Source organism: Manduca sexta, chromosome 25 (genome assembly GCF_014839805.1).
Source record: "Manduca sexta isolate Smith_Timp_Sample1 chromosome 25, JHU_Msex_v1.0, whole genome shotgun sequence".
NCBI classification, from domain to species: domain Eukaryota; kingdom Metazoa; phylum Arthropoda; class Insecta; order Lepidoptera; family Sphingidae; genus Manduca; species Manduca sexta.
In genome coordinates this window covers 11,510,365-11,582,453 of record NC_051139.1, presented here as the reverse complement: position 1 = coordinate 11,582,453, position 72,089 = coordinate 11,510,365, and the positions used below count along the sequence as shown (strand labels likewise).

Below are 72,089 nucleotides of genomic sequence, written 5' to 3'. Positions count from 1 at the left end.
TTGCATTTTATAAAACAAAAAGCTCTGTTATTAATCAAATAGTATTGTTGCGTATTTTATTATCTGCCATCTATGGTAACGACACAATCATAAATACACACACACACACACACACACACACACACACACACACACACACTGACGCCTTTTATCCCCTTAGGGGTAGGCAAAGGCGCAACTGGTACACCAACTTTCCGCTGTGTGTATTCCATCTCATGCTCTTAGGAGGCGAATCTATAGCCACATCGGGCACAAATTGCAGACACCGAGCTGATACTGGGTAGGAAAACCCAATATGACTTTGTCCGATTGGAGGATTGAACCCGAAAACCTAGCACTGCAGTCGTACCGTAATACAACTACGCCACCGAGGCAGTAATTAAATATTGTATGCATTCAAAATATGTGATTTTAGTGATCGGGCATAGTTATATTCTTCCTGGCTAGTTTCTGTACAAACAAACCTGCGCATTGTAATGAAAAGTAAATACAGTGTATCGTTAGTTATCTAAAATTGATCGAGCGATCTCAGCATAAGCCTGTGGGAATTGTGGAACCCTGCCAACGATAGACGATGTTGTGACTTGATAAATGCTCTCTTGGTACTTGAATGTCGGCGCCAGGCAGTCTGTTTTCAAATTTATAATTCAATTTAATTTTATAAGTGTTATTTTTAAAAGTCTAATTATTATTTTTATTTCCTACTTCTTTTCATTCCAATTAAAATGTAAATTTTATTTGTTTAATAATTTATGTATTTAAAAACAAACTACATTTACCAAATTGAGGATTAGTTTATTATTAGCCAGGGCTTAAACAATGATTTATCAACAACAGAAGAGTCATTCTTGATGTGACATCCATTTGTGCCAAAGTTATCTTTACGACACGCATAAAGTTAAACAATCGCGAAAACTTACGCGAAGAAGTAAAAGCCAACAAAAGTTTCAGTCTCGTATCAAATGTCACTGCCGTGTTTGCGCAAAACTTTGTGTATTTTCTGTCGACGGTACTAGCTCGTCGAAAGTAATTTCTTCCTCAGGTATTGACATAAAACGTGGGATGTTATTAGATTTGCCAATCTCAGTGAACGCAAAAGGCCTCTCGACAATCTGTATGACCATATAGCGCAAAATATAGACAAGAATACAAAAGGCTCAGTTCCAATAAACTTATAACATAAACGTAAAATACAAAGCAATTTTACGAACAACGATTACAATAGTCATTTTGAAACGGTAGCCAACCATGACTGTAAATGCACAACTTAATACTTTGTTGATGCGTGAACCTTCTTCGATGTATAATTTTTGTGTTACCAACGCTTATATTAAATTTTGAGCGCCGCCCGGGAAAGGACATAAAACTAATTTCAACATTTAAATACATAAAAATAAGCTTAAAACTTTTCGTATTACTTACATAAATCTTCGGCATACATAACTTTCGTGCATATAGGCATCGTGTTTTAACCATTCTGAGACCATAAAAAAGAATAATAGTGACGGTAAAGATTTACAAATAGAGGAGGCTTTTTAAAACAATATGGAAGTCGTTCAGGTAAAGATAAAAAAAATCTTTATTTTGAAGTGAAAGTGAATCTCTTTTGTAAGTTTATTTTTGTAAAGCAAAACTTTTACTTCTCTTGATATTTTTTTGTGTTTTGTTTTATCGGCATTACTAAAGCTTAGCGGAAAAAGCGCGAAGCCCACTCGAGATGCTACATCCGATGGATTTTGCGTCGAAGCTCACGCGGGGCTTACTCCGGAAATCACGTTTATGTTACTTCCTTTTCAAGTACCTGTGCCATTTAGTATCGCTCTATCTGCTTTTTAAATTAATTTAAATACGGATTGTAGATATCTCTGCGTCTTATTTTGAATAAATGATCAAATTGGTGAACAATTTCTATCAAGAAATCTTTTCCATATTCATAGAAAATAACCTTTGAGGTATCGAAAATAAAATGATTACCTTATTGAATTACATTATGCTATTTAATTAATGGCATAAATATTTAATAGCATCGTCAGTGTGATGACTTTAATAAAATTATAATTTACAAAGCCACAAAGTTTATCATAAAAAAGCTATCTTCGACTTAACATTACAATTATCACATCGATAACACGCATTTGCGACCAAATGTTTATTATTTGTAAACACCACTCAAAAGCTCTTTTCCGTCAACGCGTAAACTACCACTGCTAAGTTGTTTTAGGGGGCGATAAAGAGCGCAATAATATATTAGCCTTAACGTCTAGCCGGCGGCTTAAAGGGCCGAGGGGTGAACAAGGAGGATTAACGGACAACTTATGCACTGTTGTACTTGATGCCACCTGATGCCTTTCTTGGTGAACAATAAGGGATAATTTAACGTACGTAGCGTATAAAAAGACTGTTATGGGAGCTAATAGAAGAGTGTGCTCGTTGAGAGTAGGATATATTTTGTCTTTATTGCCGCGGTGGTGTAGCTGTAATTGTACAGGGTTTCAGTACGACTGAGGTGAGGTGAGGTGCCTGGTTTCGAATACCGGGTTGGGCCAAAATAATTGTAACTGGGTGGTGTGACATCCCCGTGCCTCGGAGACTACGTAAAGCCGTTGGTCGTGCGTCTGATCTCTCTCCCGTCATGTCGGATAGCAGTATCATCGGACTATGAGAGTGATGAAACAAACAGGCATAATTGTGTTGATTGGCGATTAGTAGTCACCTCACGTCAGTCTCATTTTTTTTCGGATCTCGCTTACTATCAGTTGCAGTGGTATCACTTTGCCTGTATAAATACAAAAAAAGTATTTATGTGGAATTTGAAAATGTTATTTTAGTATTTCAATGGTCGTTAAACACATATAAAACATTAATATTACGGAACCACTTATTTATTAGGTAACAAAGCATGATTCACTGAAGTCCTTGTAACAAATCTTATTCACATTTTAATAATCATGAATGCAAAGTGGGTGTATGGATCCTGAACATCTGTCGTAGAGCTAACCACGTTATAAAGTAGTAACAGGGGCCTTATTCTCTATCCCGCACGTTATTTTAACAATGCGTAACAAGCACTTAACACAACGCATCATGTTTAGGACTATAGAGATTTGGCTTACAGAATAACATTTCACGCACATTTCTCGAAGATAACATGACACGGCCGCGTTACGCGTTTACACTATCATACAGAATAAGGGCCCAGCGTGGTAATTGCAAACACACCTTCTCGATTACTCTGTTAACGAAACGATTTAGATTTAATAAAGCCATTAAACTTTATGTTGTTTCATGATTAGCGACTTGCTGCAGAGTTTAATCGAAAAGGTAATGTGAAGGAAGTATCGGCGATGATATCTGACATATTTCGGTGAGCCAGACGGGATACAATTACTTTGTGGGATGAAACGGCGATTGGGGTTTTGAGGTATTCTCGAATAAAGCAACATCAAGGAATCAGTTATATTAGATTGATAAAGTTTAAAAAAAATTGTAAGTTAGTTGTTAGTACTCATAATGCTTTTGCACAGATATAAGAAAAAAATATGTGCGGCTATATCATTGATTTAATGAATCTTTAGTAAACAAAAAAATACACATCACACCTTACCCCCAAAGAGGTAGGCCTCTGCTTACTGGTGCAAAAACGGCACCCACTTTTCACCACGTGTTTTCCGACCTAATGGCGGGCCTATCGCCACATCTTTCACAAATACCAGACTCAGCGGTTAAATCGAGAAAAAAAAACCCAATATCACTTTCACCGACCAAATTTAAACCCGAGACCTGAAAGCCAAAGTCGTAATACTACTGCATTATCGAGGCAGTTATATCGAATCTAGTAGATGTTGTATTTCTTAATCATATTCAGTGTCTACGATGTCAAATGATGCCAATACACCAAGGAGAATAAATTATAATATTTTTTCCCTTATAACATTATTTAACAAACTCAAATTAACGCCCCATTTTCTGAAGAGGTTAGCTGAAACGATGTTTAATTAGGATCGTTTTTCTAATTTAGTATATAAGGAGCTTATTTTTTATAGGTATTTCAAATAATAAGTATATTTATTAAATTTATTGGCCGTTCTTAAATTAGAAATATGGAGAATCTTTTCAAAATTAGTTACATACCTCAAGTGCTTTGAATTCAAGTAGGGTCGAGACGATAAATTGGACGGGCGGTTCATATCTTTGCTTCCAGTACAAAGAGCAGACAGATATTATGGCACAGGGTTGTCACTTTTAAAACTACAGCGTACTAGACAAAGGCTGCTTTAAATATTTTGCAATTAATTTACTTTGCTATTGAAGTTTAACTCAATTAGTTTATAATTATATATTTTATAAAGAAATATCTTTTTATATAAAAGATAAAATCATTTGCCAGTGATTCATGATTTCATGATGGGACAATCTAATTAAAATACTTCATACTTCTTAAGAACATGTCCACTTGATGGGGTTCATCAATTATTATCTTTAGATGAGATTTTATTTTCTGTCTAGCGTAATTTACTTTCTGCTGTTGCAGGGTATTGCGTAAATTTAACTTCGACACTAAATAATCTATTCTTATTACAATATGTAAAAAATATGAGTCCGTCGCGTTAATTCATCATTAAAAAAACGATAAAAACTGATTGTGGTTCATAATCAGTGTCTAGTCACTCATGTGTCAGAACAGTTAATAATTTTTGCTGTAGTTTGCGCTTTGGATGGATTGTATGATTCAATGCCTATATTTGAGAAGAGGTAACCCTCGTCGGTCGGACTGCATCATCGATCCGTCGCGACGCCGACGCCGCCCGCGCCGACCTTTGTGTCTACTACTAGCTTTACGGGCAACTCGCAGCTGTGTTCTTTTTTAAAATCAATCTGATCGGTTGAACCGAGCTTAGCTGGTAGATCAAGGGAAAATCCACAGACATGTGAGGTTTTTTGATAATGGATTTTACGACGGGCAATGACCAGGTCTGTTCAGTATATACACTTTCTTTTTATTTTTACGCTATCTTTTTTACCTCCAAAAGGTGAATATTTAAGAAAAATACCCGAGAGTGTGGGGTGGCTGTAGTATGAGTTTTTGCTGTAAACCTAATATTCACTATGCTTGCGTTGTTAGTAGTAGCAGTAACTAAATATTTCTCCATAACTTTGATTAAATAGTAGATGATCGAAAAATGTATGTTTTTCATTAATTTAATGTTTGCATTTAAAAGTGTGGGTATTTTCCCAAGTTATTAACGCTATATTCATTTTTATCACTTTGAGCACATATTTTTCAAAGAAAGTTATTATTAGGCTTATTGATGTTACTCTTGACCTTTAAACATGCCGGTTACTTTTATACGCTACTCCTAGATCCCCTTTCAAGTTCAATCTCTTTAAGTTGACTATTATTAGATCACATTCAAAGCCGTCTGGCTTCTAAAATTGACTTCGTGTCCTTATATTGCTTACCTTTTAAAGTGAAAGTTATATAAAAGCGTGTGTTTTCTTCACTATTTGTTAGTATTTGAAACTCAATGGTGTTTTTGAGTAATAATGTGTGGAACAAGGAACAGCTTGTAGGTTAACAATTTAATATAGAGGCAGCCATAGCTTATATTAAAGCATATTTGCTGAATTGCATAAATATCTTAAATGGTAGATTCTCGTTTGATAAGACACCAACGCTACTGCAATGTTTATTTCTGCCATCGAGCGACATTGTTCAAGCATTATTGCCTTCCGATTTGAAATGCATTGTATCCTATGCATGTGCTTAATTTGCTAGAGAGGACTAAATTATAATATTTTTTTTTCTTGTAAAATTTTTTTTCAGCGATATCGAATCATGGCGCCATGAGATTTAACTTCTAATCCGATTGGTTTAAGAGTAAACTTAAATTTGGGGTAATATTCTTATTTATAGATCTTATCTACAGGATAGTTGTGTCATTTACTATCAGGCAATCAGCTTGCTCGACTCGTCCTTATACTAAAACAATATTTCATTGCCCGACAACATTATCTGCATACAAACAGGAGACATACGATTCTAATGGCACCTAAATGATATGTGGGCTGACGCAACTTGATAAAACTTTAATCGCGTTTAAACGGCAATTAAAACCTTTGCGCACGTTATGCATTATCTCGTTCATCATCCTGCAGATGCAAAGCGAGCAGTAATATCGTATTAGAGTGTACAAGTATTAAGAAACAGGGTATACGTACTTACATAGAAGAATAATTAATTATGTGCAACTCGGTTCAAGAACATGAAGTAATTATAAATATTCGATTTTTATACAGAAACGTATTATTTATCGATGTTCATGAATCAGTTGATTTCCTTTGCTAAAGACGCATACAAGACACGTGTTGATTTTTAAATCATTACTTTTAACTTTTTGAAATGCCACTATGCAAAAACAATACCACTATAATTGCACACATTCAATTAACACGAGTGCTCTAGCGACGGAGTTACTATATTGGTCTCATCATCTCATATCTCTCTATCCTGTCATCACTTAGAGCGGATTATTTATTTGTTTTTCCGCAGATGTAATTACGCTCTCTCACGAAGCCACGAAGCGAGCGGCTCTCGTATAACTGGTCCCGTTTGTATTAATCTGATTAACTATAACGCCAATATGCAGGCTATGACGGCTAATATTTTATTAATGTGAGAATTTGCGCTTCACTAAGCAGACACTTGTTAACTACGCCGTTCGTTGTCATGACGGGATGTCTGATGGCACACAAGGATCGGATTTTTTTTATCATTATGTTCTACATTCTTTATCTTTGTTTGTTTATTAAATACTTTTAGCTCCTTGAAATGTTTTAGTTGTGTAAGGGTATTTAATTATACCATAATGAATATTTACTTTTTACATTTGGGTATGTAATTTCTTAACCTAACTCTGAAACTAAGATTGAGGCCAGTTAAGTATATTTAGAATTCGAAACTAATGCGATAAAAGTGTCCGCCTGCCAACGTTAAGGGTAAATGACGTTATCATAATCTGTACTGAGCGATAGAAAACCCATAAAGTTCCGAGGTGCTTCGAATATAGGTGGCGAAGTGGTAATTTTATGACATTCCTATTACTCGTATCGGTATCTTGTTCGCGTGTATTAAATATAGCGTGAGACATAAAATAGCAGCAGGTGCCCCATACATCCTCGCTTTTGACGTATTAGGAAAGAAATATTATGCATGGGTAGAGTATGGCGCGATTTAAATGGAATGTTTCTTCTCATTATTTTAATTTTTTGATTTTAATGTGTTTATATACTTTAGACTATTTGTATCTTGTTTTGCTTTTAATATTTTAGTACATAAAGATTATAACTCGAATTGAATAAACAATAAGTCTATGAAATTTCTAAAAATATGTAAACAAAATTAATGCACCAATGTTACACATACATTTAATGTCAAACATGTTTAGTAAGTTAGGCACCGCGGCCGCGACGATAATGTTTTATGATAGCTCAAGCCATCTGCGGTCCGTAATATTTATGAAGAACGTAAAACATGTAGCCCCGTTTATATAGGATGGGGAATTCGTAACACTGCCAGAGTAATTGACTTAGCACCGGTGGGTTGTAAACATAGCTTGACGAGTAACTGCGCATGCGTCCAACGATACTGAAATAGACTCAGAATGCAAAACGCCGCTCAAAAGTTCATCATCCTCGAAGCTATTCCAAATATGCTTCATATGAAACACCTTAGCAAGACGTGGCGACATGAGTTGTTCGCGCGGACTCGCATTAAATTGCTCAGCCATTATTTCATCTCCATACTTCATTTGCTATTTGCTTTTAAAATGCGGAATACTTGCACAATTCGTAGACTAATCAACAAAAGTATTTTTCTTCTTCAAAGATACATTTTTTGTTTTATCTTCATTTGCATACAAAGTTAAAATCAGTGCAGATTTTAAAAACAATGCTACAGTAATTTAGGTATTCTACTACCTCTAAAATTAAAACATGATGCATTCATTGAATTGATTTTATGATCAGCTTAAAGACCGTAAGCCAAGATCTGATGATGGAGCGTGAAGCAGAGACAGAACCTTAGGCTTAAACGTAGAACTATCGTTTGAGTAGAATCGGTCTTTATGAAAACAGTAGGTATTTGAAAAGAAGTAAACTTGAAGTCTTTAAGGAAAGACAAAAATACCAAAGTTAACATCTTGAATGAAACCCAAAATAAAAGAGAAAAAAAAGACTTATAAAAAGGGACAAAAAATATAAATTTATAAGCATAAACCGTATTTTATATTATATTTATTTAAAATTTAAGAGTTTGAGTAGAATTTTTATACAAACAAAATTAGACACTGAATCATGATTCATAATACGCTAGAAAGTTTGTCCGGGAGTTGACAACTGAATGACAGCGAAAAAAAAATTGGAATAAACACTTCTGTGAAAACAATACGGGTTTGTTTTGGATTTTTGTATAGAAAGTTTAATACAACACAATATTATTACTTTTAAAGGCGATTTTTTATTCATCTTATAGAATTTTGTATCAAATATAGCCGACTAGACATAAAGGTCTACATTCTTAATTAATTTATACAATTTTATCCTACAAAAATCTTTACTTAGATCTGATTTTCATATGAAATACATATACATACAAACTATAGATGTTACTTGTTAAAATTGTTTTATGTTTTATTACGTGTCATGCCTGTTGCCTGACCAAAAGGTGGAGTTAAGTGTCGATACAAAACCCTGATATGAAGACATGTAAGACTTTGTAGAGAGTAGTATGTCAGGCGCAATTATAAACGAGCATACCTGTATTTGCACTTTGGTTCACTTGACTTAATTTTATACGATGCATATCAGAAGTATTTGTATTTAAAGTCGTTTTGTATCGAGGTGGTTTCTTTAGAATACAGACCTATACATTATTGTATGCAAACGTATAGGCAATCAGTTTGGGTGACAAAAATAATGAGGATTTTTTATGAATAATTTAATTCATATATTTTTGTTTATAAACATTTTTGAGGTATATCTTTAGAAGCGAAATAATTTGTTAATTTCATCTTATATTACAGTATTAGGTATTTATTATCGTAAATTTATGACCGAAATGACAGTAGATATACAGTATAAGTAACATCTAATAATATTGACGCGGTATCCGTTACGTAAAACCATAATTTTACTGCATAAAAAATTAGGAACTATAACAACACATTATTCAACCACATCCCGTATTTCATTTGAGGAAGTGATTGTTGATACAAAAAATATTACATAAGTGAATAAATGAGAAACGAGTCCACATAGAATACAACTTTATAACATACAAACAGACATAAAAAGCATAAGTATCCCAATATTATAAATAAGTGGTCTTACCCGTTGCCGAGTGGCATTTCACGATCTAGGAAAACACTCCGATATGGAAGGGACACGAACACGTCTTAATAAAAAACAAACAACCAATTATCTTGAATTCTACGCCTTCGTAGATATGGTGAGAAACGATTCTATCTTTGGAACAATCGACATAATTAGAAAGGTACCTTCATTGTCGTTAAAAATCAATGAAGTGGTGTAGCAGTTGATGTACTTTCTCTTAATAGTATACTTAATCTTTCCCTTTTAAAGCTTGTACGTTTAGCAGGTTTCTAATTTCCCATCTAATTTGGCTCCATATCAAACATAAAACAAACTTATCGTGTAATCATAGGATATCTTTTTAAATTAATTAACATTTTTGTAGTTTCCGTTTTTTTTTCTTAAAAAATTTAAACATGTCATAAACGCATGAACGTGAATATGTTGCTACAGTTATATTCTAGTACAAGTCTACAATATTTTTTTATGTTTTAACGGTATCATGTTACTAAGCAGTAATATTTGTACGACCTGCCTAATTTGGATCAAAACTTCGTATATTCGAAACGTTTATTCTATCGGTAAATAAGTTGTTAATTGTTATTTCACTTGATGATAATTGATCACCGCCTTTGCATTACTGGCCCGTTTAATAATTTGTATTTGTGTAATTACATTTGGAAATTGCACAAAATTCAGCCTAATTGCAAAGTCGCGACTTAACATCTTCAATGATAATTAAAACTTGATAGGTTCGATCTATTCATGCTGTGGAAAATAGTTGGAAATTATATTTGTAGTTTTGTCCACTACAAAATATATAACAGGCATATTACCTGAGAGCTGCTTTATTGTTTTTGTAATATCTTAATATTGTTTAGCAATCCAATATCTCGTCAAGAATGACAATCAAAATATGAAATAATTTTTCCATAATAATATTATAACAAAAGTGTCCGTCGGAATAACGCAAAGTTGAAGTCACAGAGAAAAGATATAAAATTTGCATTCGACGCTCGCCTACATTTCTACTTTGCATTTTTATATGCACAAGGGAACAAACGTGTTTTGGAAGTTAACGAGATCAAAAATGCAAAGGCGCCGATTGAAGGGAACAGGAGTCACATTGTATTGTTTTGTTAGCAGTACATTCAAACGCGACGCGTAAATCACCGTTACGTTATTTGCATGTTCAGTTTTGATTAAGATTGTGACTTGTCTTGTTAATAATTTACACTCACAGAGAATTCATTCATAATGAGTTTAAACAAGATGCACGGTAACCGGTATTGAACTCCAGACTGATTATTTACGTCACATTCAATGGGTGTAAATATTTCTAATTATTCAATAAAAATCAAGGTCTATACATTTGTTGATGCATGCGACTTCAAACGTGAAGACGTTTATTCTCTGCACCCCATCATAACATAAAGTTCTATTTTATTGCGTCACATACATTAAAGCCGTCAATGAATTCAAAACTTTAAACAATGTACAATCGTGCAAAAGTCTTGGTACGGTACGATTTTACAAGCCGTTGATTCGTGCTGTAGGGAATTTATCTCCAGTATGAATGGACTGGGTCGTTGTGTACGTTTAGTGCGAATGTCCTTGGCCTAAAAAATCTAAATTTATTTTTCAATTCCGATGTTACCCCTCCTTAAAAGTTTGACATGAAACTTAATTTCATTGACGGTGTGGTTATTCATATTTAGAGGTGAACATTTACCGACATTACCACCTGCTTATTGGTCCTATCAATTATAAAAGCTTAAGTGAATGGTACTTCGTATTAGTCATGTTTGACACTGCATTATAAATAAACCATCACCTCAACCAACTCTCAAAATAAAACGAATTCAAGATGGAGCACGGGGATGTTTCTGAATGTGTTACAAACACACAAACGTAAATATTATTTCTAATTTCATGTTTCCGCTTAAATGGATATTATAAACGATCTGTTAATGTTTTTCTATTACTTATATCTTCCTGTGAGTGTGCCAGTGGCGTGTGGAGTCGTAAATGAAGCTTAGGTATAGAGTAGGGACGTCCTAAAATAAACTACATCTGTTTATGGTATCAACAGATCTCAGCACTGGTTACGTTGCATTCCTCGCCCGTACTGTCACGTAATGTAATTTTAAGTACACTTGGTAAGAGTTTATAATAATCTCAATTTACTGATATCACATGTGAACATATTTAGTACTTTTATAAGGTAATTGGAAATCAAATCATTTTATGTGTACTTTGTTATTCTATGCATGTAAAGTGCATTCGTTTTTATTTACTACGATGGCAAATTTATTTTATATGATGAAATAAGTTAAATTAGCAATGATTGTGAAATAACATTTTATTTGAGATTACAAAATCCACAACAATGAGTCGCGACCTAAAATTGTCATGAAAACATAACGACAGTCATAGTGTACAAACCCATTGTCCCGAAGACAAAGTGAGGAAGTAGCGAAGTTGACTGGCTCCATTGATTGATCAAATTTACGTCCGTGGCCTAGATATACAGGAACCACGGACGCTTGTACGGTTGAAATAACATTTACCTTTAAACTTTTCTAGAATAATTTTTGAATTTAAAATATATATTTGACCGCGGGTTATAATGTTTTGTTTTCTACAGTAGAGATGTTTGGGAAGCTTTGTAGGAAACTAAAGTTTATTTACTATTACGTTCCGAATATTTTAAAATTTGGAGTCGATATTTAAGGATAGTAAGTACCTATATATCAAAGTCTATAAACATATTTATATGCGATAAAACTTATTTTATTAATATACTGTGCAGTAAAACTGAGAATGAAGATATACTTCAATTATAAATTAGCTTCATTAATCAAAGACATCGTAATTCAATTCATCTTGTCCAAGCATGTCGTTTAAGAACCAATCAATAAATTGTTCCTTTATGTAAACGAAGTATCGTTAAGTACAGCTACAATTAAGTACATTCTCCTGACTGCGCTTGGTCCATGTTGACATTTGGCCGCTCGAGTTGCAAGTTGCAACGGTGAGAGGTGATCGTTCCGCAGATTCACTATCTAAATGCCTTCGCCGGCCATTTGTGTAAAACTTTAGCAGCAGTTCAATGAGATAAATGAACAAGTCGATATTTACATTTATACTTTATCTCTACATATTAAATTATTGGAACTGTTTTAAGGTGAGACTGATCAATATGTTCGACAGATTGATACGTTGTGTACAATCATGTTATATTAATTATATTATATCATAAAATGATACACCATGTTCAAATGCGGCAGTAGTTTACATCTGTGATTAGTTTAAGTGTAGATGCATTCGAGATACATCTTGGCAATGCATCAAGGAGTTTCCGCGAAGCGCAAGCCCGTAAACAAGAAATCGCGCGCAATAACTAGTCTACGGTATGTTATTTTAAACATCTGTAAAAGATAGTTTCAACCTGATAGTGGCCTGATAAGCTGATAGTTTTCTATCTGAAGAACGTTTTATCCTTACATAGACCTTATTGGTATCTGATATTTTTTGATTTTAAGACCAAAACGAACTTTTTTATGGAGCTGGTTCAGTTATAGGTTCCTGCAATATGTCCGAAATAGTTTTTAATAAATTTAATCATAGACTATGAATAATACTTGATTGAATTATTATTAAGTTGGTGGCGTAGTTGCATTACGGTACAACTGCAGTGCTGAGGTCTCGGGTTCGAACCCCGGGTCGGGGAAGTGATATTTGATTTTTTTACTTAGTTATAATCAGCCCGGAGTCTAGAATTTGTGGCATATGGCAATAGTCTCGCCTCGTTAGACACACGGCGGAAAGTGGGTACACCAGTAGCGCCTCTGCCTGCTCTTTCATGGATAAAAGGCGTGAGTGTATGTGAATTGTAAAAAAAAAATCAGCCTAGATATAGATATGAATGTGATAGACACGCATTACCATAGCTTGTAATCACTATAGCAGACTACGCAGTAATCGGAGACACGCCGCTCTCAATTCCGATTCACACTCGAACGACCATGACCATAAATTGGTCATCATGCGCATCTATCCAGACCATTGCTTCACCATTAAGTTGACCAGATGTTCGCCGGAATCTGATCTCCGTTCGCGTTTGGGGATCAAATCCCGTAACAAGTAGCCTCATACTGCGTGTCGTATCGTGTGTAAAATGAAATTTGAGCGATCTAGACTGCACAGATTTGCCTACTTTCTTGACCTGAAGATTACTGTACCGTAATACAGTGTAACATGACACTTGGATCTCAAATGCAGCGCTGGCCTAAATTATGGATCATGTAACAGATACATTGTATACGCATGACATTATTGTATTAGGGTTGGATTGAGGTGGTATTGTATGACACTTGTTAAAATTTTTCGGGTCATTAATATAATGACCTGAAAATCAGTGTTCATATTATATCATTGGTTTAGCAGATTTTATGCAAATATTTAATTGATGATAACGTTCTTGCTAACTTCATGATAAAATCTCCGAATAGAGAAGTAAAATTAATCAGAATGTATGTTTAGACACTACACTCATCATCAGGTATTAAAACTGTACCTTAATGTTACATCTAAACAACTACGATTTTACAGCTTTTTGTAGTACAAGTAAGAGGGGTTGTAAACGAGCCCAAAACTGCCGCCCGTAAAGAGATATACAAGACATTCATTGTCTGTATTGAAGGTGGGAATTAGGTGATGTCATTTTCAAGTATTTAGGTTAAGGAGGTGATAAAAGCAGCAAGATACATTAGAGTGATATTTGGTCCCTTTCCGACTGCATCGGTCCGACGTATTCCAAAGGTTAGATCAAAATATCATTGGGGTATTCACAAGGCGTGGTCATAGCATTTACGCGGCCTCGGGCCCAGTAACACTCATTGTTCCATACTTTATTCGCCATTTGCAAGACAGTCTGTCGGTTATTGATAAGATATTCCTTGCGAAATTGAGTACTTTGAAGTGAATATCTTAGGAAAATATAGCTTCGTTCGAATCGTATTGGATGCTGACAGCATATCATGGTAAAGTTACTCACACCATAACGAAGTTAGTGTAGTCATTAGATTTACCTTTTATTGGTTTAAATCTCTTTGTAAGGAATATGTTTGCATATTTTTTTATAGTAAAAGGCCAGTGAACAAGCCAATAGGTTGCTTCGTGATGGTGCCTCGAGGTAATTAATCACCCACGCCCATGAGCACAGAATGCTAGAATGAAAAGTTGGTTTGTCGACTGTAAAAGTAAAACCCTAGTTATCACAAAAGATCGTACTTTGGCTACCGTAGCAATGTCTGTACCAGTTACAGTAAATGAAAAAAAAAGTACGGAAATAACTGGAAATTGGTAAACGAGAGAGGGGTGCTACTTTGATTTTTCTGCTATATCACGGTATACAATATTATCGAAGCTGCCATTCGATACTAGTATCCCATAGAGCACAGTATACTTGTTTTGTCTACAGCAGTGGCGAATGGTGAAATTTTCTGAAAGGGAAGCCGGCAGACCTATGGACCCTTCGCCACTGGTTTACACGATGACACTTACCTTTTAAAAGAACGTGAAGTTAGGATGTGTTCCACCATTTGTAAATTGTTAAAGCGTCCCAATATCTGCCCCAAGCTGCCTTCAAATAATAAAATCGGTAGAAGTTTGCATTTCATCTAAGTAGGTAACTGACTGCTTCTTCATTATCTGCCATTTCAAGCTTTTACCTAAAAGAAAATGGGAACCAATTTATACGTTTCCTTTTTGTATTTATACAATGCAGCGATAGAAATAAGGATGAGGTTCCTATTATTTGGAATAAGGAAAAAATCGGGATAACATTTTTCCCGAGAGTATTACAGAGATAAGAAAAGTCGGTCTACGTGTGCGGACTGAAAATACTCGTCTCTTTAAGTCTTTAAATGGAATTATGAAGTCATTTTATTAATATTGAATTTTAAGAACAATTCGAAAATTAAAGATAAATGCCATATTTATTTGGATTTATTTAACAAAGATATTGTGCGTTGCTATGGTGTGTACTTTAAAAAAATGTACCTTAAACGGATCTCCATAATTATTTACTTTAATTGTAAGCTTGTGACAGCAGTCTTATATAAACATATTCACAGCGCAATGTTTTGAATTGTTAAAATTTATGGTCAGTGAATTAGAACGCGCTAGGCTTGAAGCTTTACGATTTCAACACGTATTGAAAAATAATAGTCCCTGTATTGTGTCGATAGCAGCATTCCATCGTCATACACGATTTGATTTCGTCAGCTGCTGGCGGAAGTTATTGCCAGCGATACGTTACGTAGGTACCGACTCCTTATATAGATTGCTTCAAAATAAATATCCATGGCGATCCTCTCTGGCGTTACCTTGAAACCAATAATGTGGGCTTGTATGTATTAGCGATGAGTTAAACAAAAGAAGCATAGAGTATACACCTACCGATAACCTACTTTTTACCGTCGTCATCCTTTTACCAGCTAATAAAGCTGTCAATGTGCAAGACATTAAATTTTATTAATTGTTTCTACGCTTGTAATGTTGTTTTTGCGCAGGCACGCGTATTATAGACTTCGGTGATGACATCAAACATATAAACATGCGTACTGGCTGTCTGAATTGTATTGTTTTGATAAATATTTTATTGCATTACATCGGTCTGGAAATCTTCGAGGGAAGCGTATGAACAATAGAAGTTATCCTGAAAGATGATGACACTGATATTAATCAGTTAGTTTTAATTTTTTTTTTTTCATGTGCCAAGACTTATAAATCAGTTACAATAGGGCTTACACTGAACTCGATTTACAAATATTTTTTTGAGTAGATTTTAATAATTGGTTGAAGTAATATTGGTACGAGAAATATACTACATTGTTTTACAAAGTGTAAATTTCAGTCGTGCATTTTCTGCATATGGTAACGATAATGGCAACAATAAAATACAAAATTGTGAAACGATATTTTTTAAATCCGATTACCAACAGCTTTAAAACAATCAGCACTTATACCTTCATTTGTTAAATAGCTAACATATTCGTAATTATTTTAAACATTAATGATTTACAACCTTAATCGGTACCATTACTCTCCAACTTATGATCAATTTATTTCTTGCTTTTCATTGTAATTATTCGTGTAGTTATGCGTACAATAACATACAAAATTTATGTAAACGCATTTACGAACTGGAAAAATATTAAATCATCTTTTTACATGTTTCATTGGCATAACCATTAAATAATACTCAAAATATTCCCGCGTTGTTTGTTCATTGGTTATTTAAGTAATGACACGTAGCGATTAATAAGTCAGCCTCATTCCGCAATGCCTTTACATTATAATGTGTTAGTTGTTTTCACAACTACTAAATAAGTGTGTTGTTTGTGTTGATTATGAACACCATGGTTTTGTACGAAGTGAGACAATTCTGCTTTCTTTAGTATGTATTATTAATATCAATATAACGAAATGGAAAAACACGTCTAATTTAAACTAATCATAGTTAGAATTAAATTTAATGTACATTGAAGTTTAAGTTATATGTTTCATTAATTAATATGAAGGTAACCTTACTAATTTAAGGCGATACCTCAAGGTCCATTTTCATACATTTTGTTTCGCCTTTAATCTGGATAACTAAACAAGTATTGGCAAGTAAAGAATTTAAATTCACGTCTAGTTAGTGATTACTTCTCGCAGTTGAAGAAAAATGTAAAAATAATTAATAATCATGGATATTTCTGCCTTTAAAATTTCGTCATATTAAATTTTAAAGGCCGAAATATCCATGATTATTAATTATTTTTACGTTTTTCTTTCAACTGCGAGAACTAATCACTAACTAGACGTGAATTTAAATTCTTTACTTGCCAATACTTGTTTAGTTACCCAGATTAAAGCCGAAACAAAATGTATGAAAATGGACCTTGAGGTATCGCCTTAAATGCGTAATTTTGTGAAAATGTTAGGATGTTTGTTAGAAGTTAACGCACAAACAACTAAACAGATTTAGATAAAATTAGGCGCACGTATAGACCAGGCCCTAGATTAACATACAGGCTACTTTGTATCTCGATAACGTACTCTATGCGAAATATTTTTTTTTAAACAGATGACCTGGCGTTGTGCAGTATTTTAGGGACTTCTGTGCCGAGTAAGATTTGTCACGCGGGCATGGGCGCAAGAACCACCTAGTTAATATATAAATATTATAATATTATTATTAACCTATACATAATTGGAGATCATTTCGACCAGGTCAGTCTGGTAATATTTCGGTAAGCTGAACAAAGGTTGAGATGTGGGCCTGCTGTGACTGGTGACGAATAATTAGTTGAGGTCATTAATCCGATTTCTACTATGTAGTGTATATTTATGCAAAGGAGACTATAGTATGGTGACAGTATTGTTTTGAACGTTGCGGATGGCTTGACTGATTGCCGTTTGCGTTATGGGCATGCGTGGTGTAATTGGCACTGTAAATAACATCGATACCTGTATATTATGCATACACTGTTTATTATCGATATGCACAGAAAAACTACAACATACCTTATGTACGAACAACTCAATACAAATATGTAATTTATTACATCTTTCAAAGTTCTAAAAATGACATGGCACAGTTTACCAATAACGCCTGTTATGTAGAATATTTTTGGCCGAACCTTATAAATGTGCCTTAATAGTCGATCTGACGGTTGTAAATTGGATAGGTTATATAAAAAACTAACGCAAAATATTTTGATAAATTAGGTCGGCATACAAATTTCCTGCAAAATTGGCGAAATCTATTCAATCCACTTTCCGTTGATAACAAATTGTTCGGCTTTCGGCCTCAAACTCCTTTAGCGATAACAGTTTAGATCTAGTTCGTGGCCGAAATATAGGTCAACTAGTACTTGATTGAGTTGATTGCTAGACCAGACTGAAATATCAATCATATTGAAGCGAGTGGTCGACACGCGTGCCAATTCTTATTAGTCTTATACACTGATTCGAGGTATTGCATGTTGCGTTGTTGTTTACTTCTTATTGGTTCTAGTTTTATTACATTGTCTTTATTAATTTACTGTACAAATAGTAATATAAATATTTTCTAAAATTAATTTTATGTAATACCTATTATGATAGAAAAAGGATTTCGTTTACAATTTAATATACACCCACGCATTTTTTCGCCGAAGGGGTAGGCTGAGGCACAACTACTGCACCTACTTTTCGCCGCGCATATTCCGTTCCATGATGGGATAGCAGACGAGCCTATTGCTATATTGGGCACAAATTTCAGAGTTCGAATTGTTACTGACTAGAAAATCCCTTTATCACTTCCTCGACTTGGGGATCGAACTCCAGAACTCAGCACTGCAGTCGTACCGTGATACAACTACGCCATCGAGAAAGTCAATAACTACCCTATAAATGATTACATTTATATTGCAATAACGAAATATATGATTGAATTAAATTACCTTATAAAATCCCAGTTTAAATGTTTTTAAACCAGTGTCTATGACAGAGTGTAAAAACGTCGACATTACATTGATATTATAAATAAATATTTATATTTTGACTGCCTCGGTGGCGTAGTTGTATTCCACGTCCGGTACAAATAGCGCTCTGAGGTCCTGGGTTCGAATCCCGGGTCGGGCAAAGTGATATTTGGGTTTTTCTGCTCGGTATCAGCCCGGAGTCTGGAATTTGTGCCCGATATGGCGATAGGCTCGCCCCCTATCACATCATGGGACGGAACATACTTGGCGAAAAGTGGGTGCCCTAGTTGCGCCTCTGCATACCCACCCCTTCGGGGATAAAATGCGTGATGTTATGTTATGTATTTATATTTTAAGGCTCTAATTCTTTGTATACTGTTCAAACTTAAACTGTTAATCACAATGCGAATTTGTTTCTAATCTTTCGTTGTTGACGTTTATTGTCCCACATTGATAAATAAGTAGCAATTAATTGAATAAACGCTTGCTTTAATTGCGCTCTTAAATCCTTATTCAAAACACACAACGATTATACATTCAGTTTAAGTTCGTACTTGGTTTCGTCATTACGCGAACTAAACCATAAATAACATCCAAACAGATACAAGATATCACGATACCAGAAGCCCTTTGGGCTTGCAAATACCCCGGCCACTAATATTATGGCGCCCAAATCTTGTTTATTTCTCGTACAATTCAACCCAAACTCCTTATTGTCGAGGGAGCCTTCTACCCTTGGATCATAAAGAGAACTTTGTTACATTTATTTATCTTATATCAATGTAGACATATTGATACTTCGTTATGAAACAATTACTTATTGATTAAAGAGCGTACGATAATATTTTTAGTTATTTTGGAAACTTTTTTATAGCCGATTCCCATATGACCTTAACAGCTACGAACAGATCTATAGCGAAAATGGACCAATCAAAATTGAGTGTGTTTGATATACAAACAGATCAATCAGTTTTATTGATTTATTCTAATCACTACCACGTGGTTAGTGGTTTAAAGAATTTATTGGAATCAACCTGTAATTTTAATCGAATAAATCCAATATCACATTCTCCGTCCCGGCAACGATACTAGGACTTTGGGAGTCGCTGGCAGTCGCACTTAAATACAACGTCGGTATCAAGCTAGTTAGAGTAAGTAATAGTTATTTGTCCTATAATACGCGCAATATGGGCCATACTCTCGATTGGATAACGTTACACGATGTCCTGTTACTGAGTGACACAAGTCGAAAATGTAACTACTATTTAGACTGCATAATTTTAAATGATAATAGCAATGAATTCTCATTGCCTTCGGATAATATGGCGAATTTAGGCTTAAATACCTTTATTATCTTCTCAATATTTTAAAATAATGAAACGAACTTTGCATTTACGATAATATACTGTTCGAAAGTAGCATCGTCATTACCTGTATTAGCTTCTTTCTCAGAAATTTCATTAAATAGGTTATTCGCTGTTTGTTTATTACTAGAAAGCATTACACGGTGTGACTAAAAATTTTATAAACGAGACAGTGATTGCGTTTAATATAAAATTTGTAACGGTATTGGAAACTTTCTTAAGTGCCTTTCTTTTGTGGTTGCTTAATTACTTTCGGTTAGTAGAAAGAGAAGTATTTAATACTGCCCCTAAAATATATTTCTTATATCTATTTAACTCTAACTATAAATTTTATATGTTTTTATAAAAAAATATTTCAATTATTAGTATGTCATTTCTTCATGGTGAGCAACTACGATATTATTTAGATCATTTTCTACAATATTGTGTTGGACTTTCTTCTTTCCATGACCACAAAATTACGTTCTATACAGAAATACGCAAAAGGTGATAGTTCTAATTCAACCACAACATTAAAACGTCCGCAGCCTACAGAAGAAATAGGGGCGGGTGTCCCTTTTATTATAACGGCTAATGTCTATAAGGTAGTGTACACAACGAGACTACGGATTTCATGGTTATGCTTTTTTTACTTTACCAATAATTTTGTTTACAACGTTTACCGAAATGATATTATCCACTCTGTAATTATTCCGTGACTTGTTGTTCGCGGCTTTATCTGCGGGAAACACCTTTTGCCGATAGATTTTAGTCCCACTGTGTACTTCTAATGTCCGTTTCCAGGATAAAAGAAGCCGATATCATTAAGGGGAAAGGAAGAAATCATAAATGAATTTCCAAAATCAGTGTTGACGATGAGCCAGTACTCAACCAGTTAAAATTAAAATAGGCGTTATAAAAAAAATATTTATTCACATACGACGAAACACTTTCAAGTGACACGTAAGTAAGTACATAGAAACAACATTTTATCGAGGAATCGGAATTTAAATAATTTAAAAACAAAGCTCAATTTTGCTAAAAAGTATTTGCGTCGCCAACAATCAGTTAATTTGATTTTAAGTTTGTCCGGTACCAACAAATATCTTAAAAATATTTTTTTTTGTCTTTATAATATTAGTTTCGTTAGTAAGATAAATGACTTGGGAGAAGCCTATGTCCAGCAGCAGACTGCAACGGGCTGATGATTATGATGGTGATACTGTGGATATTAGTAATTAAATAATTCTTCAAAATTCAAGTCCGGGCTCTGTGACGTATCTTGGGAGAAGCCTATATCCAGCAGTGGACTGCAATGATGATGTTGCTGTGGGTTCTAGTAATTAAATAATTCTTCCAAATTCATATTCAACTTTTTAATTAGTGAATAATTTAAATAACCGGTGGGACCGCTGCCCCGGCATCTGCTGGTAAAAAACTCGCTAAATATCGATTTTAACGTGCTGTTTTTTGGGATTATACATTATAGCCATTAAGTCATCATTTAACAAAGAATCGATAAGAAAAGTCAAAGTTGTATTATGATTAATCCCATTCCTGTTCACGGTATTTATACTAGGTGCAGTCCTGGATTTGTAAATAGGGCGTATAGGTCGCGGCCTATGTGCGGCAACCTCTTAGGGGTGGCGGATTTCAGAGGACGCTCACTCGGTTTAATTAATCATTCGTTTATTTAACTTTAGTGCCTTGCATAGTACAAGTAATGGAAAATTATTAAGTATTTTAGGAACCTACATACATACATAAACTTACCTACATGGGGCGGCGGAAATAAAGTGACTTACACTCAAAAAAAATATAAATTTCGCACTGACTCGGTGTGTTGCCTTCACAATGCTATACAATTTCCGCAGCTCGCAGCCATTCGTAGCCCTGACGACTTCCTCTGATATCAGATGCATTAGCGTTCGCAAAAAATATTGCTTAGGATATTTACTTCGCACTGATACCGGGAGAATTATTCGCAAACGCAATCGGACCGTAGTCAGTTATTTACAGAAACATGCGCTTGGTTGACTTATCGATATTCTGCGAAGTTTGTGTAGTCGTACATTTCAATCACGATTTGTATCTTAGTGATTGTAGCATTTTGTTTATGAATCGTATTGCATATAAAAGAAATGACTATGTTTTTCAAAGTAATCCTGTGGGAGGGTATTTTTTAGATAGCGCCCACCGTTTAGGTAGTGATAAACCAATATCTCGTTCCTTTGAATATTTTGGGGTGAGCCTGTGTACATCCATACAAATAGCTAATATTATTGCTAAACCATCGAAACACTAGGTTGACATTACCCATTTAAACGACACTGTATTTAATATCGCTCCATGTAATAACTGGATTATTGTATCTATATTTATATGTAACATAATATAATGAAATACTTAACAATTGCAAAATGTGTAAGTGCTTTTAAAAAGGAATTATAACCCTTTTTGACTGACGAACTTGAATACATAATTTAAGCTTACAGGTATATTCTCTAAACTTAGGTAGAGAAACAGCTTGTGCAACTATACTTCTCTAAGTTTATTACAAACTTATGAAATTGACATGCAAGATTATAATATTTTCAATTAGAAAATTAACACTCATTAGAATCGTCTCAACAGAGGTTCATAGCCAGTATCTTATCGATTTGTCAGGCAGTACATGCTATAATATTAGGTGACATTTGATTCATCAAAATATTATACTTATTTATCAGCGCATGACGTCAACTACGTTAACATAAAATACATAACGCGTTTCTTTAACGATTAGAGTAAAAGTTGGTTTGAATAGCGAGATCCGTCATGGTGTTATTGTGACGCCTGGAGTCGCCACTTGGCCCGAATACCTTTGTACTGCGACGAAGCGACTAACCGTCCCTTTGTTGCGTTGCCACACGCCGTGTGTCAATATATTTAAATGCATTCACGAAACCAATGAAAAAGTACATTACCTCCTCATTACGTGTTCGAATATTACTGAAATAGGAGTACTTAGGGCCGTCGAAGATCACGCGATCGCCAACTGCGTGTATCGCATGATGCAGTCACGCAGTTACAGCACATTTATTTTCTATGCTAATTTTGCTGGTTTGGTAGAGATAAATGAAGCTAATACTATGTCACGTAAGTTTATCGCTGGCTAGTTTATTAAAAATATTTACATTAACTGACGTATTCGAGTAGATAACTTGTTTTGGTTAAGATAAATCGACGTATAGAAGGAAGTTAATCAAATTAAACTTGAATATAATGAGCGTCTGATAGTGGCTGCTATAATTAAGCAATGAAACGTGATTGGGTCATTACCACTAAAAAGAACATTATTTTGTAATGAACCGGTTTTCATTCGTAGATATTTTTGATACAATATCATTACGTAATTGTAACGGACACGGCAATATTTTAATAATTGGAGTGAGATAAAACAGTTATTGTTAAGGTTGCGCAGTTAGGTATTTGCTCCTGGGTAGTATACGTAGTACATAATATTTTATTACCTAATACAGAGATAAAGGAATCTATGTGTCTTATTTTTAAAATAAATATATTAAAATAAAACAATTGGTTTCGTCTAAAAATCCGCAGTAACTAATTAAACTATAATAAAAGAAAATCTCAGCTACGCGAAAGTTAATAAGCGCTAACGCAATATTTACAGCTTAGAAAACTGTAGTAAACGTTAGAAATAACAATTAGTAGTCACAGTTTAACATAATAATAATGGTTAAGGAAACGTGGGTTTGGTCAGTAAAAAGATCTGTAGCTGTTAGACTTTTAGTATCCTGAAGACAAATACATAATATTGTATTGATGGTTCTGAGGCTAATTATCGCGATATCTTTTTTACAACATTGTTTTACACATATTTGGAATTAGCACACTCTTCTGTTTTTAGAACCTTGTTTAATTTTATTTATGATAATGATATTATTTTCGTAATTTTTTTTACAAGTACTCATATTTTTTTCTGCAATAGCATTCGAGTTAATCTGATTGGCTATCACATACCTAATAAAAGTACGGTCAAATTTAGAATTAATATGATATTAAACTAAAAAAAAATAAACAAACAGTTATAATAAGCAGGTAACTAGATGCTTAAGTGCATGGCTGAACATATACTATATTTATTGTGTAATTAAAGGCAATTTAGAAGCGGAACACACAGCTGCTATCTTTTAAGAGACATCACAGTTAGTCCAACTTGTGAAAATTCTCAACGCAAAAGTTACATAAATCTTCGGCGTCTGGGGTGGAGAATAATCAGACTGGACCGCTCCGAATTTGCAATAGAGTGTCTTTTGCGAATGTCTTTTGTAATTTTATTTTAAATGCCAACCTGATTTAATTTAGCAGTTTTTGTTAAAAAATTATAAAATTTCTCAAGCTTTATGGTGTAGAGACTAGAGGTAGATACTTAACAAAATATTATAAAAATAAGTTCAACGTTTACTTCTAACAAACGTCTAAATATTTTTTACATTAAGCAAAGTGGACTATGTAGCCTTTATATAATTTATATATATATATATATATATATATATATATATATATATATATATATATATATATATATATATATATATATATTAATTTAGAAGTTTAAGTCTGAGTCATTTGTTACTCAGACTTAAACTTCTAAATTCTGCCAAATATTTAGACGTTTGTTAGAAGTAAACGTTGAACTTATTTTTATAAAATTTGGTATATGCTTAGAACTTAGATCATGTCCTGGATTCACACATGGTCTACTTTTATTCCGTTGATTTGTGCCCATTGGAAATTATAGAGTTTTTTTATACTGTTTCTTTTTTTATAAATGGCACTGGCGTCAAGCGGTGTTTTAAGGACTTTTGTAACAGGAAAGGATGTTAATGTCGGCGAAGCCACAAACAACACCAATTTGTTAATATTAATTTCAACGCTAGGTTACTTTCCATCTAAAACTTTATAAATACAAGACAAACTCTAGAACATTTATATTCCCTTGGTCTTACAAGGCGTCCCCTATCATAAACAATTCAGTATTTGATACCTAGCGTGCAATAATTTTTGGTTAAGCTCGCCCCGCGGCACGATGGCGCGGCGCGGTGAGAGCATGCGAAATTAGCCAGGGGAGATACATTGAAAGGGTTCTGCGTGTAACGATGCAGGGGATGCATGACTAATTTTCTTTCCGAAACCTCAAAGGGTTGCGTAAGCTTTGAAAATATGCTAAAGTTGTACTGATGTTTTTGTGGTTAAGTTTACCTTTAAAACTGTAAGTTAATGTTTTCAGTTCCAAAAATATTAATATTTTTCTATAATAGTTTATGTTTGAGAAATGGTGTATGTACCTGTCTCATGAAGCTGGTAAGGTTGGTAATGAGTTGATTGTATACCTAAATATTACAGACTGCAGATGTGATCCCCTCACGAAGAAAAATAATTTTGTTTTGAATTTGGGTTTTGTAGCGTCGTATGTGCGGAAATCTTATAACATGTACGTAATATGTGTGAGGTCAAAACTATCTGTTTTATTGGTTATATTTATCTTATTTTATTATGACTATAGTTTAAAACTCCGTATACCTTAAATTAAAGGGAAACACATAAGATCACACGATAATCAAAGGTGACGATAATAACTCGTTTCAAATTAGTTCATGATGCGTCGCGGCGCTTTGTCATTATCGCTTTTTGAATGTGATAATTCTATGGTACAAACTTGTACATATTAGCTCGTTGCCTGGCTGTTGACAGTAATTCATTAAGATTAACAAGTAAACAAGACGTTTCGCCATGATAAAGTGCGTAGAGCGTTAGCCAAGCTCTTGTTAGCACAACTCATCATCAAACTAGATTATGTGATGCCTAACCAACATTATGTAACTGTAATTGAGGACTCGTTTACCCTTGTTTGCTGGTATAAGCGTGTATAAAAAGGTGCTTAACTGCCCCTGCGTCGAGAATTACCGTTTCAAATGTGCCGTACTTACTCGGAAACGTCGAAGTGATTTGCTGCTGGTTTAAACGAACGCTTTTTTGCCTGTCATGCCATCGCTCTTAATCTGTTCAAAAGTATATGTAAGACATTTTAATAATGATAACTAAGGAGTCAATTTAAATTTGCTTGTTGTTTTCCTTTTATCGCAGACGGTTATGGAACGAAATATAAAAATAGTGTTAGACGCATGCCTACTGCCAAAATCAGGAAGCTCTAAAAACAGAATAGGCGAGTGATGTGACGATTGAGGATTCAGGTCGTCACGCGACGTCTCGCTTCCGTCCCTTTATGAAAACGATTTACGTCCGCGCTGGTGCACGCTAGCTCTCCATTGTTTGTGTTAAAATAAACGCGGCGAAAGTTTCACATACCAATTAGATCGATTTGATGGCTTCCGAGGAAACCATACGGGGCAATGCGCCTTAATGGATATTCTTTACTACAAACAATAAATGAGCTGATGGCTGTCTTTCGCTTGTAAATCGTTAACTTTCTACCTAATTACTTTAGACCGAAACGGTTAATTAGCGTAATCATTTAGAGTGTTTAGTCTAGGTAAATACGTATATAAAATATTGCATGTATCCATTGTTGTGTGTTTTCTTTATGTTATATATTTTATATCCGTCCGGATAGCGACCGCCATATACAAGGTGTTAAAACCCGCCATAGTGGCCCACGTAAGTGTGTCGCGTTCCGGGATCAGCCAATGTATATCTGGTTCCAACAGGCCGGCATAATTGTATCGACTGCCGAGGGACAATTATCTTTCGTCAGTCGACATTGCATTAGACCCCACTCCATTAGGTGCACAGTGACTTTGACAAGCCCATATAAAAAAGATTTAATTTGCATCGTTTTCTTACTATATACTTATAAATGTGAAATTTTGAATATAAATAATGTGACGGATATCATTTAAGAACTTAAGATTATGAGGCAACAATTTTCTGTTGCAAAGCAAAAAACAAATATTTCTTCAATCCTTACCTAAATTTCGACCTTTTCAATTTCTTACCCATGTTAGACAACACTCCGCGAAAGATAATCATCAAAGGTATCGGTGTCAACCCGTAATTTTGGGTCGTCAAATTCAAGTTAGTTACAGTCACCAGAGGCCACTACTATAGATGCAATTGTCACTTTAATAGTATTGTATAAAATGAAAATAGCTCACTGCTGCTGTAATAAATTATTATTGTGTTGTGATTCTACTATAAAACCTTGACATATCTGCGCGGGGCCTTAGTTATCAGAGTGATCTTGGGTACAATATGTAGATTGTCGATAGGTACTTACATTTATTTCTAACGGTATAATAATATAAGCTCGATATAAAATATGAAATATATTTAATGTATAGAATAAATGGGCGCTGTTGAAATTAAATGCTCAACGGATTATTTCGAGCTGATTTAATTTTTACTCCCAGCGTTTCGAAGACTGTAGCTTTCATGGTCACGGGAATAAAGTAGGTACATTTGCAGTATGATTTGTTAAATATACAAGATTTAAACCTGTGTTACATTAGTAATTGATAGGAAATCCGTAGTGAATATTCTTTGACGATATGGATGTTTAAAACGTATGAGTAGTTATAATGGATTACTATAATTTAAAGTTAACTTTTCCAAGTTCCAGAATCCTTAATAATTTATTTACCTACTACTTTACTAATGAATAAAATATTTTCCTAAGTACCTATATTTACTTACCTATTATGAAATAGAATCATGATTTTAATATTTTAATTATGGATCCCATTTTATCTAGTCGCGACTTCTTTCGACAGGTTTAATAAGCAATGCGAGATTTCGCTATAGACAACATTATCTGCTTCCTAGAGTGAAGCATGGGGCAATAAAGAAATAGTACAAAGTAGGTATATTTTTCCTAGTCGTAGGTTTGACCAAAAAGTTTATTCTGTCATCTGACTTCGTGGAGCGAACTATGATCGTATGTAAGATGTAGCTAGTAGCGCCATCTTTTATACACTTGGTTGACTTGTTGTCTTGTCTTGGTTGTTTTAACGCCATCTTATGGAACAAAGTGTACTTTACATATTATGGCTATTTTCCTACATGATTTTAAGTTTAATCTATAGGTGGCGCTTATTTTGAAAAAAATACACTGATGTCTAGAAAAACATACAAAATTCAAAAAATCCCTTTACTATCTTGTTTGCTACCTATGGCGTAGTTAGGTGATTAAGGGTTTGGGTGCAAAAAAGAAATGGCGGCCACAGTCCAGTGTGTGTAACAAGCAAAATTGATACGAGGACCTGGGCGGGAACAAAAAGGTCCCAGATGAATTATTTTGGTAGCTAAAAATATGCTTGGTTAGTTTTCAGAGGGTGGTGAACTAAATCTAAAAAAAAGATTATTGGTCAGGATTCGGTAGATTCCTAGTTGAAGGGGGCCAGGGGCCCCTTTGCACTATAGCGCCTAACAATAGATCCGATAGAAATTTTCTTAAAAATAATACCTAATAAAGTAATAGGAGACATCTCTGTAAAATTGTTGCTCATCCACCCTAAATTATCATGTTTCTATGCAAAAGCAATACAAAATTAACTATTACAAGTGTAGATCCTAAAACTATTCAATACAATCGGTATTGAATAGTTTTAGGATCTACACGTACACTGTTAACACGTTGCTGAAGCAACTTTTGGCGTCATACTTCATAAATCATAGTTTTGTAGTGATGCTCGGCAACATGGTGACAGCGTCTGCGCAACGCTTTATTGTTATATTTAAATGTAAAATAACGAAAGCAATTGCAGTACTTAACGCAAATGAAACAACTAAATATTTTTGTTTATTATATTGAACAATAACTAAATAATTACAAATGAATCGATGATATGCATTCTATAATAAGCTTCTCTATAATGTACCTGTGAATGATATCTACATAATATATTATAACATTTAATTTCCTGCACCGAATGAATCGTTCGTTAAAACACGGACGTATTTCAATCGGTCACTGCTGCTAAAGCGACAAACATTTTTAAGCGCTCTACATAGAATATAATTTTACACTCAATAATATAAATTAATAAATAGATTGACTGCATAAGAAAAATGTTCACAATTTCTATTTGATTTATCAGCGTTGAAAAGTACCAAAACATACATTTTTAAACGAATTCATGCATTTTGTGAAATTATCATAAATAGAAATATCGATTAAACAAGGTCATTGTACTGAAAATTGATTCTCTGACATGAAAAAAGAGAGTTTTACAGTTTTGTGGCCCATTTACGTACAATTTAATAGTCAAATAGTTATTTTGTTTCGACATATCTATTACAAGAGCACAGAGGCGGCTCTAACCCATGTGTCGCCCGTGTGCAAGAGATTCCTTGGAGCCTCCTAGGAGACAAAGAGATCTTTAATAAATTTGATAATATTAAATCAAAAGTTATTGTGTAAAGTAAAGCCTTAACACAGGCGCAGGTTGTTTGACAGAGCCAGTGTCGCGAGCGATGCATGTCTCCGAACGTGTCGCGAGCGGCGCTCGGTGCCTCCTAACACGCTGCGCCCGTGTGCAGCGCACACTCTGCACAATAGGTAAAGCCGTCTCTTCAAGAGCTACAGTTAACAACAACTAATAAACTTTATATCTAAGTATATCCGAGAATGGACGAGAAAAAAAGAAGTGTTTTTTTTTTAATTGTGTATCGCTTTCCAGTACAGATTTTTATTTCCATTGGTTACAAAATGATTTAAAATTTATCACAGTAGAAACATATATTAATGAATAGCCCTCATTTACCTAACTGTTATTGCACATAAAACAACAAATCTATAAGAATTAGGTATAACTAATAACAATTTTATTCTTAATTAACATCACTCTATTATTTTTGAATTTTGTTATTTTCTATTTGTATATTTAGTAGTAACATCTATGTTTATTTATTACTAGGTAGAAACATACTACAAAACCCTTACTAAGTACACAACTAACAATAAGACAGGAAATAGGTACCTAAACATACAGGACTACCTAATTTTTTATTAATCTTTGGGATTCTCTGTTTCGGTATCCGCTACGTTTGAGCTTCGCAATAAAATATGACAATAGAAAATTAAAGTCAGGTACAGATTCTTTAGAAAAGATATCATAGTCATCGTTAGTTTTGTTTCAATTCATTTAACCTAAGTGAAAATGTTTATGATGTGCAACGGCTTATTTAAAATGGCACAGTTCTATATATTTTGGATTTAGATAAGATAAGATCTACGTTGATTACATATTTAAAATCAGTCCATTAAAAATAAAAGAAATACGTGTAATTATACTTACTGTGAAGAGTACAAACGAATGATTAGCTTTCGGATAAGACTTTGATGATAATAGTTTAAACACAGGTAAAGTCATGCATAGCTCAGGCATAGACTATTTAAGTACCTACCTATTATTACGAGCATAAAGTTGTAGGGAACGTAATAAATTTATGAAATATAAATAGATTCATTGAAGGCCAGAAGTAATAAATATCTTCAATCAGTCGTCGTCATTTAAAAGATCTGTGCACGATTTTGCTTTGGTTGATCTGTAATCAGAAAAGGAAGCATTTAATCAGATGTATTTCGTATGAAATGGAACATAAAATTGAAATCGTAGGGACATCGATTCTTTAATATAAGGACGTCTGATCTAAGTTAAATAATATTGTTATAGTCACTAGTGAAGAAAAATATTATTATTGTTATATGTTATAGAAACCTTAAACTGATTTTGAAAAGAGCAACATCAGAGTTTCTTGCCCGTTTTTCTCTGGTGAAAATTTCTTTCCGACCTGGTTGGTGGTAGAATTTATATTGACGGAATCTAAATAATGTATAACATTTTATGGGTTCAAATAATCAAAACAATAAATAATAAAATATCGATCTTTCGACTATCATATAATCATCTAAAATAACACTTTATGAGAAATAAAGACTATGTAACGATATATATTTTATATTATATCCTTGTCTTTAACACTTAATAGAAAGAGACAAATACGTCAATTACGATGGTTAGTGACAGGTAGATCTAGCTGTTCGAAAAGAAATCTCTACCAATAGTGATTTGGTTTTTTGTTGTGTAATTTATTCTAGAGTTAATATTTTGTTAAACGCAGTATAAGGACCCCGTATTGCAATAGATTATATTTATTTTACTTTTCCCTTCTTTAATGATGCTTACCATATTTATAATATTTTATACCACTTTTCCTGCTTTTGTACGCTGCTCTCACATTTATAGTACATTATTGCATAAAATGCATAAATAAATTAAATATTTAGCACATCTTTAAATGCATTTTGTTTCTAATTGCGCTATTCTGAGTTGCTGCAGCTTTAATCATAATAAAATGCAATTGATTATATATAACTAAAACAAGAGTAAAGTACCCACAATAGACAGACAAAAAGAAGGCTCGATAGATTACGAAGATACCAAGTAGGTATTACAAAAAGGTGTTAGTTATAATATTTCGTATCATAATCCGTCAAGGACAACCATTTCTCGTCAGTCAACACTTTGTCTAGATTTCACTTTGCTTACCATCAGATGCCGTCCACCGCAAAGTGACCGCTTTGCCCTGGACGTATCAAAAAATAAAATAAAAGAGTATGAGAGATTAAAATGACACTTACTGTGAATTTTTTACCCTCCTACATATTCTGAGTTCTATGGGTCCACTTTTGACTGCTTTGAAGAGCGCCAAAGCTTCAACGTGAGCGAGCTCATGGCACGCCTGTCCGTTCACTGCTAACACCTCGTCACCTGAAATCGAAATTAAATATTAGTAATTTCGGTATTACTTCGTCTTTACCCTAGAATCACTTTAATGTAGTTTGTTTATTTTTATACAGGACTTTATTGCACTCCAATAGTGGCACTGGCGTTAAGCATTTGGAATCATGATGTTAAAACAATTTGGGTTAGTTTTTACGATCGTATAGTTTAATGTAAATCGTCTTTAGGGAATTTAATTTTAAATCGTGATATACATATTTACTAAAACTGTTGCCCAACTTAGAAATTGAACCTGGGAGTTCCTAGTCTACCCACGTAACAAGTATAACCAAGACTGTCTATAGATGCAATAAATACCCCAGTAATTGAGTATTGGTTTAAACTTACGTCGCTGCCGCGGTAATATCGGAATACGAGACCAAAACTTAAATTATTGATTTTATATTTACTGTTGTTTAATGATATAATGTGTAAAAAATAATTCTTATTATGAGTAAGTAAAACATGCTGCATGTTTTTCGGTTTTAACATAATATTTGACGTTATTTTGTTTTCTCAAGCTGTATTGATTTGTAGTGCTTTTTAGTTTATAATCGTATTTGTATGGGGGACTGAACTATAACTCTAACTCTTATAAGAGTTTTAAACATGTCTATAAGATTTCTAGAACATCCCGATTTTATTAAAATGCTTTAATAAAGCGTGCGCTATAAACGGGAAAAATACAATAGGTATCTTAACTGTAAACCAAAATTCATATCATCGTATATATATTATTGACATAACATAATGACATACTGTTGTATCGTTATCAGTATGATAAATGAGTCATAATAAATGTGATAAGAAATTATTAAAGCATTAGATAATCATTTTCCGGTCTCCCAATAAATTGCATTCTTTTTTGTTTATATTTTATTGTTTCGATATTTTTTTCAACTCAAAATCTTAGTACCTCACATGTAATGCTATTTAGGTAATCATTGAATTTTATTGTTAAACGTTTGATTTTTAGTTACTTTACAAAACCTATAGTCTTATATTGTTAACTACTGCAATAATTAAAGTGACAGCAACTAACTTGTAGGTACATCATACCGGCGAACGCACAAAAGGTTAAATATTCTCCATAACGGTTTCAATGACATTTGATTGGCTCATAATTATTCAGTGGATGTCACTCATCGTAATATACAATAATTTTTATTACATAAACATTGGTATCGTATGCCACGACACGTCTAGCGACAATAACTTGGTTTGATATTGTAAGTATGCTTTGTAATTAATATATCACTTCTTTGAATCGGTACAATACTACGACGTGCCTTTATCATTGCATTCCAAAGCATTTATTCAACAACAAATATTGAGATTCTAACTTCACTTATATTATAATGTTCGAATGCACGTACCTGCTTTCAGTCTTCCATCATCCACCGCTTGCCCTTGCGAGAGAATACTTTTTATAAATATGCCAAGAGGTCCTCGAGGCGAATCTCGGCCTCCGACAATTGTAAATCCCAGCGGCTTCTTGCCATGACCTTTTTCGAAAGTGATGGTGTGGTATGTGTGCGTTGGTGCCCGCGGTTTTCGGGGAAGCGTGCAGAAATTTGCTGCATTTTGTGTTTGAGTATCACTTTCACTGTCAATTTTGTCTTTAGTCCGATCGTGAGGTCCATCCGGCGTATCAACGTTCACGATATCACCGGCACAACTGAGCGTAAGTCCATCTTTATTAGCGCCACCGTAACTGACGACCTGCCGGCGAAGCAGCTTGTTATTCATGCTGCTGTAGCTCGCGTTATGACCTTTGAGGAAGTGTGAGTGCGCGCTCGCCGCGCCGTCCGCCGGCTCGTCCGCTGCTGATAGTGCGCTGCGATTACATGCGGACTCATCCTGCGACCGCCGCCGGTCCGTTTTGACGTCATATTTATCGATATGTTTTTCCTTCCCTAATATGATTGCGTTTTCGTAGTCCACTGAACTTTCCCGCATGAGGACGACGCTTCTTTGGGATGGTTCCCGTTGTCTAGCATCAGGTGATGTTTTGTCACGTTGTCTACAAATCACAATGTCAATTTCGGCAGCACCAGATTTTAGAGCTTCTTTGGCTTCAGACATAGTGAGGTCGCGTAATCTTCGACCGTTCACATTCAGCAACTCATCGCCTATACGCAAAGTTCCTTCCCTGAAAAAAAAGTTTTACATTTAAGATTTACTAAATTTTTTTTGTAAATTGTAATATAAATATATCATTAGCTTACTTTTCAGCTAATCCTCCTGGAACTACATGAGCGACTAAATATCCTATATGGCCTTCATCAGTAAGTTTTGTTTTAGCTATAAATATTCCCAATTCATCAGAGGGATTCCTTCTTGTAATTTTGACTACTTTAAATTCAGATTTTTCAGCTTTAATGCCTCTCGTAGGTTTTCTGCAAGGTGGTATAGGAGGTATGCCAGAGTCTCCTAAAGTAGCATCTCGTTGCCGCATTTTTTGTTTTTCGGTCAGTTGTAAATATTGAGGCTCCTCATAGTCACCTTTATTCTTTGGCATACGCCTGAGGATCTCTTTGCGATCAAGAGAGAGAGCTCTTTGAGTGTGTCGGGGTCTAGGCCTTGGACATTCTTTTCTTTCTCTACTCATCCTTCCAGATGTTCGTGTTTTTGCGTAGCTTTGATCTCCAGATACACTTCTTCCATGAGACGGCACTAAAGTGTTCGCATGCGATGCAGAACTTTCACATCTAGACGAAATTCTATCACTATCAAAGATCGAGGAAGCTGTTGATTCATTGACTAGAATTCCTGAATCTGCGTCTTCCGTATCTTGTATTAAAACATTTTCATCGTCACACGATACTTGATAGGCATCATCATGAAAAACAGAATGTCCTTTTTGAAATTCGTCTAAACCGGGTAGGGCGCCGTAAGAAAAACTGCGTAATTTTGCCCTGACACCGCCTCTCTTTTTGCGGCTTTTACTAACTGCACTAGAGTGTTTTAAATTCTGTTCATTATTACAATTATCATATTCATCATCATTTTCGCCGCCCTGTTTGTATAATCTTGACAGAAATTTATTTGTTGATGACTTGAGATATCTGTCTGACATGGCTCGTAGTTTCGCGGACAGGCAGGAACTTGGACCAACAGAATCTTTTCCATCTTTAGTCTTAAATTTATCAGTCTTTTTGTATTGAGATTTTAATGACACAGGGGCTTCGCTATAAGGTTCATAATCATCGTTAAAAATTTGATCACTAGATTTCGATAGTTTCGCACCCGCTTTTGGAATCTCATGATACCGATCACATTCTGAACCTGAACTGTAGCATCTAGTACCTCTATTATTGAAACATTTACCTTCTCGCCATTGACAATCAGCAGGACTAGGAACAGTTTTGGTAAAAAAGACATCATCGTCATAATTAGGCATTTTTACCCACGGATTGTGATTTTCAAATTCGATATGTGTTTCGGGGTAAGCGTTGCTATAGCGACAATTCGACACATCTTCGACATGTCCGAAACCGCTGCAATCACTTCCAGACGTTGATGCGGCATCGTCAGCATGTCGAAGTGGTCCGTTAGATTTGAAACACGACAGTTTAGTATTTTTTACTTTGTCGAGCAACGGGTTTCGCTTTTCCCTATATACCATATACTCTTTTTCTAAAGAGCCTCCGCGGTTTTTACGAGATGTATTATAACTTTCTTGTGGTGAGATGGGACCGTTTTGCAGCGATATTCGACGTGTGACGGGAGTTTCGCCACCGCGATGACAATGGTGCGGTGATTTTTCCACTATAATTATTTGGTCGCTTAGATTGTAGAAGTTGGTTTCAACCGAACTGCCGCTACTTTTTCTGTTAGGATAGCGGACTGGTGACATATCTGCAAATAAAATAAATACAATATTAATAAAGATTTAAAATCATGAAATACATCTTACTGTTTACACTAGTTTCAAGTTTCTAGCAAATTGTACGCCACTTTCTAAATTTCTAACTGCCGTATTAAATAACGAATGGATGAAGTGATAGATATAAATATCAATGTATTATGCAAGATGATATGCTTTCTCTCCTATCCATTACAAGTTTATTGTTACTTAAATTAAGTAAAGAAAAATCTTCTTCATTCTGAAATAAATTTCAGAAACATATTTAAAGCTTGTGGAATTCCTATAACACGTAAATTTTGACACTTGATTTTAAAAAAAATTACTAGACTTAAATATTTCGAAATTGTTAAATTTAACGTTAGTATATAGAATATTTATTGTAACTTATAAGCAAAATATGTATATAAGTTATTTTACAACAGAGACTAAGAGCACCTACTATCATTTTGAAACGTCGTCCCAAACCAAGTAATTAATGTAGCGTCATTAAATAAAGAACATTGAGTTCCCGATGCGTTGCTAGCTCACCCGAAGATACAGTTACATAATACAAGTACAGTTAGCATTGCAAAAGTGATAGGTCAGCGTGGACTATTAATTAGTATGACAGACCGTGTTATAAGCAACGTGTGATTGCGACTCGATAATTCGAGTGTTGATGAGAATACAAATACCATGAAATAAACATCGAGATATTTCGTGAAACAGAGTAAGTGATTATTAAGTTGCGGTGGAAGATATGGTAAACTTGTTGCTCAGAAACACTAACTAAGTAGTTTGAAACTGACAGTTGCTTCAGCAACTTCGACATCTTGTAGTACAAGTGGTATAAAAACGCCTCGTGATTGAGTACCGTGAGCCACTTGATAGTCTATATCGAGTTAAGAAAATGCCAGCATAAAAGCAACAGATGCTAGCTATGATAGGTTTAGAATGATTTTGGGTTGTATTCTGAATTATGACCTAATCGTAGTATTGTGTGCCAATAATCATCTGTTTTGTGAGTAACTATATCAGAATTTTAGGTATTTGACTTAAACTTTTTTTAAATGTTATATGATGTTATAACATCGCTATATTTATTTAGGTTTTCCAGCAGACTTAACTATAAACAACACAGAAACACTATAAGGTACGAGATTATTTCTAACTAAAAACGTGTTTATTGTTGTTGAATAACATTTATTGTAGAGGGGGATAATGATTTATTATGAAATCCTAGTACGTACATATGTAAATGTAAAAGGAAAACGGATTAAAATTTATTTATAAACAAATCAATATGGACAATTGCAGCAAGGAAATTACTAAATAAACTATTGTGACGCATTGCTAGCCTCAGAGTTACCTAATAAGTGGCTGATAATTGGGTTAACTTGTATTACCTAATCATTATTGTTATAATGATAAAGGATAATGGTTGTTACATTAGTTTTGCGTAACTTTCCTGGCAATGAAGTCTTGATTGTTATTAGTTACGAATTAATATTAAATTATGTACAGGTGCGGAGAATTCCCAGGAACGCAGATTTTCACCATGTTTTCCTTCCTTGCTATTCATAAATATCAATAAATAACTTCAGATATCATTTATTTAACGTATAAATATGTAGTTTTAATGTAGAACTGGGATTATTGATGAACATAAATTTATAGACTGAAAATATGTATATGAGTTTTCGTTAGCACGATTAACTAAATTTATTTTCCCTTATACACACATATATACATTACTTTACATTAAGTACTCTTGTATCTTACTGGTCTATTTTATTTATGGATTTAATCTCTTGGTTTTTATTTAAAATCAAAACAACCGATCAAACCCACGTGATAATATTTTAAATGGACTGAAGTTACTTCCTTATACTTCAAAAACATAATTTGGTCACACTGTTTTATTGATGAATGGTTATATTCCTTTATTTACCATATTTTCTTTACAAAATAGGGCACAAACTATTACAGAAATGGTAGAGCCAACACTCATTCCGTAGAAGGTGTTAATAAAAACGCACAATTTATTTGACGCCAACACAGAATGCGTCGCCAATAGACAGTTGTAGTTGCTTGTTTTTGTTAAAGTAACCATTAAATATATTATGCATGTGTACATTTATAGGTCTTTCAAGGAGAAATATATTAACGTCTTCAATGCTTCGAGTTGAGATCAAAACATTCTTAAGTTTCCTTTTTGTGTAGTTAGGAACTTCTTTAAACGTCAGAATAAATATTAGCGAATTACTTATAGTTATACGTATTCCTGCTTTTATTTGTTTATCCTGAACTTACAGTTACTGATTTGCTGGACTAATTGATGTTGATGAAAAATTACTGAGAACTAAATATTAGTTTTTAGTTAATATTTAGTTAGCGTACGGTTTGGTAAATAGAAAGAGTTTTGAATGTGTGAGTACTTACCAATCCTGGATCTACGGGTGGATCGTGGCTCCATGTCCGGGGAGACGGCGAGCAGCCGCGGCGGCTCGCCCTTTTTGAACCACCGCATTTTGACGTTTTGATATTACTCCATCCTCAAGCACTGGAACAATTAATTTATTGAGATTAATTTAACTTCTCTAAGAGTCGCGGAGAAGTGTTGGGCAGGCCAGCATAAGTTTGCCGACAGTCTGGGCATGTATTTATCCCGGTAGGCAATAGCTGGTCTGTGCCTCTGGCATGGTTTTAGTCCATGGGCGGTATCGTATCTGGTGCAACAGATATCTCTTTCTATACAGCGTGGTAATGTTGCCAACGTTATGGGCACCTTTGCGTCAGGTATGGTCCGTGGCGGCCGCTTCGATTAGAAATAAGCAAATGTTTACAATAATGTTCAAAATTTATCAAAATTGTAATGATTATTTTAATTTTGTAATTTATCAATAAATAATTTATCTAGCCTATACTACTGCACATGCACACGGCGTGTAAAGCACCAGCGCAGCTACGATAGCCGAGCTTATTTTCATTCTATAATGTGATGAGGCTATTGCCACTTCAAGTATAAATTCCAATCTCGTGAAACTTGCAGTATCGATCGTATCGAAAAACTCGCGCAAATTTCGATTATCCGGCCCGGGAATCGAATGTAACATTACACTCGTTTCACAGTTCATCGCTGCCACTGAACTAATGAGGCGATAAATTAAACCACATAACAGAAATGTTTATAAATTCCCTTTTACCTCGGTAGGCGAAATTAGTCTTACTTAACATATTTTTATGACCAAGAAGTGGAAAAGTTTGCTGCCAAAAATGGCATCCTCAGGCTTTCGGAGGGTTAGGGCTACGCAGACGGCCGCTATATAAGCCGAAAGTTTTTAAACACATATAACAACGTAGATTCATTATGTATAAGGACAAAGGTTATATAAAAAGCGACTGATTTATTTATCCGTGCTAAAGTTACATAAGAAACAAGAAAGATTTTATTCCTGGGACGAACAAATCCCAAACAAAAATGTACATCAAAAGACAGCATAAAATTTTAGCAACAAAAGGAACTAACTCTTAACCCTTATATTCAGCTTCTTACTGGAGTAGCATCTAACCAATACGGCTCTACTGATTTCCGATGAGAGACCCAGCTGATACGCGGAAACAAATAAACTTAGATACACGGATCTAAAGAAAGTGGTTCCACAACAATCTCGAGATAAATGTTGATTAGACTTAATACCATTTACTTCGATGAGGAAATCAGTCCACCGAGACGCGTTACTTACCACAAATGGATGTAATGCTGTTTATTCCCCCATGAGTAGTATCAATGGCGGAATCCATGCAGGAAATACATGCAGGAAATAGATGCCATTCGTTCTTAATAAGATCTTGGATTTCACTTAGAATTACTTATGTGGTGCAATGTGTACAATCTTTAGATTCAATTCTTCATGTACTTTAATATTGAAAATGGCTCTTTCATTCTAGTATTTTTATATATGCCTACTAACCTTTAAAAATGAAAGTAACGTGTCATTGGGACTCTCCGTGGTAACATCAAGCCAGTTAATAAGATAACATTACAAAACACAGTTAAAGTATGTAATTGCCTATTTAACCACTGAACACCTCAAAGTCATTAAGTTGAGACAGGTTTCAAAACTTGGCCGTCTCCTTTTACGACGCTATTTGCAACTACATAGCTCTCTATAAGTAACAGTGTGTGACAATTTGCATAATTGTTAGCGCTGAGGTATTTATAACGTGTTACTTCGCTATCTTCTAAATTAAAACTTTAGAAAAACTGCTGGCGACGAGTTAAAATAATTGGATGTCCCTTTTTAGCACGTCATTAGGAACATAACCGGATCAACGTCTTTAATCTAAAGCTGAGACCACATTAATAAAAACTGGTGTATTGCGCTGTGGTGGTTAATTAAAAGCAAAACGAATCGTTTGCGACGTAATAAATCAATGCAATTTCACCGTCATTTTTGGTCTCATCGACGTAAAACCAATTGTTAATGTAGATACGGCTTAATCTGTGGTCTAGAGGTATGATAAAAAAGATTAATTATCACACTAAAGTAGGACTCGGTACCTACTACTTACATTGCATCAAAATGTGTTGAACCATTACAACAGGTCAACACGACTTACAATGTAGCAACACATCAAATAAATTAATTATCGCACATACAATCTGCGCGTGTCACAACATAACCGTCAACTAAACATCCATGACAACGCATCAATCATGAGGTACCGAATCGAATAACTCGAAACGAAACTTGACTTATCGAATGTAACCTTGCTCGAGGCGCTGTTGTGTAACGAATCAAACTTTTTCGCCGACGAATGCTTGGAAATAATACTTTCTATAGTAAATGAACGGTCAGTTATTTGTGTCAACATATCGTTATCCACATTCCAAATTTAAAAATGTTGGAATTTCGTGAACAGTTCGAGAGGGTCAAAAAGATGAGATCCTTTTGTATAATAAACTTAGTTCAGAATTTTTCGATGTCTCAAGATTAAAGTAAACTAAGTATACATAGGCTACATATTTTTTTGTCGTCGGACCATTAATACATATTTTTATAGTTTGGGAAGGTCAAATTCCATTTTGAAAACCCGAATCTGCGGAATTTGATAATACATTATAGGCGCTTGAAGACTGTAACCTTGATTATCTTAAGTGACTAATTTAGAGAATTTACTGTCTAACATATGCTAAAATTGTGTCCTTTTGTTTGATAAGTGTATTAATTTCAAAGAGTAAAATCAGTATACACATTCATAGTATCTAAGTATAATATTTATGAAACTAGAGCTTCAAACAATATTTTAATTATACACATTATAATATGTATATAAGTCATTAATTCAAGTATAATAAATGAAAATAAAGGTAAAAGCATTAAGTACATAATTCTTCAATAATATGGCAATCTAGCAACAGAAGAAAAACATCTGTAAGTAAGTATTATTAATAAATTTATAGCTTACTTCATTCCACACAAGGAACTTAAATGTGTACAAAATAAATGGTGAACATGTTAAACAATGAGACAGTTTTGTTACACTTACTTTATACTCAAAGGCGACAACTTTACGAATTTCCGCATACAAATTATGCAGGAAGTAAGTAAGGAACCGACGAGACACTCGTTTTACTAATGTGTTTTGCGGAAGTATTTTGCATTAATCATTTATGTGAGGTATCGTCACTATTTACATTGAAATTATCCAATCTAGTTCAAGAATGTGTATTTTTAAATTTGGAATTACCATGTTATGTCACAGTGTTATGTATCCGTAATATCTAATAGGTTTAATTGGAGAGTTTTTAAATATGTAGAAATTTACGTTTCGAAATATTTAAAAATTTATATCAACTCATTACTTATGACGGGTCGTACACGTCATAATCTTATAAATTTATCATAGTGACTCATGATAGCCTAGTTAAAATCTGTTTAATTATAATTATAATTGATCCAGAACAACTAAAAATTTATTAATTCAATAATATTTCGCGATAAATATTTTGTTTGTTGTCTTCATATAACCACAGATATAGAAAAGCAGTTTAATCGAAAAGAAATTGAAAGATACAATTGCCCATAATGGTGAAACAATGGTCAGCATTTGTAATCGAGCATCACTTTTATCGACGTTAAAACAGAAACCACATTACGTTAAAGAACTTTCCCATTTAACTTTGTAATAAACTTACGTAACTGAGAATAGAATTTCAAATCGAACTCGATAAAGTGTGCGTATTTATGTTTGGAAATTTTACGTGCTAGTTCGGTTCATAACTTAGATTTAAAAGAATCTTTTACTATTTTTACAGAGTGTAACAGGGAAAAATAAACACGGTGTGATTTTTTAAAAATCGATAAAAACTAAGTGCACTAAAGTGCGTCATTGATTTATACGCAAAAATGCGTGCGGACATTTTTGCGGCTGTTAATGCGCATTGCGTCGTATGAACACAGTCTCGTAAACATACCATCGACGTTCATTCATATATGCGGGCAGGAAAACGTTGTGATTCATTGGCTTTGATGATGTAAGGAGGACATTTTCGAACAAGGAACCTATTAAGTGCATTCATTCCTTGTAAAATAATGGCATTGTTCGTCGACAATGCGCAATGGTTTCATGGCGTATTCAGGATATATGCCAAGCATACAAAGAAGTGTTAGTAAATGCTAGGGTTGAATGTCTACGCGACTTAGGTTCATTATATTCACAATAATAATACCAGGGTAGTTTATATGACCCAATGCTGGCCAAGGTTCTCATCTACTACTGAAAAGGCTCAGGCCTTAGTCTAACACGTCTAGTGGGGTTTAGCAGACTTCACATACCTTCGAAATTCTTTCCGATTGTTTCCTGTTCATTCATAATAATTTAAAGAGATGTTTAACACTATTGCATTGATTCCCAAAGTGGTCCAGGTGGACCCTCAGGGGTCTACGGGACATTTTAGGGGGTGTTCGTTGGCCTGACCGAAAAATAGGGGTACACAATTCGTAGTCGGAGTCTCTATTGGAATACAGGTGGCTTTATCAGATTTATAACAGATTAATTAATCATACGTTGTATTGAATTCGTTATATTTTATCATACTGCGTATGAAGTTGCGTTGTTTTTAAGATGTCTGAAGAGGGAGTTGGTTATTGTATACATCGTAATACTGCGAATTATGTCTCTGTAATGCTTGTTCTAGCTATTAGCTTTTGGGGTCAGCTTCGCATGTTAGTACATTACGTTTAGCGGGACAATAAGATAACCCGATGGGGTTATCGATGTCATAAACATGTCAAGGCGAGTCTGGCAGATGATTACAAAATTAAAAGGTAATAAAAAATATAAATAATTTTCTATGCATATTTTTTCAGGTGTGGAAACTTATTATAATAATATTGTGTAATGTCACACAGGTTTTTGGAAATGTATATTATGTACAAAAAAGAATCAATTTGTATTTAACCAAACAGTTTCTATAGTCGGTGATCGAAGAACTTATTGGAAATTAATCCAAGTCTGATTCCTTCGTTACGTAATAACTATTTGTTATGAAGGATCACCGATTACAGTAAGCCTTCAAGCTGTCTGGAGGTCACCTTTCGGTAATAGTGTGCGTGATAATTGGCAACATTGAGTTTCGTAGTTTAATACAAAATATGTTACTGTTGACTATAATCTATATCGCATGTCGCAATATTTCAAAACAAATTGGGCATTAGTGAACATTACTGTTATATTATGTATGTTAGTACTCTTATCTTATTTTTTGTGAATTTTTTTGAATGTTTGTTAGAAGTGAAGACATAATTCGCTGAACGGATTCGAGTGGAATTTAGCACATGGATAAATTATAATCCGGGGTATACTATAGGCAATTTTTAATCTCGGTGATTTGGTGTGATTTTTTTTTTATCTGATTTTTCACAAAGATTGCGATTTGGATCTTTATAGTGATTTAGAGACTAGTAATAGGAAAGACTTCTTTCTTGTCGCATATAACATAATATTTTGTTGAATTATATATCTGGTTTTTAAAATTGCATTAATTAGATTCTACAATAAGATTATACACAGAACACAATGCAATTATAAAATTACGATCGAATTGTAATTCATAGAAGTTTTATGGTTTTGAACTCAAGCACGATCATCAAAATTAAGTTAAACATTATACTATGCAGTCAACATGGTGCAAGCTACCATTTAGTGGTTACAAGATTTTACGAGGGTGCATTCTGACTTTACTTGAGATATACCTAGTCTTTGCGTTATGATGTTGCAGGATTGTTTATGTTTAGCTATTTTAGTAAAACAGTAAAATTTTATTAACGCTCGCGCGTGGAATGTTGATCGTGAGCTTTTCTCACTCATTTACGTGTGTAGACAACATAATGTTTCAAATTACTATGACTACGCATCGGCGAGTGAAATATATTCTTTACGATGACCTTGTATTATTATGACCGTTTCAACACGTCGTTCTAAGAAAACATTATACGGCATCCTCGGAAACCAACTTACGGTATACAGACACATGACGCCGAGCGATTTCTTTGAAATAGCCTTGTTTTATGATTGTCAATCAGGCTTGGTTTACCTTTGTAACCAATAATTAACTTAATGCTTTCTTATACCTAACATTTGCGAACCGATATTGAAATAGAGACAAAATTAACTTTTTTGTGATTGCTTTGAATGAGGAATGACCACAGTAAAAATATGATCGAACACCTTGAAGATAAAAAAATTGTTTGGTAGTCCACTGCGCTCGCCATCCTGAGACATGAAAGATATCCTAATATGAGATGTTAAATCCTATTATGTCCAGTAGTTACACTGGCTCCAGTGTTTTTTCACTGACTATTAATTCATTCGGTTGCTGAAATTTATCGATAAGTAAGCAGAAATTGAACTTCCTGAGGAACAAATTAGTTCAGCTAGAAAGAAATTTCCTTATTGAAAGACATTGGAGTGCGTATATTCCGGCTAAATGGAGCAAAGAAAAATATACCTACATCGTAAACAGCGTAGTACAGCAAATTGGATTTTATAAATTTTATTAATATCTCTCTTAGATTTTTCTTACGATTTATTTTATGTCTTTTACATAACTTTTATTTGTACGAGAAGTAATTATAATTTTATATAATGTAAATCAATTAAGCACAAGTATTGCAGGAAAGTCTACTTAAATAAGACAAAACAAAAACGAAATCAATTGCCAGGATACAACGATATTTAAAACGAATATCATTGCCAGGATATCCTTTATCATTCCGCGCGGCGAGACATGAGTAAGCCCACATGAGAAACGCTTAGTCTCTAGATTTGGCAAAGTTGGTGTATTTCATAAATATTAAAATCCAACAGAATATCTCTAGACGCGGAGAGATAAAAGTATTTCCTTGCAAAACATTATATTTTGAGAATAAGAATGTTCAGTATTTTCAAACACTACGCTTTCTTATGTCCTTTTTATGTGTTTCGTCTCGTAATGTTTCAGGAAGAAATACTAGTACGTAAGATGTAACGACATGCAGACATAATTTATAACCCAATTTGGCATCACACCAACAACATTTTCATACTAATCTAATATTTTATCATTTTGTTCAAATATTACACGACTCATAAAAAGTTAATACGCGTGCTGTTACGTTTCACGTAATAGATAGCTTTTGCCATTTTATGAAGTCATTTTATGGATCCTATGAAAGAATTTATAGGTCTGCCTAATAATTCGTTGCGTTGATTAGAAAATATAATAGGCACGCGTGTTGTACTGATTCTCATGTTTTGATCTAAGCGTATTTTAATTGCAATGATCTGTAGGATTTTTTTTGTAGATAAAATGACGAACGATCAACTATGTCGCCTGGTGAGGGATCATTTTCAACATTTATAATACCAGAGCAATTATTGATGCATTAACAACGTCCAAGTTAGATATATGCTGCTTTATTAATTTAATAATAACTTCTAATAGCACAGAGCACTAATCCAGTAGTAGTATATAACGGAATAAAAAGTAATGTATGTCGTCTCCTCCACCACATAATTTACATGCATACTGACAGCTTGATTATAGCGTCTGGTTTTGATTTTAATCCTTGGTTTCAAGTGAAAATTCCTTGTGTGGAGACATGGATCACGTTTGCTAACTAATCAATATTGGGGTCGCGATACGAGTGGGTCCCACGGAATACTAATTTTATGAATATACGGATGTGATGCGGTAGGTGATAGACCTCTCGCAACCCAATACTAGTTGATTTAAAAACGATATCGAAAAAGGATTTTATCATAAAGTTATCAGGGTATATTTTTAAATATTGATAAAGATGGGTTCGGCATGTTAAATTATGTTCTGATGTTGTTGATGGTCTTGAGATATTTTTACTATCTAATTAGACGGTAAGCGGCGATAGCCTAGTTGGGTGTGGAACGGACTGCCAAGACGAATGTCCGCAGGTTCAAATCCCAAGGGCACACACCTCTGACTTTTCTAAAAAAAAAATCATGTGTGTATTCTTTGTGAATTTATCGTTCGCTTTAACGGTGAAGGAAAACATCGTGAGGAAACTTGCACATTTGAGAAGTTCTCTATAGCAATTTCGAAGGTGTGTGAAGTCTACCAATCCGCACTAGGCCAGCGTGGTGGACTAAGGCCTAATCTCTCTCAGTAGTAGAGGAGGCCCGTGCTCAGCGGTGGGGAAGTATATAATACAGGGCTGATATTATTAATTAGACGGTACAACATCTAGCATAGCGTAGGTTTAAATTAGTTTAGATAGAAGGGATAATACCTACGTTAATACGTATTTAAATATCTGAAAAAATATTATTCATAATCACAATTGTATTAAGTATGTTAAGAATGTTGTTATAAGCACTTTGAACCTGTAACTCATTAGCATTCAAAACGACATAACCATAAAATGCGATTATACGAAATAAGAACCTAGCAACTGTTTATGATAATATTTCTATTGTCTCTTGTTTGTTTATATCTTTATACAGTAATAAAACAGTCATGGTGCATAGTCCCTACATGAATAGGAAAAATACTGTTAAAATACTATAAAGAACAAAATTTTAAATGTGTTATAAAAATAATTTTATACTTTGCACTTTCTTTAAAGGGTATATTGAGTTCGGATTAACATCACTGGTTATCAACTATTAGTGCTAGCATTCTATTTCGAACTTTGTTTGTTCATCCGATTAGTCATTATACTAATTATAAATTGCAAGTACCTATATAAGTATGGTGGGTCCAAAAATCGTATTTTTTTTTATTATGTAGGTACCGACCATACGTTTGGAATGTAAAAAACGCATAAATATACTGGATGGCTTTTAAATATTAATCAATACATAATTAAGTTAAAATAGTTATTATTATTAATATTTATTATATTTTTTTATATAGCTCAAAATAACAACAAACTCAAACTACATAATATAGATATTGTGGTATTATAAGCCGTAATCTACTTATAATATGGATCTTTTATTTTCTTTGTAACGATAAAGAAATATAATAATGTTATCACCACCAAAAAAGACTAAATGTAAATAAATAATGCGTTTTTGACATGGGACGCCAATGTAAATACGATAACAATTGATACGCAATTTTATCTGTTGACCTATTTTGACAAGGGCATCACATGTGGTTTAGCCGAATGTTATCAATATAACAAAACCATATGTTAAGTATAATCGTTTTGTGGGCAGTGTCTAGTAAGTCAGTGAAATTTTAACCTCCTTTTTAAAGTCGGTTAAAAAGTTAAATTAGAGCAGCAATATAGCGTAATTCCATATTATGCAGACCACACTCGCTACGAGAAATTTCTACGTTCGGATGGATCAGTTATAAAATAGCTGCGATTTAATTTGGCTCCGTACGATGACACAGTATGAAAAATCTAAGAAACTCGACAGCTTTGCAATATACGGTCCAATTTTCACATTCCAGATCCTCGGCGAGTGTGTGGCGAGCAGAATGGTCATTTTTGACGTAAAAATTACTTTGGTGCACTGATACCCAAAGTGGTCCAGATGGACCCCCAGGGGTCCATGGGAGACTTGATGTGGGTCCACATTGGTATGGCCAAAAGTTGTTGGTCCATGAAAATTTATATTGATTGGTGTCGTAAGAGGGATGGTGGCACCCATATAATCCCCCGCGATGACTGGCCGGTAGTTGTAATGCACTTTCTCTGCAAAACCTAAAATAAAAGAAAAGTCGACCGGAACCAGCCAGAAAAAAAAAGTTTGGGAACCTCTGCTTTGATCGATCGACGGCATACGTCGATTGTATACCCGAGGGGTACTTTGATTGTATATGGATCGATGTCGACGTCGGCCAATTAGAAGTGGAAACTTCCGATTCTTAAAACACGTGTTGCACGGATTTAGCATCTGGGTCCAATAAGAATGCTTATAATTCCGCGCGCATTACATAATAGAAAGGAAATTAGCAGTGCGAATGAACCATGGTCGCATCTCTATCTACACCTTCAGATGAAAAAGTTTTGCCAAATAAAAAGTTATTTGTAATAAAATAAACTTGAACGTAAACGATTAAAGTTTTTATTGTAAACTAGGTTTTTGGACATATTGCTGAGTTTTTTCGCACCTCAGATAATTGTAATGAAAACCTAACCTAACCTAACCCTGTAGTGCAGGCGATTTTGTCGACACACATGTATTTAAGTATATACATATAAGTAGTCGCAGTAAAAGAACGCATGCCGGTTTCACTTGAATTAACATAAATGGTTTATGTAAGATCGATGTAGACAATGCCTGTATCCAGGTCGCGTGATCCGTTAGTCTCGGGGTGAGAGTTCTTCGTACGATCAGTGCTAAGTAGCCACACTTCCAATTTGCATGGATTTTAGCAGCCTATCACAGTATTTCCTAGTACGCAGACGCGGAAGAATTTTTGTTTGGTCTACAAATTATATAGAATTGCGTGTCTTTTGTATTTGGGTATCGAATTATGAGTTTGAGTTTGTCGGATTGAATCTATTGGTACAAGCCAGGCTTATGAAAATGGTTCATAAATTTCAAAATAAAGTGTTTTATTACTCTCCTGTCTTCTTTTCTTTTTATTTACACATAAATAGATAGTATCAAATTTGGTTTTATGGTAATAGCAATTCGTTATAATGCACAAGTTAAAAAGACATTAAAAACACGTAATGGTATGAATTTGTATAATTTCTCACAACACAATGCGAAGACGTAATAAAATTTAATCAAACTTAATTTACTCAGTATTCTCCTAATTACTAGACAACTAAATGTGGTCGGATTAAACGCGTGAGTCAGGTAGGGGTCATCGTCAAGGTGCGACACTGACGTCTTGTAGATGGCTAAGATTAGCGCTGACGCATAATACGCTAGGCTCGGTCACTACCCTGATTCCATACAAAACAAAAATGACATGAACTGTACGCCAACTACCGTGCAAACTGTCTCGCAACCACATTGAATACTTTCAACAAAGGATGCATTTGTTCTTAAGAAATTCATTGCCCACATTATAAACGAAAAGAATGGATATTTTTGAATGAAATCTTCCCACCACATAGGCTGTTTCGTGCCTGTGCCGTCTAAAGAAATGAAATGGCTTTGCCTTTCACGAGGTGGAACAGGGCTTTTTCTTAACTCCAGCTTGTTGCGGGGGCAATTCTATTGAGTGTTGAGATGCACAATGCGCCGCAACCTGAATGAACTGAGTCCGCCAGTCAATAAAGTTGGAATTGGGAAGCGTGCAGATTTGCTTTGAACCAGTCCGGTATTTAATAACACTGTTTGTGTTCTTGTTTTAGTTTTTTGTTGGATCTGCGTTAATAAATCCCAGCGCTGCGGACATCTGTTGTGTTTGAGTTCAGAAAAATGAGGTTTCCACACATTATGTTCTTGGGTCAATTGGCTCCCTGGACTACATTCATTATTATGAGTTGTAACGATTTTGTTGTTGTGTGTGGTATGGGATAAAAATGTGCTTAGTTATTTATATTTTGAGTGTTGTATCAAGTCTTCAGTTAATTAACATGTTTACAAAAAAATGTAATGTTATTTGCAATTTCTGCAGACTTTTATCGTGGTTTAGGTTGACCTTATTGTATAATAGCTGTTGTTGACATCAAACAAGAAAGGTTTTTCAACTCTACGAAGTTAATTATGAATTTGTACATTGGCTTGTTGCCGAGGTTATGTTTTTATTACATTTTTTGTTGCCTTTTGACTATGTGCAGTAACTTTGTTACAGTAATCTAGTAATAAAGTGGTGTTCTACTTTCAGAGAATGTTAAACATTCAATCTAAATTTATTGCATAGTTATTATTTTTTTTCAGTATTGCGATGTATCACAAAAATATTAACGAATCCATCAGGTTACTGATTAGATTTAAATGATATTTTTTCACATTTAATAATTTATAAATCAAAAGAAAAGTCATGATACTAATTAGGCTAATTACAGATCATTTCTTATTGCTAACTTTGTAATTGTTTAGTATACATACTTTTTCCGACAACGTTTTCCTTCCGTTCTCATTTTGTTACCATAACCTTTTTGTAATGATGGCTCTTTGTAATTTTAATCTTAACATGTTGTTGCTTTGTTGTATTAATGAATATTCAATGTATAATTAGTCTTCGGCTGCAGGTTTTGTTTAACAAATCTCTGTGACAAAAGAAAATTTAAAACACAAAAATATGAAATATTCACAAGACCTTTTTGTTTATGTAGTTGAGAAACTAACAGCAAACACAGAGATTTACAAGATAAAAGACATAAAGAATCTTTTACAAAATTTGTTCTAAATACATCATCTAAGATCATGCTTGTTTGGGGCACGCTGCCTAGAATTGGTCAAGCTAAATGCTAAGTGAATTTTTTAATTAAGTTCTGAAGTATACTAGCAGCTTTAAAGCGTTTGGGGAAAAAAATGTTAAGAATTTTGATTTTATTATATATTTTATTTATTAATCAGGAATAGAAAATAGATTGAGTTTATAGTAAGTACCTACCATGTAGATCAAGTATGATATGGATAAATGAGGTGTTGCGTCTTTACTATGCCGGCCTGTTATAATATTCCGTAATATAGTGTACTTATGTAGCTTTACGACTGTAGTATATGTTTAGCAAGTTTCTTGGGAGAATAATATAAGTGATATAATATTGTTACGTAGAGTTACGTGTCACTATCCAAGCAGAACAAGAATTGTTATGATGTGAAAATAATTAAAATAACTTCGTCTAACTTCGTTGAATAATGTATGTGAATTTTGCATAAATTAACCATGCACCGCGAACCTAGTCTTTGCATAAAGAATTTATTGAATAGATATAGAATTACGGAGTTTGTTTTTTAATACGAGCAATATTTTAATAGGAGCACTAGTATAACAGGAACACTGTTGTAATAGGGGCACTGTTTTAATAAGAGCACTGTTGTAATAGGAACACTTATAATAGGAACACTATTGTAATAGGGGCAATGTTTTAATAGGAGCACTATTATAATAGTAATACTGTTGTAATAGGGGCATTGTTTTAATAAGAGCACTGTTGTAATAGGAACACTGGTGTAATATGGGCACTGTTTTAATAGGAGCACTATTATAATAGTAACACTGTTGTAATAGGGGCATTGTTTTAATAGGGGCACTATTATAATAGTAATACTGTTGTAATAGGGGCATTGTTTTAATAAGAGCACTGTTGTAATAGGAACACTGGTGTAATATGGGCACTGTTTTAATAGGAGCACTATTATAATAGTAACACTCTTGTAATAGGGGCATTGTTTTAATAAGAGCACTGTTGTAATAGGAACACTGGTGTAATATGGGCACTGTTTTAATAGGAGCACTATTATAATAGTAACACTGTTGTAATAGGGGCATTTTATAATAAGAGCACTGTTGTAATAGGAACACTGGTGTAATATGGGCACTGTTTTAATAGGAACACTGGTGTAATATGGGCACTGTTTTAATAGGAGCACTATTATAATAGTAACACTGTTGTAATAGGGGCATTGTTTTAATAAGAGCACTGTTGTAATAGGAACACTGGTGTAATATGGGCACTGTTTTAATAGGAACACTGGTGTAATATGGGCACTGTTTTAATAGGAGCACTATTATAATAGTAACACTGTTGTAATAGGGGCATTGTTTTAATAAGAGCACTGTTGTAATAGGAACACTGGTGTAATATGGGCACTGTTTTAATAGGAACACTTTTATAATAGGAACACTATTGTAATAGGGGTAATATTTTAATAGGAGCACTATTATAATAGTAACACTGTTGTAATAGGGGCATTGTTTTAATAAGAGCACTGTTGTAATAGGAACACTGGTGTAATATGGGCACTGTTTTAATAGGAACACTTTTATAATAGGAACACCATTGTAATAGGGGCACTGTTTTAATAGGAGCACTATTATAACAGGAGCACTATATTAAAAGGGGCCCTGTTTTTAATAAATAAACTACGAAGAATCTTGACCCTTTACTAAAATTCAAGTGCCGTGAGTTTAAGGCAGTTGGTGTCTTTCGGCCATACAAAACGACACTGATATTTACGGATCACACAACAAAAACGAATATTACCTTGGTGCGGGCATCGAACCTGCAGGATATTGTTTCAAGTCGACTCATCGCTGACTGCGTAAGAGGTTATCGCCATTTTCATTTTGGATTACTAATGATGATCGCGAAATAAAAAAAAAGAAGTTTATTTTTAAAAAAGCGTATTTTAGGTTTCGTTGATTTAAATATCTTATGTTTTTTTATATTTCAAGTTCATTCGCTTTTTGTTAATGAATCTCAAGTATTGACAATATTTTTTTGTATATTATTTATAACGTTTTAACACTGTACTATTCACTAACTTTGAATCTAACAATGTTAATATATCAGAATATTTAAATAATATAACCCAATATTCTATATGTTACTTTGATTAATAAATTAATGAATCCCTTTTTATCAGTTTATTATTAAAAATCATCAACTGTTTAGGTACAGTGATATTATGTTTCTCTCGTTAAATATCTAACAAGAATTACGGATTTATCATAGCAGTTACTTAACACATTGAACCTTATAATATTGTCGTTAGGTATTTCACAAATACAAGCCAATATTCCAAAGATTGGCAATATGGTACTGATTTTGCGATAAACTCCAATGTCATTTACAAACGGGGACCGGATTTATCCTTCCGAAGTAAAGGCGTTTAAGCTTCATCTGTAAAACATATCAAGTTACTACAAGTATAGGAAAACACCAACGAAAGAGGTTATTCCTATTTCAAATCTTGTTTTGAAATGAATAATACGTAAATCAAACCATTAATATTATGTTATGTACCTACCAATTTTTTTATATTTTTTATTTATTATGTAGTTCTATTGTAATTAAGAGTTTAGTGACATCATTTTAAATAATAAAATGTTTAGTATGTTTTGTTAGTCAGTCGATTTTTTTTATTTTGAATGACGAGACGAGCTTGCCGATCGCCTGATGGTAAGCGATACGACCGCCCATAAACAGTAAAAACATCATCCAACACCTTGAATTACGAAGTATTGTTTGGTATTTCACTGCGCTCGCCATCCTGAGATATGAGATTTTAATCATGTCCAGTAGTTACACTGGCTACAATGTCCTTCAAACCGGGACACAACAGTGACTACACACTGCTGCTTAGCGGCAGAAATAGACATTGCGGTGGTACCTATCCAGGCGGACTCTCAAATATGGGAGCCCTACCACCAGTATTTTTTTTCTAATTTATTGACACAAACGATAATGTAATAAAGAATAGGAAGAAGAGCCTTCAGCAAAATCTGTACTTAAATAAATTGAAATGTATAACACATATGAGTGTATTGTTATTAATTCATTTTGTATAACACCTACAAACACGTTTTGTAGGTGACCTAGAAATTATTACAAACACAAAATATGATTGACCTACATTATTGAATGTTTTTAAAACTTCACGCACTTGATTTATACGGTACTTGATTAAATTATGTACATAGCCATAAATATATTTAAGTAATGTGGTATTGGGAAGTTGCAATGAAATCGTGTCGATATTTCGACATTACGTTGAATAAACTTGATTAATTTAAATGAAAAGCCTATATTCATTCGTAGTTGACCGCAAATTATTTAAATTATGGGTACGTGTTATACTGGTTTCAATTTTATTTTTGTAATTGGTTCAATATTCCATTTCATTACTTGATTTTTTATACCGACAACTGAAAAGTTCCTTGTTTAATTTAAACAGGTAATCTTATTAAAATTAACATGTAATTGTACATCAGATAATAAAAATACGTGCATTTTTTATTCAGTCAAATTCTTTGAGTGATAAGTGTATGCTCTATTTTCCTACATCGATGAGATTAGATACATCAGAATTAGATACAAAGATTATTTTGTCACATCCGATAGTGAAAGTAATGTTATTTGAATTTGATTCGGATTATCAACCGCCTTGATAAGAGTTAATCTAATTTGGTATACAAATTTCACATCTGTATCTAATACAAGAGATAAAGTCTTTTTATACACATTTTAATATATGTAAATTCGATATTCTTTTAACTGGATCTTAAACACTATCTAAAGAGATTATTAAAAAAAATCTAGGGTATTTTAATGAATTTATATGGGCCATGTCACGTGTGATAATACTTTTGCAACTCATGTTAATTACTGCGATATAAATATCATAAAATAAAACAATTTATAACAAAAATATAATATTATTTTTCCTCCTTGTTTTAGCCCAAACCCATAAATGCTGCACGAGTAAGGACGTAGACATCGATCAAAATAACGCAAAAAAATATATTTTAGAAAGCAGATTCGCTTGGATTTTATTTCGCTAAAGTCAAGAATAGAATTACGGTTTAATGTAAATCATCTAAAATTATATCCGACCGTCACGCCCGTGGACGGGCAAGGTCAGGATTATTAGCGAAGACAGTTACGTATTCTATTAATCGCAACGTCGCAAGGTGACGAAATAAAAACAATCTACGCTCGTTATAAACAAACTGTACTGCCGTGCTAAGCTCAAAAGCGGTATTTCAAAAAAATCAAAATCTTGATTTTTATATCGTCAGATACTTAGCTTAAAGAAATACCTATCTAATGATCTTACCTACATAACGGTATCTTGTTTAGAACTTGTTAAAAAACCTTTAATGAATTTCTCTATCTCAGTTTTACATACAAAACTATAAAACTATATCTACAAAACTTCAATTATCTCGAAATAAGGTTTCCCTGATATACCGCTTTTGCGCTTAGCACGGCAGTGTAACACGTTGACATATATTTTAACGATATACACGAACGTCTATATAAACTTTTTGTCAAAATCTGGAGTTAGAACTAAAGTTGGCTGCAGCACTACAACATCAATCGTCGTTTATCCAAACTTTTTAAACATGCAGTGCTAAAGCGCTTTAAATATAATGTATAAGTAAAAATAAAAAAGTAAATAAAGTAAAGTCAGATCTGCGGATTGCTGTATAGTTTACTCGAACTCAATGAATGTTTGAGACGCCAAATCTAGTACGTAGTACATATATATCGATGCTGTAACATAATAATATTTCAGCGCTGATTATGATCTCAGTGTTGGATTTGGAATCGAATCTCTAGACTCTATTGGTGCTATTGCTACCAACTACTATAGTAGTTTGATCGAAGAAAGCCCAGTTACTGACAAGGCTTATCAGCCCATGTTGCATGCCATGCAAAAAGGTACTGCGTATTTGTATTAGTTCTTTTAGTATAAAGTATGTTAAATTCAATCAAAGGCTGTTCTTTATATTTAGATTTCTTTATATTTATTTTATTTAAGTAGTTCAGTAGATTTTGAGAAAATCGATAACGTACAGACAGACAGAAAATGGGACTTTGTGTTATAATATGTATAGATCATGCAATCAGTCTGTCAGTCGTTTCCTTATTTTAGTCAGTAAGATCTTCGCCACGTGTTCGTAGTCTTGTTCTATAACTATTTAGTTTACTAACTACTATCTGCTACCGGACCAAATATTCATATAATACCATTATTACGACTATACGGACAATGTACTTACATATTATCTCCACTGATAACGCGGAACAAAATAGAAATGATGGTTATCTTTATCCCTAACTCATCTTTCACTTTTACGACATCCGTGGGAGAGTGAGGACCATAGTACTTCTTGTAATTTATCGTACTATAATAAAAACTTATCAAGGGACGTAAGTAGTGAGTCATGAATATCGAACTCCTAGTGGATTTAAAGTCATCAAAAATGTATGGATCCGTAACGTAAATTCCATTTGTATGACACAATCATGTATCTACTGCATGAATAATCAGTCATCGAATATTTACGTTTGTACTTATGCTTCTTACATACAATAAAACATACACAAAACAACATTAAGCTGGTACGTAAATTAGCGAAACAATTCCTATGTATATGCGCAGACTCGAGTAAATTGCTTGGCTCTAGTGAAGTATGCTCAATATTTATTTTATTACAAATGGTTATTAATCATTTGATAGGTATGTGTGTATCGTATTCTTTATTCCGTTTAATGCCTACTTAGTTTATTGTTCATATATATTTATAGTAATATGTCATTAACCGAGGATCTTAGTTTGTATTGATTTGTTTTAATCTAAACTCTAATTAGATAATTTATTGTCTCGTTTTAAACAAACAAATAAAACAAGCGAAATAAGTATTAGATTACATATGTCATAAAGGTAAATGGTAATTTTTTTACACAATATTTTTATAAGATAAACATTTCTAAAAGTAAAAACTATAATGTATAAGTAATACTTATAACAGGAAATTACGGTAACTGGTAAATTTGTATTCAAAATAATGAAGATGTTTATGCATGTAACTAATTGTATATTCATAAAAACAAGTTCTGTAATGGATATTAATCCGTAATTCGTGTACGCATCTATAGTTTTGTGAATCATTGATTACTAATATTAGACTGTTAAGTTGCTTCAGAGATAACCAACAAAATACAAAACAAATCAAAGCGTATTACGAAGAGAAGATAAAAATACATTTAAATTATAAATTACACGAAAGCAATTTAAAATGAACTTCAAATACCTTCAAGTAAGTACAACAAAGATTCGTGTGTCTCGCTTCTGTGATAAAGTTGGGTATACACTGTAACTGCACTATAAATTATGCAAAGCAACCGAACAGTTCTGCAAATATTTTGTTTCCGAGACAAAGCAATTCACTTATCGAAAATTTATTCTGTGGGAATTGTTGCCATGCGGAGTACCGACACAACGTTCGCCTTAGCGGGAATTCTCCACGGAACTAAAGTTATTTTGTCGACACTGCGGTCGGGGCAGTATAGACTACAGCGGACATAGCTTCTGAGCGCATCTTAGAGATAAAATTGACGTTAGCGCAGTACAACGCTGTTATACTACGAAACGGACAGGCAAGTCCAAAACAGAACCAGCAATGTAAAGCGATTGGAATAGGTTTCCAATTCAAGAGTGGTACGCTATTAAAGGAAACGTCGTCTGAGGAGATACGTTGTCAGGCGGGATTTCTCGCACGTGAACAAATTTGATTCAAGAATGAGATTATAATATCCAGGTGAATTTGTGGTATCGTATAGATTTTCTCACAGTTACGTCCTCGGTAAATTGCGCCATTTTGTTCCTTAAGTATACGTTTATTTTACGCCGGCGAGATGAGAAAGTTGGTGATGTATTGTGTGTGTTAGACGAGGAAAGGTATTGTGATTGATTGTTATAATGAGCTCCATGAATCTTCATAACATTATGCTCGTGGACGCAATAATTACGCCGAAGACTTCATTTATAAGTGACTAGCATCACATAGTAAATTATTAATGCAGCAGACATACAATAAGGTACATAATAAGATTAACAAAAAATGACTGAACGTTTAATTATAAACATGACGTTTCCTTTGTAAATATATCGAACTGTTTGTTTAAGCATGCCATCAAAGGAGCAAACAAACACAGTTTAACATCGACCGATGTGACACAATGTTTTGCTAACGCATCAGAATGTGGGCTTAGTTAGCACTATGTGTCCAGTTACGTGAGAAAATAATGCAAGACGTCCACTCAGTAAACTGTTCAAACAGTAGGTACCGACATAAAATATTGCGCTGTTGTTTCAAACAATTCGAGTGTACCATATTTAGGACCGGTTTTAAAAAGAACAATGTAACTCGGCTTCGTTCAGTCGTTTGTGAAAATATTGTGTTGTGACTGCGGCGAGCTGGTATTGCTTTTCAGGAAATCTTTCAATCTCCCGCAGACATTGTCACACGATTTTTTCATTAATATCGACATGAACTATTTCCCGAGGATTGTCGGCCGACTAAAGAGAAAATAAAGGTTTATTAAGTTCACTCTTCCGTAGAGTGAGGTCACTTCCTAGTGTCAGGGGAATGGCCAGCAAATCGGATTACCTGTGTATCGATCGTGCTTACCCATTCCAGTTGTGTGGAGCCATAAAAAAACAATTAAAATGATTGCGGATATAAAACAAAAGAAACATCGCATAAACCAATGTAAATATTATACAATTAGCTGAGAACGAACGTGTTGGCGATTCTTCTAAATGCGGATATAATGATTATATGCCAGAGAAAAAACATGCCTTCTATTATTATGGAACTGTTAATCTAAACAATGTAACGCCACAATGAACGTCTTAGAAGCTGTAACACAAACGTGATATTAAAACATTTTAATCATACTTCATCTTTCATGTCTTAAAATGGTTCAAACCATCTGCTATTAAAACTGTTTTGACACCTGTTGCACGGTCGACCGCACACTGTGTAGCTTTTAAAATAATGTAGCCGAAAACGTACCTATTATGAGTATTATATATCCATATGTTCTACGCAATTAACAAAATATGAATTATTATATTTTATGGGTAGGAACGAGTTGAAATAAATTTTAAGATTTTTTATAAGTCTTTTTATTTATTCGCTTATATTTATCTTGCTTCAAATACCGTTAAAAATATAGGGATTTGAAGTTCAAGTTTATTAGTTTATAATTCAGTTAAAGAAGTAAGTGTTCTGCCAGCGTGTTTTATTTTCGTATTTGCATCAAATATCCTATTTTTTAACACATCTCTGCGCATAGATTACGTAAACTTTTTGTATAGCCTGTTGTTATGTATCTCGTGCTTTCGTGAACAAAACACATAAAAAATCCGACCGTGTGATGGTTTAACCCTGAACTAACGTAAAAATGTTTCATGCTTATTCCACGGAAGGTTTATGACACGGCACCTTCGCATATACTTTTGTATTTCTGCGAATAAACGGATTTATTATACTCAGGTAAGGGTATATAGGGTAATTTTGACAGCATTAATAAATGAAAACATATAGTCATCTTTACCTCTGCTAACATTGTGCCAAAAATCATGCATGAATAAAGAATATTTTTGCTATTCAGGCGCATAAAATTAAAATTACTTTTTATAGATATTTATTTTGTTTGAAACTTACACTTTTTTATTTTTTATCTACGGTTAGAGGAAATAATTATTTAAGTGTTATTTTTAAGAACACAAGTATGTGTATGTATGTTTGAACATAAGTATGTGTAATGTGTCTTTGAATTAGTTACACAATGTCAAAATAAGCCTTTATAGTTACACAATACTAGTAGTCACACAATGTCAAAATAAGCATTTTTTTTTTTTTTTTTTTTTATAAAGTTACATTTTAAACTCACTTTACAGACAAGTTGGTCTTCAATGTGTGCCGAAGCATTTATTCCATAATAAATTATGAAAAAAAAAAACAATAATCACATTCAACATTATATTTAGACTAAGATGTAGATCAAACACAAGGGATCTTATAAGATTATAAGCAAAAAATCCTTCAACCTACAATAACTATGAAACAACAAAGCCAACCAAGCCTGGACACAGGTCCTTGACACGCCAAGGCTGTCCATACATGTATTGGTATTGGAAATACATTATATTCAAATATAGAGCCTTATGTTAGTAAGGAATGTTATTGTCTTGTCTGCTAATATCGGATTGCTGTCAATGGATGATAGTTATTAATATACTATAAAAACTTTATTTTATTTGTTCTCTCTAAACAAACTTAACTGTACTTAGTTAATTTTAACAAATTACTGTTAACTTACGTTTAGAGTGTTTCATTTCTAGCAATTACCGCCAGTGTAAAAAGCCCTTAACAAGCGAGTATGTGGTATTACAAAAAACTTAGGGCGACGCATTAGCTGTTAGAAACCCGCGATATAATGGCCCTCTGGCTCGCTCTAATGACGTCTATTTATTGTGAGAAGCCCTGCAATTATATAGGAGGTAGATTACGATAATAATTTAAATTCTATGTAATTTTTACTAAGCTTCATTTTAGATTGTATGCAGTAAAGTATTTCAGTAATTTAAAGGTTATTAATACTCTCTTTATAATCGCAAATTGTGTCCCGTGTTGTAGAATTGGCAAGTTGCAAAATATTTTCCGTTATTTTTCCTTAACTGACTATGTTCGACCTTCTTGCAACGTGATCTCAAGTGAATTCCTGTGTTTATCGTCTGGTTTTAAAAAGTTGTAATTTTTTTACATAGCTTGCTTTATTACCAAATACAGCTAAGTGTTTTGTTAGAGTAAGTAATTATTTATCGCAACTGACAACTTTCGACATACCCAAACCCACTCTTGCACTGAAGCTTACAACTCGAACAATAAGTATTTCCACCTACAATATTACTTAGTAATCGTAATAGGAACGGAAATATTATTTCGCTTTTGGTTTTTTTTATTCTTCTTAAGTATACAAGCAACCGAAACACTCACACATCACGCTTTTGTCCCCAAAGGGGTATGCAGACATGCGACCACTAATCGTCTGCGTGTTCTATGCCATGACGTTATTGGTACCACCATATCGGGCACAACTTTCTGACACCAAGCTGATACTGAGCAAAAAAATCAAATATCACTTTGTTTGACTCGGGAGTCGAACCTGGGACTTCAGAGCCGTGTCGTATCACCCACACTACGCAACTACGCCATCGAGGCAGTCTTCTGAAGATACCTCGAATATGTCTATCGAATAATTAACTCTACAGGTATCTGTCATTAAACATTTTATCAACTATACAAAATGATGTCCAAAAGCTTAGAGAAATCCCCGATATTTAATTCGACAGTGGAACTAATTTCTTAATTATTTCCACCGGCACGTAGCGAAGCGTTCCGCCTGAGGTTGATACCATGATGGGAACACTTAAAATAGTCATACACTTCTCCGTAAAAGTCCCGCCATATTACAGAAATAAGTTGTATATTTTTCAAAACGCCTCTGTATGAAATATCTGTAGGAGATTTGAAACTCTTTCCTAAACACTTGTGTGACTGAGATATTTTTACGTAACTGCGACTTTGAACTCTTGCGCCTAGTAACTAAATTATTCCACTGGATAGTTTAAATTATCCAAGTTCGTACTTATCATATTTTATTTGCTCGGTTATTGAGCATTTACAAAGCGATTCTTCACGTGCCCACGTAGATGACTTGCTGATAATATTCCATAATATTCATAATGAAGTCTCATAACTTATAACGAATAAGTTGATTGGTTTTTTTGGCTTAAAATATTAACTTATTCAGATTGCGTCAATCTTTTTTTGTTGGTACATATCAAAAAGATTTAATGTTATTTCAAGAGTTGTTAAAACTCTATGTCAATTATAAGTACGGTGTACACTATTCCTGTATAACGTGTGATAAGCATGTGATATCTATCTTAGAACTTAAACTGTCGGAACTAATAGTTGTGTGAGTGAACCTCAGGTGTAGACCAGAGACTCGGTGCGGCCCTCGGCAAAGTTCACTGCTCTTTCAGACTACACGTTGACGATGCCAGTTTCAAAGGAAACTGGACTCTAACATAAAACGTGTAAAGACAATTTGGGTTAATACAAAGAGGTACAGTATCCTGACAAATCATTACACCATTTTTTATTGACAATGGGAACTAAGACCACCGACAACGTTTGAAATGAATACAATTAAAAATTTAAATAGACGATTACACACATTTTATCCGTTTGAAGATTATCAGGTGCAGATACTTCATAGAAACTTGTTGGGGCGTTAGAAAAAGTGGGCGACATTTCGCCACACTTGTATTCAATGATGTCAAATAATGTTGGTCGAGTGTCGCAAGCGGAATTTTGACACGACAGAATTCCGGTCCTGCCGAACTGCGAGTGCTGTATGCTAAGTATACCAGTATCTCACTGCCCACCTGTTCCAGCGAAGGGCGTTGTTTTATTACGCTTTAAGACTTTGGTATACTATCAAATAAAATGTAAATGAAACAGTGTAAAATATATTTTTGCTTTTTATTCAAAGCTGGTTTGTGGAACAGTTATTTTTAGAATTTCTGTTTTGTTTGCGAATCCCGCGCCGGCATGAATAATTCTGTGTTGACTTCTAACATAAAAATGCCCATGCCACCGGCTCTCGTGTCAATGGAATAGCGGCAAAATCTTGTATATATTTGATTTACACAGAGTCATACAATATATGTTATATCGTTTTTGTGGCGTATAATAATATGGACATTCCACAATAATGGGTTTAATATTAACGTAGAGGAACTTAAATGATTAATACGGTATTTTATTATTAATTTTAGAATGACCTTAATAATTATTAAACTAGCAACATAATATTTTCTGTTAAAAAACACGTCTCACTTAGGTCCCATTATATTGTACGTACGTCAACAAAGATACTTGAAATGAACGGAATGTAACACAATATTTTATTAAAACAACATTAATAGTACGAAAACGTGAACAAACAAATGAATAAACCACAAAATTAAGTCGTAATGCATTACGCAAAATCCATTATCATAATGGACAGAGATAGCACAAAAAGTTTCTGTGTATTGTGAATAGTTTGTTTGGAGATTACTTGGCTCGTTATGTATTCTGCTAAGAAAGGGTCGGCTGGAATTCTAAATAAACTGAATTTAAATAGTCAAGTTTGCGATACACATATCTGTTATATCCTAACAATTGAAATTCTCTGCATGTTAACTCCGACACCAGTGTATTACTACTGAGAAAATAAATTTATTAATATTTATATATATTATAAATCAAAGTCCCCAAAAGCTGTTTGTCTGTATGTGATCGATTTTCAAAAAATCTACTGAAACGATTTTTGTACGGTTTTTACTAAAAGGTAGTGCAATTCTAGAAGAAGGTGAAGGTTAATAGTACATTACGGTTTTATGTTAATTAACTGAAATATAACGATTACTATTAGAGAGGTCGCGTAGTTGTAAAGAATCTATTAAACTACTAAATAATTGAATCGATGTCGTATTATTTTGAACCGACATGGTTCTTGACCACAAGTGGCCAGATTTCAAGCTTCAAAGAGCAAGGGACCCTGAGCCTCGCTTGCCTATTATTACCAATAATTAGACAAAGTTAGGGTGAATGAAAAATAACTGGCCACTATAATTTTGATATGTATGAATGCATCTAAAACGAAACAAATGGAGAACTGTTGCTACTGCAGCGAGGTGCAGTAGATGAGTTTTGGTAAAATTAGCAAATTATTTATATCTCACCCCCGCAATGTGTCATGGCACCATTTTAATGTCGTTTTGTTCGGTTTCTCTGTACTATATTTGACTTGTAGGTTAATTACCTTTTAGATCAGCTTACTATTTTCTTAAAACTTTTCTTTTATCTGTACTTCCTAGTATATTATAAATATCTGTTTCTGTACTATTTTATATTTCAAATTGTTTAAAAATATTTACTCTGAAATTGTTTTAAACATAAAAGCACGATGTACAGATTCCCAGAATTACTTTGGCTATTTCAAATACTTTGTTACATTTAAAGGTATATCTACAAATAATGCAAAACTACCTGCAGGTTATATCCATCCCTAGATTTGATTACGGATGGAGTCTTAGTCGCATCAAGTACAACTTCTAATACCGGAAAAGTTAGGGTTGTTTTTCTGATCACTATTCTCGCAAATTACCCTTCCTGGCAATCAAACTCAAGACCTCACGGTTCATAGCCTATGTTGCTATACCGAAGAAAAATAAAGCTATAGATTATATAGAGCAGAAACTGTTGATTTAATTATCACGTCAATAAAATGCTTCAATCGGTGCATGCATTAAGTCAATTACTATGGCTTCAATAGTCGGGTTCTCAGTAATACGATAATGTATTTCAAGTGGATATATTTTAGAACCGTTAGTGCTTTACTTCGGCCAATACAATTCGGTCAGCAAGTGGCCTGTTTCCGTCTGTATTAGCGAATTATTTATACACTTTGGTTCCAGGTGAGTTGATGGTTCTCGCTGTTTATAACATGGCGCGATACGGCCGCGGTGGGTCCGGGCAGTGACGTGATCGTGCGACGTCCAGTATTTCAGATAGATAATGGTAATTGCTTTTATTATTAATTGAGAGGCTTCTTAAAAATAATTTTTGATAACATATAAATGTGTGCATCGATATATTTGTTTATCCTGTGCGGTTTTATTACCGAACGGGCCCTGCACTGGTGTGTGTCGAAACCTTTAAACGGGTGCAGTGTCCTGCTCGGTTTATTTCCGATGTCTCGTATTGATTTGTCAGTTTTCAACTATCGTATTTATAAGCTAGCACATATTTACAGTTATTTATTTACAAAGTTGATAAGTGTGTTTAGATATCCAGTTTAGTCTCCGTTAAAGTCACGTTCTTGGTTTGTCTCCGCAAATAAAGGTGTTGAAATACAAGTGCTCCGAGGTTGTTCAATTGTCAGCAAATTACTTATGTTTAGGGGCCATTTTTCATGAAGCGTGTCATTTGATTTAGAATGAACGTTGGATATTAAACAAAATAAAAAAATAATCTGTCATATTTATATTAATCTAGTATTGTCTCATAGTAATATTCGTCAAACAAACAATATTTTATTATAAATTATTATGTCAAGGTTTTATCAACACGTTATTATTCGCCACTCGCTTTGTTTGGCTTAAATATTTAGTACGAAAGGGTACAATTTCAACTATAACCACCTCCGCAATTTTGTTGAGTCTGCACGTTTAACCGCTTGCAAGCTTAAAATTGCTGATTTTGAGAGAAAATATTTGTACAGAGGGCGTGTGTCCCGAGACGGGTTTTATTATTTATTAAAGCTAATTACGCTTGCGGTTAATTTGATCTCGGTGTTTGTTGCATGTTTCAAGTTAAATTTAAGCAAACTAGAATAAGCAGTGTTCTGAGAAACGGGTTTTATCGTGTTTGTATCTTTTGCATACAAAATTTAGGTTGAGCCGCTGAGCGTTGACAAAAAATACGTATCGCAGCTCATTGTGTATTTATCTTACATCCTTTTTTTATATTTGATTCAGCGGATTTGATTCGGTCTACTCTGTTTTCGTTGATATTTTTTTCAATGTGATATGTAAATAATTCGTCTCCGTTGCCCAGGCAACTATAAAATCCTTCAAGCGACAAGGAATTACCCGCTTATTGCGTGCAAAATTCCCCTTTCCGACTGCCTGTCGTCAGAGTTTGTTTTAGAGGAAGTCATTTATAAATTTGAAAAGGCTCGATGTGATGTTTTATTAAATATAAAATGCACTAATTCGTAGTTTATTCAAGAGATTCGTATCAGTTTTCATAAAATCACTTAACGATGGACTTAATTAGAACAAATATTTTTCTAAAAAATTCTCCGAGTATTAGGAAAAAATCTCTACTTTAATTATGTGTACATAATTAACAGAAGCATTTGTGTAAACTCATTAACTTGGTGCCGGATGTCTTCAGGACATTACCCTGCGTTATCAGTCATCTTTGCTCCTGTCTGAAGATAGGTCATCGCAATACGTTACGATTGTTATATCTCACTGCCAGTAGAATGAATGGTTGACAGGATATCGATAGTGCGTTCACAAGAAAACCAACTACAGGATGTTTTGAATATGGGAAAAACTTGCGGGAAATTTGTTTGCTTTACCTCACACGTTGCTGTCATGTTTATTTATGTGTATGGCATTTGGAATTGTTTTCCTTCTAACACCAAATGTACGCGTTGTCCTAAGACATGTGAATGTTCAAATTATAAAGGTATTCATATTGTAGGTATAAAAACATTAAAAAATATATATTTATGCCTGATATACAATGATCGCATAAGGGACTAACTGGGATCTAAGTATTTACACACTCCTAAAATAATTTTATATGTAACTAGTTTTTGCCTGTGGCCCGCGTGATATACTTTTTGCGGGATAAATTTCTCGGAAAATAGTAGCCTATAGCACTCATGAGTAATATAGCTTCCTAGTGCAAAAAAAAAATAAAATTGGTTACTTAATAGTTCCTGAGATTAGCGCGATCAAACAAACAAACTGTTCAGCTGTATGTGTTAGTACTGATTATTCTTTTCAAAATTTCTTTAAAGATTTTAGTCAGAACGAAAACTTATGTCTACAGTTATTTATTTATAAGTTGATAAGTGTGTTAAGATTTCTTTATCAAGTCACTGGGCATCAAAGGACTAGGCACGTACTTCATCAAGTACAAGCCCAGTGCTTTGAATATATTTGAAAAATATAGTTCAATATAGTTTTTTGTTCTATTGATGTGTTATGACTACAGCTTACGTGATATAAGTCACGTAAGGACTATTCGAATAACAAAAATATGTTTTTCATTCACTAAAGGAAAATATATGTTGTGGTCATTCAATATGATCCAATATAAATTGTGAATGGGAAATAACCTTACATTATGGTTAGGTGTAAACCTTATTATAATATTATTAATGTGACGAGACCATCTTATCACTCCAACCGCTTTAACAATTAGTAGTTCATCTTGAAATAAATATATGTTAAGAAATTCTCGTGTAGTATCGTCGAGTGTTTTCTAAGCATATAATTTTTATTGAAACAAGATTTTTTTATTATACGTGCTCGTTGAAGGTACCCCACTGCACCTGATGGTAAGTGAAGTGGGGTCCAATAGAATGGAGCTGAGGAGTGATGATACTCCTCGGCAGTCAACATAATTATGCCGGCCTGTTGGAACCGGATATACACAGGCTGATGCCGGAATGCGACATAATTAAGTGCGCCACTATGGCGCGTTTAAACACCTTGTGTACCGTGGTTGCTATCTAGGCGGATATAAAATATATCCTACCACCAGAAGAATGTTGATGTATTTATATAGAAGGATGCGAGATAATATAGGTATTTCATAGTAATGATCATGGTAACTATTGCTTTTTAAAGGATAATTTGAAGAAAAAATATGTTTAACAACACTCACGTCTTTTGTGGAAACAGCATGTGTATCAATCAAGTATTTACATTTACAACTGATAAGTGTAATTATTGATATAAGATATTAATATAAATATTTTGTTTTGTTGATAGAAAACGTTGATAGAGAGCCAAGCCGAGATAATTATGTCGTTAACAGTAACTGTATTGTTACCAATAAAAGAAAAATATAAATACATTGTTTTTGTAGTTCAATATTCTTTAATAGTAAAAAAAATAACCATGTATACTTCCTTTCATATTATAAAACAAAGTCCCCCGCCGCGTCTGTCTGTCTGAATGCGGTAAACTCAAAAACAATCAGATTTCAATAAAACTTGGTATGAAGATAGTTTGAGATCCCGGATAGGAAATAGGATATATAGCGGGCCTTTTATCCCGGAAAAATATTTTATCGGGCATAGCTATAAGCAAAAGCCATTTTAACATATAAAGATGGGGACATAAAAGGAAGAAAAAAAAAAACAAGAGGTACCATCTGCAATGTTTAAATTTTCTTCCCTTTCTAATTAAGTAGAAGATTTCTTCCAATATCGTAACAATCACGGATTAAAGTTACGGCGCGTAATAGTTCATTAGAAAAGGCAAACTTAAATTTCTTATCACTAATTCAAGTATATCAAGCATTAAAGAATAGATTTAACGAATTGATTTCTAAAATCCGATCACGATAATACAGGTATTTCATTTATAGTGTACGATGGAGCGCAAATACATAGAAGGTATTAAATGCTGCGTTCAGAGGTCGTAACTTTTCACCGAACAGTGCCCGAGCATGAGCCCTATTACCAATACATTTAGGTCTTGTTCGTCATACTCGCGCATTTTTCTGCGAAAGGTTAAGATGTCTGGAAGCAACTTTAGATATCAAAACAAATAGTTTTAATTATTTTACTAGACGCTGATTTTTTGACGTCAGATAATTTTTCTTAGAAGTAATTTTTAATAATTTCAAAATTTAAAGGTATTTAATCTGCACAATTCATAATGAAGAAATAATATATAAGTAACACAAATAAAATTCAACACCCGTTAACGCAGTTCTGATCAAATACACTTGCGTCATGTGTTTGTTAATCATAAGAGAAATTATAAGGATCTTTCGTTGTCATAACACCAGTTCCGAAACAAACATTTGGAGAATATACAAACATTTGCCGAGTGCGGGAATTGATTTCGAATTCTTTTGTTTTAGTGTTACTTGCTCACAGCAGATTTTAATAAGAGATTCCCATCTTAATCATTTCTCGAGAATAAACCGATCAAAATAAATCAATATGTCAAATAAAATTTATTCTGATTAGTCCATTTTTGCGTCCTATTGAAACAATATAGATCGTTTCTTGAAATCGAGGGTTACTACTACTCACCCGAATTCAATATTTTCACCGAATACGTTTTCAAGGAAATGAAATAACTATTGTAGTCAATGTAATTTCCCATTACCCCAGGAGGACGCAGTGTAAACTTACTATGGACTTGAAATCGAACGTTCTGGATGGTATAGCAATATATTATGTAGGTAATTAGCAGTAAGGTAAGGTAGCAGTATAGGTAATTGATAGCCAGCGATGACGTTATGTGTTGACCAACTTGTCAACTTGTCATTTGTAAAAAAAAATGTTGAGTACTGACGAAATGTACTTCCAAACGTATTTCTCTTTTGTTATAATTTGGCTTCGAAGCTACAAAAATCGAGTAATTGAAACATATTTAACTCATTGTCAACAAAGATAGCTCTAGTTATGTATTATTCTGTATTATCTTGAATGACATTAATTACTAATTAATTCTGCGTTCCGAGTACAGCTGACGGAACCTTGATCATGCTCCCCTTCATAGCTAATCGTAGTCTCAGCAATTAACTTACGGCGGTCTCAAATTAACAATCATTAATGTTATATCGATGGCATGATGGCAGGTTTTCCCATGTTTTCTAATTCATTCAATAATATCAATTCCGTATTACCATCAAACTAATTCTGACATCATTGTTAGAACCATCTTAAGGTGGGGCTGGTATATGATTTTAAATAAGTTTATCCTTGTTGGAAGTAAGCGTAAGGCAGTAGTCGTGCCTCATCTCGATACCGGACCGATGAGATACCAGCTTGAGGCAAAAAATAATAACAAACTATCATCTGACCGAGAACTGGTTCTTACAGTTCGGACTTCGGCGGATGAGACTTGCCGGATAGACATAAACGTTGAGGTAACTTTTTATCATTTGTTGGCACAAAGAATTAATGATTGAGCGAATGGAACAATGTAATGAGTTATAGCTAAGACAATAATAGCATTGTAATTCGTAATCTTCTTAAACTGTAAAAATTATGAATTAATAATTGTAATTAGTGCAATGTTCACGTGTTAATGTGTTATTTCATACATATTAATACATCTAAACACTGTTTTGAGATTCAAAACTAAATAGAACGTAACATGAAATGTAAAGAATATTTTAGTGATGGGTTAAGGAATTTTTAAACCGTTTGCGTTACGATTTAAACAGTCTAAGATGTATGTTATTACTTAGGTGAATACTGTTATGAGATTCCATTGCCATGTTTAGCGAAGAAATGCTTACCTCCGGCAAACAGCAATTAGTGTATCGGCGCGGCACAAACTGCGCAAACAAAAACAAAATTCGTGGCTCGGAGCGTCTACAGAATAATGTCACCGGAATATCCAAAAAAATTATCCAACACTTTGTATCGTTTATGAGATTTCTCTTAATTTTTCATTAGTTTCACTCCACTTACAGTCACAAGTGTGTGACGAAGAGAATAACTTAGTTTCGCGTGCGCGCGGGTGAACGACACGTAGTGTTGCGCCGATATTTCGTGTCCAACTGGTAACGCGTTCGGTGTTTCGGTTCTGCCGGCAGTCGACGTGCCCCATGCCGCATGCCGCCTCGTGGACACTCGGCCCAACTCCGCATTACAAAGGGGTGGCCATTCTGTTCTACTGGAGCTTATGCTTATATTCAACAATTATAACGTTAAATTTTATAATATTATGTTCATTGATAGTTAAAAGGATGTTTTGTTTTGCATTTTTTGTGTTTTAATTGTTTTAAGATGTCTATCTGTTATAATATTTTAAACTTATACAACCGACTATGTAGATTGATTGATATGATTTTTAATAATAATTGATTATTTGTATTTACCTATGTATTCATAAGTAAATTCAATTCAACTGCCATTTTCGAACGCAAGAAAAGCTTGCTCTTTTTACGAAATGTATTATGACGCAAATGAAATTGTTAATGATTCCCACACTGTAATCTGCATTTAGTTGGACGTCACTCCACATGTGAACCTGTCAAATGAAAAATAAAATCATGTTTAATAATTATTGTAGTAATGAAAATTAATTCAATATGAATGAATCGGCATCGCGTATTAATAATTATAATTATTTTGGCAGGTAATAAAGCATATCGACTAATGAAAAGCTAATTGACTTAAGCGTCATTTTTTTTGTACGTCGAATTTTATACATATTTGAAATTAGCACCGATTTTTTTAAATTTTTGAATAGTTAAAATGATAAAAAAATGTATGTCGTTATGTAAATCACTCCTTTACCCGTCGATATAGAAGTACTAATATCAAATGCGTAGATCGTATAAAGTAATTTTTAGTCAAGTGGTGTTTCAATTCCTTAACTATTTAAAAATATTCCACCATTGGTTAATTAAATCAAATGTTAAACTGGTTTAGTTTTGTCGTTACCAATGTACGGCACTGCCGTCATAATTGGTAATATATCCTAAATTATAGCAAAACCGCAATGCAGGCAACAAAAACAAGCTGAAAATACCTGTGTAATCCAATATGGGCATAATGGTGCCTTCAGGCTGTGGAAGCATTGAAAAGGAAATCACTGATGGATAGTCTGCCAAACGCTCATGAGTGATGGTCCTTTTCTTTTATTTTGAATTCATGTTATCCATTGTTATGAGTTTGAATTTACGATAATTAATTATTAAGAAGTAGGATTAAGGTGATCGTTGGAGATACAAAACCTTCAAAATAAAGTTTATCATTATAAATAATAATAATATCAGCTTTGTATTATAATATGTACTGTCCCTCTGCTGGGCACGAACCTCCTCTGCTACTGAATGGGTTTAGGCTTTAGTCTACCATGCTGGCCTAGTGCGGGTTGATAGACTTCACATACCTTCTAAATTATTAGGGAGTGCTGCTCAGGTAAGTAGGTTTTCTCAAGATGTTTTCGTGCACCGTTAAAGCAAGCGATAATGAATAAAAACTATACACATAGCTTTAGAAAAATCAGAAGTGCGTGCTCTTGGGTTCTGAACTTCGAACATTTGTCTCGGCAGTCAGTTCCACTCCCAACTAGACTATCACCGTTATATAAATTTATCAATGTAATTAATAAATGTTGGTTGTAATCTGTGTTTTAATTAATCAATATTTTTAAATTTTGATAAATTTGGTCCGGCTTTTGACCAATCCCTTTAAGCATATACACTTTATATGACCCATAGTAATTGCCATGTGAATAAAGCTGATATCGTAGAAAAACTAAGTTGTGCACTCAAACAGCATAATCCTAATACAAACTAAAGTAACCCCAGGAATGTTGTTGAAGGCGGTTAGACCGCATTTTAACGAAACCACAGGAATTATTCGTAGATGTGTATGCGTGATCATAC

General features: G+C 33.9%; 1 protein-coding gene across 2 annotated transcripts; it reads right to left on the bottom strand.

Moving 5' to 3' along the window:
• Window positions 1-29,042: 29,042 nt before the first annotated feature.
• Window positions 29,043-70,271, bottom strand: LOC115449011. 2 transcript variants are annotated; one of them, XM_030176666.2, is made up of 6 exons: window positions 69,987-70,271; window positions 38,330-38,450; window positions 34,266-35,898; window positions 33,414-34,189; window positions 31,896-32,025; window positions 29,043-30,799 (listed from the first exon to the last, which is right to left on the bottom strand). In XM_030176666.2, exons 2-6 carry the CDS (start codon window positions 38,415-38,417, stop codon window positions 30,751-30,753), a joined length of 2,676 nt encoding a protein of 891 aa, XP_030032526.1. In that variant the 5' UTR covers window positions 38,418-38,450; window positions 69,987-70,271; the 3' UTR covers window positions 29,043-30,750. The 2 variants fall into 2 exon arrangements, with proteins under 2 accessions (XP_030032526.1, XP_030032527.1); XM_030176667.2 differs by lacking the exon at window positions 69,987-70,271 and adding an exon at window positions 57,102-57,355.
• Between the last annotated feature and the right edge of the window lie 1,818 nt (window positions 70,272-72,089).

What these genes read in the sequence shown, in the direction of transcription:
- LOC115449011 (XM_030176666.2), bottom strand. Translation starts at nt 38,417, where the DNA reads ATGCGGTGGTTCAAAAAGGGCGAGCCGCCGCGGCTGCTCGCCGTCTCC. An exon ending in CACCCGTAGATCCAGGATTG is followed by an intron (nt 35,899 to 38,329) that starts GTAAGTACTCAC and finishes TTTTATTTGCAG; the next exon opens with ATATGTCACCAGTCCGCTAT. An exon ending in TGATGGAAGACTGAAAGCAG is followed by an intron (nt 32,026 to 33,413) that starts GTACGTGCATTC and finishes TTTCGATTTCAG; the next exon opens with GTGACGAGGTGTTAGCAGTG.